At 37.7% G+C, this 72,089-nt stretch overlaps 2 non-coding genes across 2 annotated transcripts; one reads left to right on the forward strand and one right to left on the reverse strand.

The window, feature by feature from the left end:
* The first annotated feature begins 4,465 nt into the window (after positions 1-4,465).
* Positions 4,466-4,572, forward strand: LOC141676119 (small nucleolar RNA R71). Its single transcript, XR_012556726.1, has one exon. It is a non-coding gene; the product is annotated as a small nucleolar RNA R71 (small nucleolar RNA).
* A 20,462-nt stretch (positions 4,573-25,034) lies between these two features.
* On the reverse strand, positions 25,035-25,141 carry LOC141676249 (small nucleolar RNA R71). Its single transcript, XR_012556848.1, has one exon. It is a non-coding gene; the product is annotated as a small nucleolar RNA R71 (small nucleolar RNA).
* Positions 25,142-72,089: the final 46,948 nt, after the last annotated feature.

The following is a 72,089-nucleotide window of genomic DNA, read 5'->3' on the forward strand; positions in this document are numbered from 1 at the left end:
ACCACCTTAATTTCAACTTTCCAGGAAAAATACGGAGACAAGAGTTAAAAAAAAGAACTTTTTGCATCTAGACCCCTATCGTTCCACCTCTTGACTTTCTCCTTATACATTTTGTTGTTCTCATAAGCTTGCAGATGAAACTCATCGAGTTCATTCAATTGAAGCATCCTCTTATTTCCAGCTGCATCCAAGTCAAGATTCAATATCTTCAAAGCCCAATATGCATTATGCTCGAGCTCCACAGGGAAATGACACCCCTTACCATAAACCAACTGGAACGGAGATATTCCCAACGGAGTCGTGTATGCTGTTATATACGCCCAAACAACTTCATCAAGCTTCAAAGACCAATCCTTCTTCGATGGACACACAACTTTCTCCAAAATGCGCTTGATCTCTCTGTTAGACACCTCATCTTGACCATTTATCTGAGGATGATAAGCCGTAGCAATGCGATGATTCACATTATACCTTTGCATCATAGCAGTGAACTTGCGATTGCAAAAATACAATCCCTTATCATTGATTATGACTCTTGGAGTTCCAAACCTTGTGAATATATTCTTGTGAAGAAAATTAAGGACCACCTTCGCATCATTCATTGGCAACGCCTTAACTTCAACCCAGTTCGACACATAATCAACCGCCAATAAGATATACTGATTGTTACAAGATGAGACAAATGGCCCCATGAAGTCAATTTCCCAAACATCGAAGACTTCAACCTCGAGAAGCACATTAAGGGGCATCTCATCCCTCTTAGATATATTACCACACGTTGACATCGATCACATTTCAAAATGAACTGATGAGCATCTTTAAACAAGGTTGGCCAAAAGACACATGCTTGAAGAATACGAGCTACTGTCTTTTCTCCACCATAGTGTCCTCCATAAGCCGTTGAGTGAAAATCTCATAAGATCCCCCCCCGTTTCGCTGTAAGGAATACATCTCCTGATAATTTGGTCAGCTCCTTGTCGAAAAAGAAACGGCTCATCCCACATATACCATTTCACTTCATGTAGAAACTTCTTCCTTTGAGCATATGATAAGTCGAGAGGCATGACATTACTCACAAGGTAGTTCACAATGTCTGCAAACCACGGTTCTTCCTCTTGCACTCCAAACAGCTGCTCATCGGGAAAAGACTCATTTATCAATGTCTTGTCCAATGAAGTAGCATTAGGGTTTTCTAATCGAGATAGATGATCAGTGACTTGATTTTCAATCCCCTTTCTTTCCTTGATCTCTAATTCAAATTCTTGAAGCAAAGGAACCCATCTAATCAATCTAGGCTTCGAGTCCTTCTTCGAGACGAGATAGCGAATTACAGCGTGATCAGTAAAAACTGTCACTTTAGTCCAAAGTAGATAAGATCAAAATTTCTCAAAACCATAGACAATAGCCAATAGCTCTTTTTCCGTAGTAATATAATTCAGTTGAGCACCATTCAAGGTCTTACTAGCATAGTAGACCACATGAAATATGTTGTTCTTTCTCTTCCCAAGAACTGCTCCAACTGCATAGTCACTTGCATCGCACATCATCTCAAAAGGTTCATTCTGCCGTTATTAAAATCTTCTTCAATATCTCAAAAGCTGCAAGGCACTCATCATCAAACTTGAAAGGGACATCTTTCTCTAGCAGACTGCACAATGGCTTCGAAATCTTAGAGAAGTCCTTGATGAAACGCCTATAGAAACCCGTATGACCAAGAAAACTGTGAATTCCCTTAAAAGAAATAGGTAGAGGAAGATTTTCAATGACCCCCACCTTGGTTTTGTCCACCTCAAGACCTTTACTAGAGACCTTGTGCCCAAGAATAATGCCCTACCGCACCATAAAGTGACATTTTTCCCAATTGAGAACCAGATTGGTCTCAACACACCTCTTGAGAACATTTCTAAGATTTTGCAAGCATTCATCAAAAGAATCGCCAAATACAGAGAAGTCATCCATAACCACCTCCATATTCTGGCTAATCATATCAGAAAATACGGCCATCATACATCTTTGAAATGTGGCTGGTGCACCACACAGACCAAAAGAAACTCGTCTGAAGGCGAAAGTACCAAATGGACAAGTGAAGATAGTCTTTTCCTGATCTTATGGAGTGATGCAAATCTGATTATAACCCGAATAGCCATCCAGAAGACAGTACTACTCGTGACCAACCAACATGTCGAGCATCTAGTCAATGAAAGGCAGAGGGAAGTGATCCATCCTAGTGGCCTTGTTCAGCTTCCTGTAGTCCATACGAACTCTCCATCCCGTGACTGTTCGAGTAGGAATGAGCTTATTCTTCTCATTAGCAAAAACTGTGATACCTCCCTTCTTTGGTACACACTGAACTAGACTCACCCAAGAACTGTCAAAAATGGGATAAATAATCCCTGTATCCAGCCACTTAAGAATCTATTTCTTCACTACTTCCTTCATGATCGGATTAAGTCTTCTTTGATGCTCAACCGTAGGCTTGCTACCTTCTTCTAGCAGAATTTTATGCATGCAATAAGAAGGGCTGATTCCCTTAATATTTGCTATAGTCCATCCAATTGCCGATTTGAAATAATAATAGGCAAAGTAGATGCATCACCAAAAAATGCATACCTCAAATGTTCAGGTAAAGGCTTAAGCTCAAGAATGGGAGCTTCCTCAATAGATGGCTTGGGGCGTTTAGGAGCTTTGTTCAACTCCTCCATTCCAAGAGATTCAAAAGGCATATCAATCTTCCTCTTCCAGGGAGAAGCATTCAGATATTACAATTGTTCTTCACCTTCGTCATTTTCACCTTCTGAATTCCCCAACAAGGCCTTCTCTAAGGCATCAGACCTTAGCAATTGATCAAGTTCTGAAGTAACCACAGAATCGACCAACTCCACTTTTAAGCACTCCTCATTTTCCAAAGGAAATTTTATAGCATTGAACACATTAAAAGTTAAATTCAGATCCAGCACTCGCATTGTAAGCTCACCCTTCTACACATCTATCAAGGTAAGGCCAGTTTCCAGGAAAGGTCTTCCCAAGATTATGGGAATCTTCTTATCCTCCTCAAAATCAAGAATTACAAAATCAGCAGGGAAGATGAGTTTATCAACCTTGACCAAGACATCTTCCACAATACCTCGAGGATATGTAATAGAACGATCGGCCAACTACAAAGTCATATAAGTAGGTTTTGGATCAGGCAAGTTCAACTTCTTGAAGATTGACAAAGGCATCAGATTGATGCTAGCTCCCAAGTCACATAAGCATCTGTCAAAAGACACTTTCCAATAGTACATGGAATAGTGAAGCTTCCCGGATCTTTAATCTTTGAAGGCAACTTCTGTTACAGAACAGCATTGCATTCCTCCGTGAGAGCGACAGTCTCTAAATCATCTAGCTTCACTTTTCGAGAGAGAATACCTTTCATAAACTTTGCATAACTAGGAATCTACTCAAGAGCCTCAGCGAAAGGTATGTTGATATGAAGTTTCTTGAACACCTCCAGAAATTTCTCAAATTGCTTATCCAGCTTTTTCTTCTGCAGCCGCTTAGGAAAAGGCGGTGGAGGATAGATCTGTTTCTCCCTTGTATTACCTTCAGAAGGAGTGTGCTCAACAGTAGTCTTCCTTGGTTCCACTTCTGCTTCCTATTGCTCTACTTCTTCTTCAGCCCCAGCTTTTTCATTTGAATCTTGAGTTTGTTCGGGATTCGCAACCTTCCTTGACCTCAAGGTGATTGCCTTCACCTGCTCCTTAGCTTCCCTCTTTCCTGGTACTTCAGTGTCACTAGGTAGTGTACCAGGTTGACGATTTAGCAAGGCATTGGTAATTTGTCCAATTTGATTTTCCAAGGTCTTGATAGAAACAACTTGGCTTTTGTACATGAGTTTCAACTCCTCTAATTCAGATTTTTCATTAACTTGTTATAACTGGAGTTGATGTCTTGGTGCATATTGTGGTTGCTGAAAACCAGGGTGTTGTACCGCTTAGCTGGGTACTACTGATAAGGCTGTTGAACCGAATCCTAAGCGTTGCTCCAGCTGAAATTAGGATGATTGCGGTTGTTAGGATGATAGGTGGCTGGCACAGGTTGTTGCGATCGCTGAAAGTTGCTCACGAACTGAGCCGATTCACTAAAAATAACACACTGATCAGTCTCATGGGCACCAGCACAAAGCTCACAGACACTAGAGATTTGATTAACGCCATAATTAGTCAAATTGTCCACCTTCATCATCAAGGCCTTAAGTTGGGCAGCTATAGCAGTTGCTGCATCCAACTCCAGAATTCCAGCTACTTTACACTGAGTTAGCCTCTGAAAAGGATTCTGGTATTCATTAGCAGCCATTAGTTCAATCAATTCATAAGCTTCATTGTAGCTCTTAGCCCACAAGGCTCCTCCCAATGCTGTATCGAGAATAAGTCTAGAAGTAGCACCCAATCCATTATAAAAATAGTTTATAATCATCTAATCAGGCATGCCATGGTGTAGGCACTTCCTTAGCATCTCCTTATATCGATCCCAAGCCTCACACAGAGATTCTCCAGTTTGCTGAGCAAACTGAGTAAGAGCATTCCTGATTGCAGCTTTCTTCGCCATAGGGAAGAATTTAGTGAAAAACTTTTGAGCAAGATCCTCCCATGTGGTGATAGACGCTAGTGGTAGAGAATGTAACCATCACTTTGCTTTATCCCTCAGAGAGAATGGGAAGAGTCGCAGCTTGATGGCATCTTCAGTCACACCATTGAACTTGAAAGTGTCGTAGATCTCGATAAAATCCCTGATATGCATTTTGGGGTCTTCTTTAGGAGAACCCTTAAACTGAATTGAGTTATGTATCATCTGAATCGTGCTTGACTTGATCTCAAAAGCGTTAGCCGAGATGGCTGGTCTGATGATGCTTGACTGAATATCATTGATCTTAGGCTGAGAATAGTCCATCAAAGCCTTAGTAATTTCTACTTGATCTCCCATCACTACTAAAACTGGTTCCTCGACTTTCTCTTCTTCTTCTTCTACCTTCTTTTCGTCCTCAACAACTTCCTTTCGAACCATGCTACAGCTTCTTCCTCGGATTTATCCACCGTTCTCTTACGAGACCCAGAACGCGTATGCATACACGCTCGCTAGAGTACTTGAAATAAGGCAAGGAAACATATAAGTAATAATGTTCGAGTCAACGAACTTTAACGACCACTGATGACAAACACATAAACTAAAAATTAAAATCGAGTCCCCGGCAACGGTGTCAAAAACTTGTTAGTCGCTAAACACGTGCTAAAATTCATGCAAGTATACGCATTCGCAAGTAGTATAAGATATAAATCAGATTCGTTCCCACAGAGACTGGTTTAGGTTAACTTTGTAATTTATGCACTTATGCAACAATGATATGACTAATATTCAATACTAAGACGATTAACAGATTGAGATTGTTTATAAATAAGAATTTAACTAACAATTATAACTAAGAGAATAAGAATGGTTGAATTAATATATATGACAAACATAGGATTCTAACTTCATTACATACTTCATTCAATAGTCTTTTTATTCTTAACCTTAGCATGTAATGGTGATGACACTAATTAGATAAACGAAACTGATAAATGCCAACTTTCGTTGCACGAATACCATACTACCAGACATCCACAAAAGAGATAGAAGCTGAATAGACACCAATTATATTGAGACCCTATATGTCTATAGAATTTGACAACATAACAGATTAAATCACAAGTTATCTATCATGATTACATAGGGCAAGTAAGATGGTTAAAATTACCTACGAATCATGCATAACAATAACACATGAACCTATGCTAGGATGGTAAGTTCTAAACCCTTAAATTCACTTTCGCTTCATTAAGAATTAACACACTATCTTATAAGTTCGTGATTCTCATAAGACGAATAAACACAACCAATAATAGGTTATCATACAATCACCACACACTAGGGCATTGAAACAAATCAACCAAAGAAATCCATAAATAAATCCGCTAGAACCCCACGATAATAATTAGCCCATAGTCGGACTCATCATCAACGTGGGTTCCGATGAAAACATGGTATAATAAACTTAGTCTTTATAAATGAATAATAAACAAAGTACAAAACAAGAGTATAGGTTCAAAAATAAGAAAACTAGCATCCAACGTTACAACTTAAACAAAGAATCACAAGTTAAACTAGATCTTCTTCGCCTTGGTTGAATTGTGCTAAAACGGTCATCTTACGCCTTCTCCTTCTGCTTTGGTATGTCTTGTTATAAAAAATGAACTTATTTATGTATATATATAGCAGCCCCATACAGAGTAAAAGTCTTCTGGATCAAAAGCCCAATAGAATCAGGATTTCTGTTCTCGACCTGGCGCGGCCGCACGCTTGACCAGCGCGGGTGCGTTAAGTTTCTGGTGGACTTTGGGTGCGGTCGCGCGCTATCACAGCGCGGGCGCGCGCTATCACAGCGCGGGCGCGCGCTATCACAGCGCGGGGCGCTGACCTCCTGAATAAGATTCTTACTTCTTCATTTTCCTTGCTGATTTGAGCCGATTTTCCAAGAGCTTTTATTCCAACACCATCTTAACACTAAATTAGCACCAAAACAATGTTAATTCACCTGATTACCTAGATAATGCCTGAAAATGCAAAATACTAGAAAACACATTAAAACACCAACAACTTGAGTACAAATACACCAATTCAAAGCTTTGTGGAGTGTAATAAAGTGTCATAAATGCAACTCAACATGCACATGGACTTATTTGGACCAGTCAATGTATTGTCCATCTCAAGGAAAAGATAATGTCTAGTAATTGTGGATGATTTCTCAAAGTTCTCTTGGACATATTTTCTAAAATCCAAAGATGAAGCTAGTGAAATCATCATCAATCACATAAGACAAGTCAACAATCATCCTTATTTCAAAGTAAGAAGAATCAGGAGTGATAATGGAACTGAGTTCAAGAATTTTGTGATGAGATCTTTTTGTGAAGAGAATGGGATCATGCATAAGTTTTCAGCCGTAAGAACTCCACAACAAAATGGAGTGGTGGAAAGAAAGAACAGATCTTTTATTGAAGCTGCAAGAATAATGTTGGAAAAATGAAAGTTACCAACATAATTTTTACCAACATACTTCTTTGGTTAATCAAGCAAAATGCATGACACCCTACCAATTGTTCAAGAATAGGAAGCCAACACTAAACTTTCATCATGTCTTTGGCTGTAAATGTTATATCTTAAGGAATCAACTGATCAGCATGGAAAGTTTGATGCCAAAGCAGATGAAGGCATTTTTATTGGATATGCAGTTCAAAAAGCATATAGAGTCTACAAACTTAGAACAAGCATTGTTATGGAATATGTACATGTTGTGTTCGATGATAAAAAGATTGAAGGACTGCAAGATGGAGATTTCCATAAAAACCTCAATTTTGATAATGTTGAGATGATTTGTGATGAAAGTAATGATGAAAGTGATCAAGAATAAATATCCAAGGACAATGCAGAAAAATTTACAACTAATCAAGCACATAATTCAACATCCGTCGAAAGACCAAGTGCATCATCCGTTGAAAGATAATCTGCATCATCCATTGATAAGCAAAGAATAACATCCGTTGATCCATCAATAGGAGTTGAAATCCAAGTTAGATCACAATCAGAAAGAACTCCAATTTCAAGTCAAAGATCCAGAAACTCAGGGGGAGTTTCTGACAATCAAAACTCTGTAACTCATCAAGACAACAATGAGGCTTCTTCATCTAGAGCTAATCTACCTCAACAGAGAAAATGGACTAGAGATCACCTATTTGAATTGATCATTGGTGATATATATTCAAGAGTACAAACAAGAAAGGCAACTCAAGAGGAATATCTATATAGCAACTTTTTATCTCAGGAAGAACCTAAAAAGTTAGAAGAAGCTATATTGGATCCTGATTGGGTTTTAGCTATGCAGGAGGAGCTAAACCAGTTTGAAAGGAATAAAGTTTGGAAGTCGGTACCCAAGCCTAAAGGAAACAATCCTATTGATACCAAGTGGGTATTTAGAAACAAGATGGATGAAAATGGCATAGTGGTCAGGAACAAATCTAGATTGGTTGCTAAGGGCTACTGTCAACAAGAAGAAATAGATTTTGATGAAAATTTCACTCCTGTTGCAAGACTTGAAGCCATCAGAATTTTCCTAGCCTATGCAGCCCATGTCAATTTCAAGGTCTATCAAATAGATGTCAAAAGTGCTTTTCTGAATGGAGATTTAGAGGAGGAAGTCTATTTCAGTCAGCCTCCTGGTTTTGAAGATCCAAATTTTCCAAAATATGTCTACTATCTTTCTAAAGCACTTTATGGATTGAAGCAAGCACCTAGATCCTGGTATGATACTTTGTCAAAGTTTCTCTTAGAAAATCACTTCACAATAGGTACTGTTGACAAAACTTTATTCTTTAGAAATGTTAATGGCTCTAGTATACTTGTTTAAATTTATGTAGATGATATTATATTTGGCTCTATAGATGAAAAACTTTGCAAAACGTTTGCCAAATTGATGCAAAGTAAATATGAAATGAGCATGATGGGAGAACTAATTTACTTTCTTTGTTTACAAGTTAATCAAGTTAGTGATGGAATATTCATTACTCAAACCAAATATATTTATGATCACTTGAAGAAGTTTGACTTAATGGATTATACATCTGCAAAAACTCTCATGGCCACTGCAACTAAACTTGAATTAAACACTACTGAAAAGTCTGTGGATATTTCAAGCTATAGAGGCATGGTTGATTCACTTTTATATTTAACAGCTAGTAGGCCAGATATAATATTTGCTACTTGTCTTTTTGCTAGATTTCAGGATGATCCTTTAGAATCTCATTTAGTAGCTATTAAGAGAATTTTCAGATATCTCAAAGAAACACCAAAACTTGGCATTTGGTATCCTAGATATTCTGGTTTTGATCTAACTGGTTATTCAGATGCAGACTATGCAGGTTGTAAAATTGATAGAAAAAGTACAACAAGAACATGTCAATTTCTAGGAAACAAGCTAGTATCCTAGTTCAGTAAAAATCAAAATTCAGTCTCTACTTCTAAAGCTGAAGCTAAGTATATTGCTTCCGGTAGTTGTTGTGAACATATTTTATGGATGAAAAATCAATTATTGGACTATGGTCTACAGGTAAATAAGATTCCTATTTTCTATGACAACAAAAGTGTTATTGCAATCACTGAAAATCCAGTACAACATTCAAGGACCAAGCACATTGACATCAAGTACCATTTTATTAGAGAACATGTAATGAATGGTACTGTGGAACTTCATTTTGTTCCAAGTGAGAAGCAACTTGCAGACATCTTTACCAAGCCACTTGATGAATCCACCTTTACTAGGTTGGTAAGTGAGTTAGGTATGCTTAATTACTCTTAATATGTTTTGATGTCTAAGCAGTTTGAATTGTAGCCAGAATAATATCTTATATTTCTTGTCAAATGTAAATTTTGGCTAAGTCAGAATTTACATCTCGGCGGATGTTCATTATCCATTGAAAATGAATATCCGTTAAATCTTATCATCCATCGAAGTATCAATTATTACTTTAGGTACTTTTATCATTATCCATCAAATTGCACTCAATCTTAGCCGTTAATTTTAAGCATTATCCGTCGAATTTACTTACAGCCTGTATTGTTACATATTGAATTCTCAATGATCAAAAGAAGCTCAGGATCTGGCTGTTCAGATGTCATCAGGATCTGATGTATCGTCAGGATTTGGTATGTCATCAGCATTTGTATGACATCTGTATTTGAAGACAGTCAGCATTAAAGGATTTGTTCTGTTCCTTATAATGTGGAGCAGAAATCTGTTACGTCTGAGTTATAGGACTTTATCTGTTTAGTTTAAGATATGCATCATTTTCAGTTAGTTTTTGATAATGCATATCTAAGATTAATCTGTTGTAGCTGTGTAATATATAAACACAGTTTAGGTCATCACTTAGTTGAATTATACTCGAGGATCATTCGACCTAGCAGCTCTCAAAAACATCAGTATTTTTTGAGAAGATTTTGTAACAGTTTTTATCATAAATATAAAAGTTGTTATATTTTATTACTTGTTCGAAACATTTATACAATTGTATCCAACCCCCCTTAAACAATTATATCTTTACTGGGCAACAATTGGTATCAGAGCTCACCGATAAATTTACAATCAGAAACGATTTAAACATGTCTCTGAACAAGTATGAAAGCATTAAAATTTCCATTCTGAAAAAGACTGAATATCCAACATGGAAGGTGAAGATGCTCATGTACCTGAAAGCTACAGATCCAGATTATCTAGACGTAATCAATGTTGGATTTATATCGCAGCGGAGGCATGGTAAAACACTTTTACACATATAAAATCCAAATAAAAGCATATAAATCGTGATTAAAACATATGAATCGATTACTAACCTTTAATAGCGATCCAAAAGCAACGATCGGAGATCCTTAGCAGCTGCTCCTCAAACGTGAAGCACTCCACCGGTATCCACCAAGAAAACGATGCTAAGGAGGAGGAGGAGGTGGAGAGAATTAGGTTTTCTGAAAATTTGGGTTAGAATAAAAATAGGGTTTATAATAGTATATTTATAGGCAAAATTTTCAGCTGAAATTTTCCCATAAAATATTATTATTATTAACCCATTTATTTTTCTCATTAATAATTAAAACACCTTTTAATTATTAATCCTTTTTCTAAACACTTTAGAAATAATTCTCTCTCTTGATTTAATTTCCAAAAATTAAATTCTTAATTAATAATATTAAGAACTTTTCTTAATTAATTTATAATCAATTAAATCTCATTTAATCAATTATTAAATTTTCCAATTAATTATTTATTTCATAAATAAATAATTATCAGCCATTATTAATTAATTCCTCCACCATTAAATTATTCTCTTTTTATGGTGTGACCTTGTAGGTTCAATATTAAGCCGGTAGTAGAAATAAATAATAATAAAACTATTTTATCATTATTTATATAAATTCTCTAATTTATTAAATATGATTAATTAATTAATCATATTTATTCTACATCGTGAGGGATACTTCTCAGCATATCGCGACTATCCGGATAATACGAATTCACTGCTTAGAATACCAAGAACCTATTCAGTGAATAGTTACCGTACAATAAACTCCTTCTACCCTACAATGTCCTGATTAAATACAAGGCATGGATCTTGTGTCAAGCCTATCTAATTTAATCACTTGCTTACCATTTACTATGCTTAGTTCTATGCAAATTAGAAACTCCTTTCTAATTTCATTCACTCTGGCCAGAGATTCCTGAACTAGCATAAGTGGATCAGCCTCGAACATTCGCTTCCTTCACTGAAATGGGTAGATCCTTTATTGATCATACACTATCTTCGTGTACAAATTCCTATACCTAGTAGAGCCCTAATAATTGTCCCTGGAGACTAAGAACTAAACCAAAGCATAGTTCAGTGTACACAAGATGACTATGATGACCTCAAGTCTAAGGATACTTGTACAACTATCATTATATGAACAACTGCTGACACGTGAGTGAACTCCATCAGTTGTTCAGCTGTGCGAGTCATGTTCAGTGAACTTATTCTATAATAAGCACCTACATACTAGCTATAGTGTCACCACACAAATATCTATGAGAACAGACATCCTTCAAAATGAAGCAAGCATAGTATGTACCGATCTTTGTGGATTATTAATTACCAGTTAGTAATCCTATGACCAGGAACTATTTAAGTTTAGAGTTATCATCTTTTAGGTCTCACTATTATGATCTCATCATAATCCATAAATGATTTACTCTAAACTATGGTATATCTTATTTAAACACTTAAATAGATAGAGCCCGTAATAAAAACAAAACAAGTCTTTTATTAATATCAATGAAATCAAAACAGATTACATAAAAAGTTATTCCTAAATCCTAATACATGATTGGACTTAGGACATATTCCTTTCAATCTCCCACTTGTACTAAAGCCAATCACTCTAGTATCTAATACCCATCTTGTCTTTATGACGATCAAAGTGACTTTCATAAAGTAGCTTTGTGAGTGGGTCTGCTATGCTGTTATGTGTGTCAACTCTAATTCAATACAACACAAGAAATGTTATCGCGCTCCCACTAACCCTTTTGTAGACACATGGTTCATCTACGTTTTTCATAAAACCAAACTCTTTGATTGTCTCATCAAAACGGATGTTCCATCTATGAGAAGCTTGCTTTAAACCACATATGGTTCGCAGCAGCTTACACACTAGGTTTTCATTTCTCTTGGAAAGAAAACCATCTGGCTATTTTCCACATCTCATAGTCATTGTAAGCAGCATTCGCAAGCAAAATCCGAACTGATTATAACAGGGCTACAGGTAAAAGGTTTCATCAAAGTCAATCCATTGCCTTTTTTTGAATTCTTTTGCCACAAGCCTGGCCTTAAAGGTCTCCACCTGGCCATCTGCTCTAATCATTCTTTTGTATCCCGTATACATAGATTTCATTCCGGATTTCATGGCACTATGCCATTTCTCTGAGTCAACACTACTCATAGCCTCATTATAGGTCACAGGGTCGTCATCATCAATGATCGACAACTCATTGTCATTCTCAATGACAAGGCCATATTACCTCTCAGGTTGGCGAGACACTCTCCCTGACCTACGAATGGGTTGTTCCACAGAAGGTTGTTCAGTTGGAACAGGTGTTTCCACTTAATCCGTAGTAGTTTGTGCTTCTTGAACTTCATCAAGTTCAATTTTGCTCCCACTATTTCCTTCAAGGATAAACTCCTTTTCCAAGAAGGTAGCATGTCTGGAGACAAACACCCGATGATCGGTGTAAAATTAATACCCTAAAGTCTCTTTAGGATATCCCACAAAACTATATTTTACGGATCGATATTCCAGCTTATCTAGGTCAACTTACTTGACATAAGCTGGACATCCCCAAATCTTAACGTGTTTAAGACTCGGTTTCCTTTCTTTCCATATCTCATACGGAGTTTGAGGAACAGATTTGGAAGGCACCTTATTCAGTAAATATGCTGAGGTTTCCAATGCATAACCCCATAGGAATACTGGAAGATTTGCATAGCTCATCATGGACCGAACTATGTCTAACAAAGTTCGATTTCTCCTTTCAGATACCAATCTGGAGGCGTCCACTGGGAGACTATACCATTTACTTTGAGATAATCCAGAAACTCTCCATTCAAGTATTCACCACCTCGATCTAATCGAAGAATTATAATACTATGTTTGGTTTGTTTCTCCACTTCATACTTATACTCTTTGAACTTTTCAAAGGCTTCAGACTTGTGTTTCATCAAACACATATCTGAATCTAGATCTATTATCCATGAAAGTAATGAAGTATGAAAATCCACCCATGGCTTGCGAAGACATTGGTCCACATACATCTGTGTGTACCATTCCTAGCAAATTTGCAACCCTCTCTCCATGTCTACTAAATGGAGACTGCAGTGCCACAATGAAGTGAGATTTTCATCATCCGTTTTCTTTTATTAGTTTGTTCAATCTGAAGTAAATTATGTCATATTTATACAGACCATTATTTAAAGTACCACGTCCATAAAGAATATTATCTCTAAGAATAGAACATTCATTATTCTCAATAATAAATGAAAATCCAGCCAAGTCTAACATGGGAATAATATTCCTCACAATCGAGGGAACAAAATAACAATTATTTAAAAAACAATAGTCTTGCCCGTAGGTATATGTAAATGAAATGATTCTACATCTTCAGCAGCAACTCTTGCTCCATTTCCCATCAGTAGAATCACCTCTTCTTCCTCAAGAGTCCTACTTCTCCTTAGTCCCTGCAACAAATTGCAGATATGAGAACCACAGGCGGTATCTAATACCCAAGTAGAAATTTGATTTAATGACATATTCACTTCTATCATGAACATACTTGAATCAGAAGCGGTAGTCTCACTACCCTTCTTCTTCTTCAATTCTGCAAGGTATACCTTGCAGTTCTTCTTCCAGTGCCCCACCTTGTTACAGTGAAAGCAAACAACTTTGCTCTTGGGGTCTTCAGTTTTTGGTGGAACCGGCATTTTCTCACCTACTTTCTTCTTCTTAAAAGGGTTCCTCTTCCTTTTCTTAGGATTGGAACCTTCACCAATTAGAAGAACAAAACTCTTCTTAGGGGGAAAATTCGATTCTGTAGTCTTCAACATGTTGTGTAGTTCAGGCAGGCTGACATCCAACTTATTCATGTGAAAGTTCACAACAAACTGCGAGAACGTACTCGGAAGCGATTGCAAGACCAAGTCTTGGCTCAGTTCCCCATCCATGGCAAAACCAAGTTGTCCAAGACGTTCAATCAAATTGATCATCTTAAGTACATGGTCATTCACAGATGATCCCTCAGACATCCTATAACCGAACAGCTCCTTCGATATCTCATATCGAGCTGTCCTCCCTGCCATATCATACAACTCTTGTAGATGCATGAGGATAGTGTGAGCATCCATATGCTCATGTTGCTTCTGTAGCTCAATGTTCATGGAAGCTAGCATGATGCATTGAGCAACATTTGCATCATCTACCCACTTACGATACACAACATGTTCATCATTATGTGCATCACTAGCAGGTTCAGTAGGCTTAGGTGAGTCAATCACGTATTCCAGCTTCTCAATCCTGAGAACAATTCTCAAGTTTCGAAGCCAGTCAGCATAATTAGGACCAGTCAACTTGTGAGCATCCAGTATACTCCTGAGTGATAGTGCAGAAGACATAATGTATATTGTAAATCTGTAAATGATAAACACATAACAACACTTAGCAAATATTCGATTTCATTTTAAAACACTATATGAATCGGGTCTTCATTCATAAGTGGCTCCCACTAGTTTACCTAATTTATTCAACCCCCTACATGAAAAATTAAGCATTCATAATGCTAGTGGGAATAGGGATCCTACATTCCATTACACAACCCCGGCTGTAGAACGAACCGCCATGTAATGTTCAATAGGCAGATAACTCTTGTCAATTACATCTTATGTTATTCCCTAATCAAACTTTAGCCTCTTGAATAATTGAGTCACGGCTGTGGCACGACAAACTCAATATTCTAAGTCAAGTCTAACCCAACATTCCGTACAATTGAATCAGTCCCCAACGGCCCACGGCTGTGGCACGTACCGACCTTTAGATTCTAATTCAATGTACACATCTCTATGTAATAGACAAATATTTCTTATTTCGAAATGAAAGCCCTCGGATGTAGCACGAACCGACAATGATTCAAAAATAAGAACTACTTTTCTATCATGTTGGAAGGCTATGACCGACACAAGCCCGTTGTGTCATTGGCCAATTACTACTTGATATTATTTAATTTTAGAGGGATTATATTACGTTACAATCATAATCATATTATAAAGGGATTCTTCCTTTTAAATTAAATATTTCAAATCAATAATCAATAATCAGATGATTCCCAGATCTGGTGGAGCATTGTCAAGAGGCGTCACTTAATAACCCTTTCTTACAGATAGAAATCTGTTGTTGACAGAATCATCCTTTCTCTCAATATTGAAAATTCATATTCAATTACGTGTTTCATAAACACAAGAATCTCATGATTGTATTCATAATATTATTATTAAGGTTATGAAATAATTTCACTATACTAGATTGTCTAACTAACGCCTTATGTTCATTTAAGTTCACCTAAATTTATCATCACATGATAAACTAAGCATATATCACATATATAAACATGAATAAATGTCAAGGTAGGCATGTTACATCATCTAGCATATTGGTCTACGCATTATACATTTCTATGTATCACATGAAGCATTTAAAAGCAGTTAAAATAGTTAAAAACAGCTTTAAAACACTTTCGGAGATATAAATAGTTCAAACCTTTTATATAAACTAAAATTTGATCACTCCATTAGATCCGTCTCAGAAAAACGAATCCAGCGATATATTGCACGCCCAAAACGGAGTTACGAAACTCCCAAAAAATCAAATTTAAAAATAACAGATGGGCTGTAACGCATTACAGGAACGCGTTACAGCTCTGTAACGCATTCCGGTGATGCGTTACAACCCTTTTAAGCCATTAAAAGGTGTAACGCATTCCGCGAATGCGCCACAGGGTGTAACGCATTCCCGGAATGCGCGAAACCCCCCCTCCCCCCCCGTGCGCGTGCGCCACACGCGCTTGCAACAGCCGCCTGACAGCTTCTTCTCGATCACCGTGTCTGTCTTATCTGTACCTTTCTTTACTTTAATGCATTCAACAGTACAGCAAAAACAACACAAATATATATACATAATTGAATATATATATATATATACTTATCTAATTACGAATTATTAATGATACAACTTCAAAAATTCATAATAAAAAATCTATACATCATAAAATTATGAAAAAAATACCCAGACGATCTACAACACTTGTAGAACCCAGATCAACATTCAAAATTATTCTGAGAAACGATTTCTCATCAGACATAATTAATCCATTTATACCTTTTAAAAATCATAATTAATTCATACAAGCACATAAAATTCTGAAATTTTTACCACAGATCTATATGCATACAACCTTGCTCTGATACCATTGTTGGATTTATATCGCAGCGGAGGCATGGTAAAACACTTTTACAGATATAAAATCCAAATAAAAGCATATAAATCGTGATTAAAAGTTATGAATCGATTACTAACCTTTAATAGCGATCCAAAAGCAACGATCGGAGATCCTTAGCAGCTGTTCCTCAAACGTGAAGCACTCCACCGGTATCCACCAAGAAAACGATGCTAAGGAGGAGGAGGAGGTGGAGAGAATTAGGTTTTCTGAAAAATTTGGGTTAGAATAAAAATAGGGTTTATAATAGTATATTTATAGGCAAAATTTTCAGCTGAAATTTTCCCATAAAATATTATTATTATTAACCCATTTATTATTCTCATTAATAATTAAAACACCTTTTAATTATTAATCCTTTTTCTAAACACTTTAGAAATAATTCTCTCTCTTGATTTAATTTCCAAAAATTAAATTCTTAATTAATAATATTAAGAACTTTTCTTAATTAATTTATAATCAATTAAATCTCATTTAATCAATTATTAAATTTGCCAATTAATTATTTATTTCATAAATAAATAATTATAAGCCATTATTAATTAATTCCTCCACCATTAAATCATTCTCTTTTTATGGTGTGACCCTGTAGGTTCAATATTAAGCCGGTAGTAGATTAAATAATAATAAAACTATTTTATCATTATTTATATAAATTCTCTAATTTATTAAATATGATTAATTAATTAATCATATTTATTCTACATCGTGAGGGATACTTCTCAGCATATCGCGACTATCCGGATAATACGAATTCACTGCTTAGAATACCACAAACCTATTCAGTGAATAGTTACCGTACAATAAACTCCTTCTACCCTACAATGTCCTGATTAAATACAAGGCATGGATCTTGTGTCAAGCCTATCTAATTTAATCACTTGCTTACCATTTACTATGCTTAGTTCTATGCAAATTAGAAACTCCTTTCTAATTTCATTCACTCTGGCCAGAGATTCCTGAACTAGCATAAGTGGATCAGCCTCGAACATTCGCTTCCTTCACTGGAAGGGGTAGATCCTTTATTGATCATACACTATCTTCGTGTACAAATTCCTATACCCAGTAGAGCCGTAATAATTTTCCCTGGAGACTAAGAACTAAACCAAAGCATAGTTCAGTGTACACAAGATGACTATGATGACCTCAAGTCTAAGGATACTTGTACAACTATCACTATGTGAACAACTGCTGACACGTGAGTGAACTCCATCAGTTGTTCAGCTGTACGAGTCATGTTCAGTGAACTTATTCTATAATAAGCACCTACATACTAGCTATAGTGTCACCACACAAATATCTATGAGAACAGACATCCTTCAAAATGAAGCAAGCATAGTATGTACCGATCTTTGTGGATTATTAATTACCAGTTAGTAATCCTATGACCAGGAACTATTTAAGTTTAGAGTTATCATCTTTTAGGTCTCACTATTATGATCTCATCATAATCCATAAAAGCTTTACTCTAAACTATGGTATGTCTTATTTAAACACTTAAATAGATAGAGCCCGTAATAAAAATAAAACAAGTCTTTAATTAATATCAATGAAATCAAAACAGATTACATAAAAAGTTATTCCTAAATCCTAATACATGATTGGACTTAGGACATATTCCTTTCAATCAATGATGGACCCTTCATGCCAACAAAACTGGTGCCTGCAACTCCTACGGTTGCTGAACATTATCAACTAAAGGAGAAGACAGAATGGACACCAGAAGAGAAAGTAGTTGTACTGAAAGATGCAAAGATAAGAAATATTTTGCATAACAGTCTTGATTCTGTGATGTCAAACAGGGTTATAGCCTACAAGACTGCCAAAGAGATATGGGATGCTCTTGAAACTCAATGTCAAGCAACCATGGCCATCAAGAAGAACAGAAGGGTTGTTCTGATTCAAGAATATGAACACTTTGAGGCCAATCCTGATGAAAGTCTTACTGATATCTATGACAGATTTCTGACCCTGCTCAATAATCTGTCTTTGGTAGGAAAGGTGTATGATCGAGAGGATTCAAACACCGAGTTTTTAAGAGCTTTAAGTGAAGAATGGGAGACTCAGACTTCAATCATACGACATCAGTATGATCTGGAAGAAATTACTCTGGATGAAGTCTATGGCATGCTGAGAACTCATGATTTGGAGGTTCAGCAATGGAGAGAGAGGAAAAGCAACAAAGGGAAATCTGTTGCTTTGAAATTAAATGATAAAGCTTCAAAAGAAAAGTCTGTTGGACCTGTACGAAAGAAGAACAATTTTCCAGAATCAGATACTGATGATTCATCATCAAATCCTAATGATGATACTGATTCTGAAACTGATGAGAACATGATAGATTCTGATGTCATGCAAATGGCCACATTGCTGGTTAAGGGCTCTAGAAGAATGCAATTCAGGAAGTCTAGGAACAACAGAAGCTTCAGGAAGAAGTTCACTGGAGGCGAAAGGAAGTCAACTGGGAGAAAAGATGGAAAAGACTCTAAAGATGGGAAGGTAGACAAGACAAAGATCAAGTGCTATAACTGTGATGAACCTGGTCACTTTGCCTCAGAGTGCAAGAAAACAAAGCATGATAAAGGGAAGAGCAAAGCCCTGATCACTTCAAGCAAGAATTGGATGGACTCCTCTGACTCTGAAGATGAAAATACATGCTATGCACTGATGGCTAGTCTTGATGATCCTGCTGCTTCTGAGCCTAAGGTACAAACTTCTTTCTTCTGTTTTGATACTGAAAATATATCTGAATTGAAATCTATTCTTAAATCTTTGCATGGTAGTTTTAAGAATAAAACTTTAGAAAATGATAGACTTATAACTGAAATTAAGACCTTGAAATCTAGGAATGATCAGTTAGAGTCTGACTTAATATATCAGATAGATTTGAAGAAAGAATATGAGAGAGCTAGACATACAGTTAAGATTCTTGAGGCTAGATACAGTACGTTTAAAAAAGATCTAGAGAATGAGAGAAAAACCCTTAAAACCTGGACTGATTCAGGAAAAAAGGTTCATGAGATGATCTCAAAGAAAAACTGGAAAGAATGCCTAGGCTATAAAGATGGAATTAAGGATGTTGACACTAAAAATAAAATTTCCCTTAAAACTCCTGTTAAGTTTATTTCATCAGAAGCTGATGAACCCAAATCCACTTTTGAAAAGGGTTCAACATCAGTATCACAAGAAAAACTGGTAAATGATAAAACTCAAAGAAAGAAAAGCAAGGAAACCATTAAGTCTGTTAAGAAAGAAAAAAACATAGGACTTTGGTCAGCAAGACAATTGAAAAAGAAAATATCTGAGGTTACTGACAAACCTCAAGTAAAAAGTCCTAAAAGAAACAGGAATGGTATGCAAGGTATTTCTAAGGATTCAAATTACAAGGTTGTTCCCAATGCTCCTAGGAAAACTTGTTTTAACTGTGGAAACACTAATCATCTTGCTATTGATTGCAGGAGGAATAAGAAAAGGAAAACTGCTATTCCTGAGTCTGATGTTAGGGGTAGATCAGTATTTTATAAACCACAAAATCCTTGTTTTCATTGTGGTAGTAGTTGGCATTCGATTTATACTTGTAGTTCTTATCACAAGTTGTATCACAATTATTATGAACATTTGCCTAAGTTTAATAAAGTTGCTTGTGTGATTAATTCTGTTGGTTTTACTAAACTTGCTTCTGTCAAGACAAATCCTGACAAACGAAAGGCTGTCAAAAGCACTCATGACACACAAAGGCTTAAGTTGTCCAAAAAGAGTGCCCAACAAGTGTGGGTCCTTAAAAGTCCTTCTAATTAATTATTCTTCTGATTGCAGGGTAACAAGAAAAATACACTTGTCTTGGATAGTGGATGTTCAGGACACATGACTGGAAATAAATCCCTGCTGTCAGAATTTGAGAAGAAGACTGGCCCAGATGTATCTTATGGAGATGGAAATGTAGGACATACTCTGGGATATGGAAACTTGATAATTGGAAAGGTAGCAATAGAGAATGTAGCTCTGGTGGAAGGACTGAAGCATAATCTTCTAAGCATCAGTCAAATCACTGACAGAGGTTATCATGTTATATTCTATGACTCACACTGCGAAGTTGTTTATAACAAGTCAAAGAAAATTGTCTTGATAGGATACAGACATGGTAACATTTATGAAGCAAGGCTACATGAAAGTCTTGAAAAGGAAGCTACTTGCCTTATCTCTAAGGCATCAGTAGATGAGAGCTGGAACTGGCATAAGAAGCTCTCATATCTCAACTTCACTTCAATCAATGAACTTGCCAAGAAGGAGCTTGTAAGAGGATTGCCAAACATGCTATACTCAAGTGATGGTCTTTGTGATGCTTGCCAAAAGTCTAAACAAAGAAGAGTGTCTTTCAAAAGTAAAACAAAATTCTCTATCTCTGAGCCATATCACATGCTGCACCTGGACCTTTTTGGACCAGTGAACATAATATCCATCAACAAGAAAAGGTACACACTTGTAATTATTGATGATTTCACTAGATATACATGGGTTTATTTTCTACACAGGAAGGATGAAACTCCGTAAATTCTTCTGGACCACATAAGGCAAATTAAAAATGGATGCACTCATAAAGTGAAAATTCTAAGGAGTATTAATGGCACCGAATTCAAGAACTCAAAAATGGAGGAATTATGCAAGTACAAAGGCATAGAACAACAATTATCATCTCCCGGTACACCTCAGCAAAATGGTGTTGTTGAGAGGAAGAACAGAACCAAAATTAAAGCTGGAAGAACTCTGCTAGAAGAAGCAAAACTACCCACTTACTTATGCGCTGAAGCAGTAAACACAGCATGTTATACTCAGAATGACACTCTAATAAATAGACATGGTGTTACTCCTTGTCAAATGCTAAAAGAAAAGAAGCCCGGTCTCAAACAACTTCATGTATTTGGATGTAAGTACTTTGTTTTGAGAACTCATATTGATCATCTTGGAAAGTTTGAATCAAAGGCTGATGAAGGAATCTTTGTTGGATAGTCACCATCAAAAGCTTACAGAGTGTTCAATCTAAGAACACACACTGTAGTAGTCTCCATAAACATATATTTTTATGATAAGAAGATTCCTCATTTTGAAGAAGACACTCATGAAAGTTTAATCTTTGTAAATGAAGAGGCATTGTTGGAATCTGGATCAAACTCTAATGAACTGTCAAATCCTGATGATCCAAATCCTGACACTCCTTCAGATTCTGAAGATAATTATTGTGCTAATGAGCCTGCACAAGTTGAGAGGGAGCAACAGCAAAGGTCAACTGATGATGCTAACACTGAAGAATCATCTTAAAGTTCTTCTCAATCCAATGTTGATTCAACATCAGAAGAACATGAGTCAAGTCCCAATATTTCATCAGGAAATGACCCAACGGATTCAGGGGGAGCTCCAAATGCATTTGATGAGGTATACAATTCAGGGGAGCATCTAGTTTTAGAAGGAAACTTCCCAGTGCCAGAAAATGGACTAAGGATTATATTCCTGATCTGATCATTGGAAATCCTAATGATGGTGTAAAGATAAGAAGTGCAACTAAGAATGAATGTTTATATCATAATCTACTTTCCAAAGAAGAGCCAAAGAAAGTAGAAGATGTACTCAAGGATACAGATTGGGTCATGGCTATGCAAGAAGAATTGAATGAGTTTGAAAGAAATGAAGTGTGGAAGCTGGTGCCTAGACCTAAGAACAGGTCAATTATGGGCACAAAGTGGGTCTTTAGAAATAAGACTGATTCTGATGGAACAATCATCATAAACAAGTCAAGATTGGTGGCAAAAGGATATTCCCAACAGGAAGGTATTGACTATGATGAGATATTTTCTCATATTACTAGGTTGGAAGCAATCAGAATCTTCTTGGCATATGCTGCTCACAAGAAGTTCAAAGTCTTCCAGATGGATGTTAAGAGTGCATTTCTCAATGGAGAACTTGAAGAAGAAGTCTATGTTGAACAACCACCAGGATTCGTGGATCCTAAACATCCTGACTATGTTTATAGACTTGATAAAGCACTCTATGGACTGAAGCAAGCACCTAGAGCATGGTATGAAACCCTTGCTCAGTTTCTACTTGAAAGTGGATTCAAAAGAGATACAATAGATAAAACCCTGTATTATCTGAATAAAGGTAAATATTTGCTTTTAGTTCAAATTTATGTGGATGATATCATTTTTGGATCAACTAATCAAACACTGTGTGATAAGTTTTCAAAGTTGATGCAATCAAGATATCAAATGAGTATGATGAGAAAGATGAGTTACTGATAAGTGGATTTTATATCCACTTGGAATGCTTTAGTACAAGCTTAAATTGGTGTTTTGGACTCAAGTTGTTGGTATTTTGATGTGTTTTTGTGTTAATGCATTTCAGGTATCAGTTAAATGAAGAAAAGAGCTTTTAAAGGAAATATGATTAAAAGTGATCAGAATTGGAAGCCAAGGCCATTGTCAAGTTGTAGAGAATCTCAATAGCTTCGCGTGGGCAGTTGAATCGCCTAATTCTGATGAGTAGAACTCAAGTTATGGTCAAAACAAGATTCATCAGAATATTTTTCCCAGTCAGTAGCTGAGCGCCCGCTCAGCAGAGCTGAGCGCCCGCTCAGCAGAGCTGAGCGCCCGCTCAGCAGAGCTGAGCGCCCGCTCAGGAGAGCTGAGCGCCCGCTCAGGAGAGCTGAGCGGCCGCTCAGGGTGCGGCTGGTCGCTGATTTCGCTGAAAAAGCTTTTTTTGAGTAGAATTTGACGATTTTAAGGGTCCAGGTCCACTAGGGGCGTATATATACTTAAAAAAAAGGTTTTCATCATCCGGGAAGATTGGGATACCAAGGAGAAGACCTAGAAGCACAGAACTACTCCGAAAAAGAAGATCTTGTTTTCAACTTGTGATTCTTTGAATTAGTTTTAACTTTGTATGCTCGTTTTCGTTCTTGTTGAACCTAGATCTCGTTTATTCGTACTTTAATTATTATTCAGTTTATAAAACCTTGTTTTATACCATGCTTTCATTGGAACCCATGGTGACGATGAGTTCGATTATGGGCTAATCGTTGTCATGGGATTCTAGCAGATTTACTTATGGATTTTAATAGTTAATTGTTTCGATATCTTGGTGTGTGGTGATTGATTGATATCCTAGTATTGGTTGTGCTTATTCGTCTTATGTGCGTAGCTAACATATAAGATAGCGTGTTAATCTCTATTAATGTGACAGTGAATATAGAGGTTTAGAACTTGCCATGCTAGCATAGGTTCATGTATGTGTATGCATGATTCGTAGGTAACTCTAACCGTTTTACTTGCCCTATGTAATCAAGATAGATAACTTGTGCTTAAACCGTTATGTTGTCAAATTCTATAGACATATAGGGTCTCAATATAATTGGTGCCTATTCAGCTTCTATTTCTTTTGTGGATGTCTGGTAGAATGGTACTCGTGCAATGAAAGTTGGTGTTTATCAGTTTCGTGTTATATGATTAGTGTCATCACCATCACATGCTAAGGTTAAGAACAATGACTTTGAATGAAGTATTTAATGAAGTTAGGATCCCATGTTTGTCATATATAGTAATTCAACTTCAATTCTCTTAGTTAATGTTATTTAGTATAATCTCTTAGTTTAATAAAAACCCAATTTGTTATTTATCTTAGCATTGAGCGATAACCATACATTGTTGCATAGGTGCATAAATTGAACTTAACCTAAACCAGTCTCTGTGGGAACGAATCTGATTTATATCTTATACTACTTGCGAACGCGTATACTTGTGTGAATATTAGCGTGTGTTTTCGCCCTAACAAGTTTTTGGCGCCGCTGCCGGGGACTCGGTGTTAATTTTTAGTTTATGTGCTTATCATCAGTGGTCGTTAAAGTTCACTGACTCGGATTCTTTTAATTTCACAGTTTATTTGTTTATGTTTCAGGTACTCATTACAATGGGAGATCCAGCAGCACGAACGAAATCCTTAATGGATTTTTATCAACCCAAGATCGATAACATTCAATCTAGTATTGTCCGGCCAGCTATCACAGCTAATACCTTTGAGATCAAGCCTGGCATAATTCAATGGGTACAGACTTTAGTCCAGTTTTGGGGGTTCTCCAACGAAAGATCCCAATACACACATTAGGGACTTTATTGAGATCTGCGACACCTTCAGGTTCAATGGCGTTTCCGAAGATGCTATTAAGCTGAGACTGTTTCCATTCTCTCTGAGGGACAAGGCTAAGAGCTGGTTACACTCTCTACCAGCTGGTTCGATTACTACTTGGGAGGATCTTGCTCAGAAATTACTTACTAAATTCTTCCCTATGGCGAAGACAGCTGCAATGAGGAACGCTATTACTCAATTTGTGCAGCAAACAGCAGAATCACTATGTGAAGCTTGGGAGCGCTACAAGGAGAAGCTTAGGAAGTGTCCTCATCATGGAATTCCTGATTGGATGATCATCACTTATTTTTACAATGGGTAGGGAGCACAGTTCAGACCCATGCTTGATGCAGCATCAGGCGGAGCATTATGTGCAAAGAGTTATGAGGAAGCTTATGATCTAATTGAACTGATGGCTGCTAATGAATATCAGTATCCACCCCAGAGATGTCCACAGGGCAAGGTAGCAGGAGTTCTTGAGGTGGATACAGCTACGGCTATCACTGCTCAACTAAAGGCGTTGTCTATGAAGATCGATTCTCTGGCTAACTATGGTGTTAAGCAGATAACCAGTGTTTGTGAGCTGTGTGCAGGTCCGCATGCGACAGAGCAATGCGCTATATCTAGTGACTGCTCAGTTTGTGAGCAACTTTCAGAGATCGCAACAGCCAGTTCCTGCCACTTATTATCCTGACAACTGGAATCATCCTAACTTCAGCTGGAGCAACAATCAGAATACGATGCAACAGCCATTACAGCAGTTTGCATATAAGCTATTTAACCCTCCTGGTTTTCAGCAACAATTTACACCAAGACAACAACTCCAACTTCAACAACAAACTAATGATGCAGGTCTATCTTCAAATGAAAAATCTGAATTGGAGGAGTTGAGACTTATGTGCAAAAACCAGGCTCTTATATGCCAAAGCCAGGCTGTTTCTATCCAGAATCTGGAGAACCAAATAGGGCAAATTGCTAATGCCTTATTGAATCGACCACCAGGAACGCTTCCTAGTGATACAGAAGCCAATCCAGGAAAGAGGGAAGTTAAAGAATAGGTGAAAGCCATCACCTTAAGGTCTGAAAAGGTTGCAAGCCCCCAAATTCAGCAAGATGAAGAGCCTGAAAAATCTCAAGATTCAGAAAATGCAATCGTGGCTGAAGAAGAAGTGCAGAAGGAAGCAGAGGTGGAACCAAGGAAGACTACTGTGGAACACACTCTTCCTGAGGGTAATACAGGGGAGAAGCAGATCTATCCTCCACCTCCTTTTCCTAAAAGGTTGCAGAAGCAGAAGTTGGATAAGCAGTTTGAGAAGTTTTTGGAGGTGTTCAAGAAACTTTATATCAACATACCTTTCGCTGAAGCTCTTGAACAGATGCCTGGCTATGCGAGGTTTATGAAAGGTATTCTCTCTCGGAAAGTGAAGCTCGATGACTTAGAGACCGTTGCTCTAACGGAGGAATGCAGTGATGTGCTGCAACAAAAGTTGCCTCCGAAGCTTAAAGATCCTGGAAGCTTCACTATTCCTTGCACCATCGGAAACTTGTCGTTCGACAAGTGTTTATGTGATTTAGGAGCTAGCATCAATCTGATGCCCTTATCTATCTTCAAGAAGCTTGGTCTGCCTGAGCCGAAACCAACAAACATGTCATTGCAACTAGCTGGCCGTTCCATCGCTTATCCACGAGGTATAGTGGAGGATGTCTTGGTCAAGGTGGATAAACTCTTCTTCCCTGCTGACTTTGTAATTCTTGATTTCGAGGAAGATAAGAAGATTCCCATTATCTTGGGAAGACCATTCTTGGCTACAGGCCAAACTATGATCGATGTGCAAAAAGGAGAGCTTTCGATGAAGGTTTACGATCAAAAGGTCACTTTTAATGTGTTCAAGGCAATAAAGTTACCCACGGAAAAAGAAGAGTGCTTTAAAATAGAGCGGGTCGACTCAGTTTTTGAAGATGAAGGAGGAGTAGAGCAACTGCAGGTTTTGAATGCACCTCCGTGGGAGAAGAAGTTGGATATGCCATTCGATTCTCTTGGGTTAGCAGAGCTGAAAATTTCTCAGGAGCGTTTTGAACCATTTACTCAAGAAGCTCCCATACTTGAGCTCAACCAACAGCCAAATCACTTGAGTTATTCATTCTTAGGTGCACCCCCTGACAAGGGGTTGGGATATATCTTTGATGATAAAGAGGGTAGCCGAACGGATCCTGTAGTGCCTACAGAGGGTTCTTCTCATGAGCAGCAGGTAGTTGATAGGACTGGTGTTGGTGATGAGCAGTACATGCAAGTGACTAGGCGTATGGAGGCCATGCACAACATTCACCATTATTTTGCTGAAGATTTGACACACGCTTTCGGTACTGTTGTTCGAGACACTGGTGGCGAGGTTGATTGGCCACCTGATCCTCCACCTGACGAGGGTGACTCTCCCGCTAATTAGGTATACCTGAAATCCTTATTATTACCTTCAATGAGGACATTGAAAATTTTAAGTTTGGGGGTGATAATGTAAGGATTAGTAGTGTGTGTCCATATAGATTCATATAGATTCATGTTGCATGTTTAGTTGTAGTTCATTCATATTTTTGCATGATTGCTCATTTAGGACATATTTATTTATTTTTATGTGATTTCATATAGTTGCATTTGCATGTATATTTAGCATGATCCCTTAAGATGAACTATGATATTTGATAAGTTGATGTTGATTTGAGTGTGGTGATGACGAATAGAGGGATGTTTAAGTCTTAATGAATTGATTTGCATGCCAGAAACAAATATTTTCACAAAGTCTTATAGGGTTGCTTTTGATCTAGATCATGATCATACTTGTTTGTTGTTGAGATTTAATCACTTGGTTATATTTAGAATTTGTGATATTCTCGTAATGACATAAAAACAATGATTTTTTTATTTGGAGAAAAACTTGGATTTCATTGCTAGTTGTTGTAAGGCTTGGCGTCAAATGGCTAGTAGCCGGCTCATATTTTTATGAGTAGTCTAGGGTTGAATGAGATGGAACGAAACGCACTCATTCAGAAATTGTTGAAAAAAGAAAAAAAAGAAAAAAAAGAAAGAAAAAAGTATGTGTTTATGCATAATTGATCAAGAGTGAGCTCTTTAATACTCGAGTTATTAAGTTCTAGGGGACTTTGTGCCTAGTGACCTAAGGCTTTTATAGTCTGGGATCCACTAACCTAACGCTCGCTACATGGGTATTATTGTATAAGTCTTTTGGGACCTCATTCATTGCACGATCAAATAAGCATCTTTGCTATGTGTTCAATAATAGTGTGAATCCTTGTATAACTCTAGTAGAAAGGAGGTGTTGTGAGTCATAATGCATTTATTGTCTATTCTGTTTATAAACTTTTGATTGTTTCGATGATAGATAAGTTATGGTTATTGATCTAGTATCGAGAGCATATCTGTTAAGCATCCACACACGCACATTTCTGGTTTGTGGGATTTATTCGAACTCTGTTTCAAGTTATTGCATTCTTAGATGCATTAGTTTATTCATTTGGTTATGGTTATTCTGAGGGGATCGATTGCATTATCATTTAGTTGCATTCACATAGTTGCATTCATGCATTAGGTTTGTTTTGTAGTTTTGAGTCTATTTATGCTTGAGGACAAGCATCGATTCAAGTTTGGGGGTGTGATAAGTGGATTTTATATCCACTTGGAATGCTTTATTACAAGCTTAAATTGGTGTTTTGGACTCAAGTTGTTGGTATTTTGATGTGTTTTTGTGTTAATGCATTTCAGGTATCAGTTAAATGAAGAAAATAGCTTTTAAAGGAAATATGATTAAAAGTGATCAGAATTGGAAGCCAAGGCCATTGTCAAGTTGTAGAGAATCTCAATAGCTTCGCGTGGGCAGTTGAATCGCCTAATTCTGACGAGTAGAACTCAAGTTATGGCCAAAACAAGATTCATCAGAATATTCTTCCCAGTCAGTAGCTGAGCGCCCGCTCAGCAGAGCTGAGCGCCCGCTGAGAGAGCTGAGCGCCCGCTGAGAGAGCTGAGCGCCCGCTCAGGAGAGCTAAGCTCCCGCTCAGGGCGCGGCTGGTCGCTGATTTCGCTGAAAAAGTTTTTTTTGAGTAGAATTTGACGATTTTAAGGGTCCAGGTCCACTAGGGGCGTATATATACTTAAAAAAAATGGTTTTCATCATCCGGGAAGATTGGGATACCAAGGAGAAGACCTAGAAGCACAGAACAACTCCGAAAAAGAAGATCTTGTTTTCAACTTGTGATTCTTTGAATTAGTTGTAACTTTGGATGCTCGTTTTCGTTCTTGTTGAACCTAGATCTCGTTTATTCGTACTTTAATTATTATTCAGTTTATTAAGACCTTGTTTTATACCATGCTTTCATTGGAACCCATGGTGACGATGAGTTCGATTATGGGCTAATCGTTGGCATGGGATTCTAGCGGATTTACTTATGGATTTTAATAGTTAATTGTTTCGATATCTTGGTGTGTGGTGATTGATTGATATCCTAGTATTGGTTGTGCTTATTCGTCTTATGTGCGTAGCTAACATATAAGATAGCGTGTTAATCTCTATTGAAGCGACAGTGAATATAGAGGTTTAGAACTTGTCATGCTAGCATAGGTTCATGTATGTGTATGCATGATTCGTAGGTAACTCTAACCGTTTTACTTGCCCTATATAATCAAGATAGATAACTTGTGCTTAAACCGTTATGTTGTCAAATTCTATAGACATATAGGGTCTCAATATAATTGGTGCCTATTCAGCTTCTATCTCTTTTGTGGATGTCTGGTAGAATGGTACTCGTGCAATGAAAGTTGGCGTTTATCAGTTTCGTGTTATCTGATTAGTGTCATCACCATCACATGTTAAGGTTAAGAACAATGACTTTGAATGAAGTATTTAATGAAGTTAGGATCCCATGTTTGTCATATATAGTAATTCAACTTCAATTCTCTTAGTTAATGTTATTTAGTATAATCTCTTAGTTTAATAAAAACCCAATTTGTTATTTGTCTTAGCATTGAGCAATAACCATACATTGTTGCATAGGTGCATAAATTGAACTTAACCTAAACCAGTCTCTGTGGGAACGAATCTGATTTATATCTTATACTACTTGCGAACGCGTATACGTGCGTGAATATTAGCGTGTGTTTTCGCCCTAACAAGTTTTTGGCGCCGCTGTCGGGGACTCGGTGTTAATTTTTAGTTTATGTGCTTGTCATCAGTGGTCGTTAAAGTTCACTGACTCAGATTCTTTTACTTTCACAGTTTATTTGTTTATGTTTCAGGTACTCATTACAATGGGAGATCCAGCAGCACGAATGAAATCCTTAATGGATTTTTCTCAACCCAAGATCGATGACATTCAATCTAGTATTGTTCGGCCAGCTATCACAGCTAATACCTTTGAGATCAAGCCTGGCATAATTCAATGGGTACAGACTTCAGTCCAGTTTGGGGGTTCTCCAACGGAAGATCCCAATACACACATTAGGGACTTTATTGAGATCTGCGACACCTTCAGGTTCAATGGCGTTTCCGAAGATGCTATTAAGCTGAGACTGTTTCCATTCTCTCTGAGGGACAAGGCTAAGAGCTGGTTACACTCTCTACCAGCTGGTTCGATTACTACTTGGGAGGATCTTGCTCAAAAATTCCTTACTAAATTCTTCCCTATGGCGAAGACAGCTGCAATGAGGAACGCTATTACTCAATTTATGCAGCAAACGGGAGAATCACTATGTGAAACTTGGGATCTCTGTTATACCTAACTGCTAGCAGGCCAGACATTATGTTTGCCACTTGTTTGTGTGCAAGATTTCAGGAAAATCCAAGGGAGGCACATCTTATTGTAGTAAAGAAAATTTTTAGATACCTCAAGGGTATTGTTTCTCTTGGACTTTGGTATGCAAGAAAAGCTGATTTTGCATTATGTGGTTATTCAGATGTTGATTTTGCTGGATGCAAAATAGACAGGAAAAGTACATCCGAAAGCTGTTAGTTTTTGGAAGGCAGATTAGTCTCATGGTTCAGCAAAAAGCAGAAATCTATTTCTACTTCAACTGCTGAGGCTGAATATATTGCAGCTGGGAGTTGCTGTGCTCAGTTGTTATGGATGAGAAATCAGCTCATGGACTATGGATTATTATTCTCAAAAATTCCTATTTATTGTGATAATCAAAGTGCTATTGTTATAACAGGAAATCTGGTGCAACACTCTCTTACAAAGCACATCAGTATCAGATATCACTTCATAAGAGAGCATGTCATGGAAGGAACCATAGAGCTTCATTTTGTTCCTACTGATCAGCTGCTGGCTGATATCTTCACAAAGCTATTACCTGAAGCAACATTTACAAAGCTTGTGAATGAACTTGGTATGGTTAACTGGGACAAGTAAATTTTTATTTAAATTTATATTTAATCAAATCCTGATGTATATTGATCAAATCCTGATATGTCCTAAATGTTGTGTTCTTAGATATTAAGCCAGAAATATTTGATGTACTATATTTTGTATGCATGATAAATTAAGTGAATTTATTTGCTAATTGTGCATGTCCGAATAAATATATCACTATCATCATTACACATCGGTCTAGGGAGACGCGCCTGTTAGGTCACATACACTGTAGAGGGGGTGAATACAGTGTATAATACAATCAAATCAAACTTTAATATATTAAGTAACAGAAAACAAACTTTATTGAAACAATAAACTCTGTTACAGTATGGAACTGTTACCTCTCAGTGATGAACAAATATCACGAGAGCTGCTAGGGTTACAATGAATAATCTTCTCGAATATATTAACACTTTTAGTGTAAACCCTATGTCTGTGTTTATATACTACACAGTTACAAGATAATTGCTAATTGATATGGAATATAATTTTGCTTCCTAAAATATATCAATCAGATATCTTTTCTTCCAAGTATTCCATTCTTCACGGAATTCCTTCTTCATGCATATCTCTTCTTATGTTTATCTCGATCTTCTTTCCTTTAATCAGCTACTGTCCTTTCTTTGATCATCCTTCAGCACTTAAGTTCTGATATCTAACTTTTGTTGATTATCTCCTGATAATATAAGTACTGATATCCTTAAGTCCTGACTTCCAGTATAAGTATTGATCAACAGTTAAGTACTGATTTGTCCTGTTAAGTAAGATCTGAAATCTAGACATAAATTATATTAGCCATGACATTATCAAATATATCTAACAGCGCCTTAAAAAGAAATCTTTTTGTTAATTCATTAAGTTAAGTCTACAATTAATCATTAATCAGTCCTCTAGTCCCTTGATATTCCATTGGCTATTTAACCGTCATTTCATCTCAGACATATCATCTTCTATTTTCACATAAAAATATTCTCTCTCTTTTAATCCTCACTATTTTCTTCCTTCATAAAAATGGTTCTTGTAAACATGTTTATGAACTATGAAAACTTCAACGTCGAGTTCAGTTGTGGTGATTGGGAGCAGGAATGGCATGACACTGCCATTCCTGATGAGATATGGAACTTTGTTCCCCAAGAGGTTCAGAAAAATCTCTTGTTCTTTGAGATGGACTATCAACTCCATCTTGATCGCTTGGAAGAAGAACGGAGAGAGGCTCTTCTTCAGCAAGAACGGATCATCCGTCTTGCAGTGCTAGTTATCAACGGTAGGAGGAACTAATCGATAGCCTTCCTTCTTAGAGTAAGGATGTTCACCGTCTTAGACTAGGTTTATCTTATAATCTTTTGCATGTAATCTACAAATTTCATGAAATGTAATCTTTTGATATATTAATGAAATTTCTATTGATTGCAAGATTTAGTCTTTGTTTATCTTGTATTATATGCATGTGAATGTTTTCATTGAAGCCTGTTAATCTTTACTTCATCTACTTGAATTGTATTTCATGATGATTATATTGATTAAAATTGTGGTTGCTAATAAGTTGTGATGCTTTGACAAACAAATGTTGAATTTGAATCGACATATCCTGAGTTAGTCAAATCCTGACAGAAGAAAGGTCTCAAATCCTGACGACAGGTCAGCACGTTCTAATTCAAATTATTAGTGTTAATCAATCTCTGAGTAAGCTTTATTGTTGCAATTAAGTGTCTCACTTAATTAATGATTAATGGTGGATTATCAGTTAAACAAATTTCTACGGTTGTGTCTTGATATAATTGTATGTATTTTATATTTACTTCCGCAATTTACTCCACCGTCAAACTCAATTACTCAGTAAGTGTTTCCTGTTCGAAGTCAAATTCGCTAAGTTACCTTCTTCATACAAGTGTGTTATACTTTTTTCTGAATAGTGAAGCTATAAAATCAGAAGAAATTATGTGACATAATTCATCATACACATAGTTTCACTGTGCACATCTCACACTTACTCTCTCTCACAAGCGATTCACATCATGACAACGTCTGAAGTTTCACCACTCTTCAGTCAAACCACAATCATTCATGGAAATACATTTGGCACTAACAATTACTTAGCTTTGCTTACACATCAGCAGTTACCGTCATCTTTTCATGATATTCAGGATTTTCTTCTTCTATGTCCAATTGGGTATGCTCTCACAAATCCTATTAAGGTGTCATATAGGGCTGTCATGCAGGTCTGGAACACAGTTGTGGTAAATCCAACACATACTGGCTTTTCCTTTGAGTATAAGGACCAAAGATATAAAGTTGATGCTGACATTCTGCTTCAAGCCTTGAGATTGCCTGCTCTTGATGGTGCTCCTGATACTCATACCACTGAGCAGCTATTTGACATGCTCAGGACTTTAGGCTATCAAGGAGAAATCACAACCATTGGAAAACTGGCCAGGACCAAACTGAAAAGAGAGTGGAACTTTTTCTTTGACTGCATCAATAGATTTTTCTTGAATAAGACAACAAACTTTGATGCTCTTCCATCCACTTACCTGCGAATTGGGTACTTGTTGGGAATATGTTATGAACTTGATGATTATATTAACAAAACACCTTAGTAGATTTAACTTAGTGAAAAATGTAGCACTCGACGGATGATCAAATATAGTCCCGACGGATGACTCAATTATATTCCCGATGGATGATGATTTAATATCCATCGAGTGAGTAGCTTATGTTATAATAAGTATTGTAACTCATTTCTGCAAACAACTTTGTATAGATTCTGTAGTAGCATATGAGTCATGTTGACTATTATTAGATATGCAGAATAGGTTGATTAATTGTAAATATAAGATGTCTTGTAATTCTGCATAAGTGAAATGAAGTCAAGTGTGAAATAGCTACCCGACGGATGATCTACAAAGCTATCCGACGGATGATCAACAAGGCAACCCAACGAATAACAAGCATGTACCCGACGGATGATCAATTCAAACATCTGTTGACAGTGACAACACAGTCACATGCGTTGGGTGTTTATAAAAGGAATGTGGCATCCTGTTTAACAGGAAATGAAGAACAAAGAAGAATTACCATTTTCATGCAAGCTAAGAAGGTTTTCAAAGATGCTGGAATAGGATAGTGAAGTAGCATGGAGTTTGACTTGATAGTTTTGTTTTATTATCCTGTCTTATTACAATGTAAACTTGGCGGTATATAAACCCAGTGTAGCTAGTAGAATAAACAACCAAGCAAATACTTTTAGAAGAGAAATAGAAAAGCCTATGTCATAAGACTAGATAACTACAACTTACAGTCCTTAAAGCTTTACAAATATTCAACTTCTGATAACAACTTCAGTCTGTACAAATATCAGAATTTAAGCAGTTGTAGATCTTCGACTTGGCTTCATCATCTGATCTCTCTGATGTCAGGAGTTGTTCTGAGATAGTTCTTCAACAAACATTTCTCAGCATATCTGAGTTCATCAATCATTCTCGTTTTGGCATCTTTAAGCTCTGCAGTATCTTCACCAGTTTGAAAGATTGCAGCTCTGAGATCATTGATCTTTGCTTTTCTCAACTCCTGATCTAGTCTTATGACATAGGCTTTGTCAGACTCCAGATTGAATTCAAGTCCCTTAATACCAAGATATGTTCTGATCTGTGCAGTATTAGGCTTCATATCAACAATATCACCATTGTGATCTCTGTACTTTGGAACATATGTGCTGTCAGAATTAACAGAATAAAGCCTATTCTGTCTCTGAATCTGTTCTTTTAAGTAGTTTGCAGCAGTCCCTGTTATTCTGTCATCCACTTGAAGTAAAAAAAGTACATGCTCCAATTCTTCAAAATACTTCAATGGAATGGCATTTTGTCTTATATGATAAACCCTACCATCTGTCATGAAATATAACATATTGTATTCTTTTAAGTAGGTATGGTAAACCATCTGTACAGATTCCAGTTGATTCAATCTCTCAGGAGTTGCTCCAATACCTGGTTCACTCAAGGAAGTTGGATCATTGGTAGTGTTATGTACTCTTCTTTCATCAGCACTTCCCAATCCAGTTTTATCTCTTGCTTCCTTTCCAGTAACTACTCTAGCTTCAAAACCACTTGTAGTAGTCTTCAAATATTGAGTCTGTTTTGCTTTAGTGAATCCTGGTAGGAGTGTCTTTGATCTATCTTCTGATATCAAGTTAACTTGAGCTATGTCAGAGGTTACTTGCTTCTTCTGAATATCAGAACTTACAATTTCTTGACTCTGAACAACTTGAGCCATGTCAGAGGTTGTTTTAAGAACTTTTCTTGAAGTCAGAGCAAGATCATCCTTTTCATCAGTAATTTCTTCATCCTCAGGAGGTACATAAACCTTGATAGGTTCACCAACCTTTTCTTTACCCTTGGATCTTGGATCTATCTGTGGTTGTGATCTAGCCAATGTTGCTTCAGTATGTGTCCTTTCTTTGATCACAATGCCTTTGAGTTTTGGAAGTGGCTTTTTACTAGAAGCTTCAGATTTAGATGTGACTTTCTCTGATTTAAGTCTGGCTTCTTCTTCCTTTAAACTTTCCAAGTCCATTCCTGGATTTTCCTGAAGAAATAACTGTCTTGACATTTCCTCATCAAGATCTAGAAGTTCATCAGAACTTATCCTTTTACCAGCAGCAGAACTTATTCTTTTCCCAGTATCAGAACTTGTCCTGTGACTAGCTTGTCTTGATGTGAATCCTCTACCTTGACTATGACCTCTACCCATTCCAGAGCTTTCTTGATCATCTTTTTCATTATCCTTTCCTGTCAGTGTCTTGTCAGTCTTGCATTTGGACTTAATCACTTTCTCCCCCTTTTTGGCATCAGCAGGTAGTAGAAGAGAGATAAGCAATTCCACTGAGGATTGGATTTCAGTTAGTTGTGATTGCTGAGAAGCTTGATTTTTCAGAATTTCATCAATCTGAGCTTGTTGATGATCTTGAGTCTTCTCAATATAAGCAATCCTGTCAATGGTAGGTTGGAAGAACTTTTTCTTATCAATTTTCCAAACTTGTTCCTGTTTGATAAAGTTCTCCTGAATCTTGTGTAGCTCTGCATGAGTAGTTGAATGAAGACCTTGTAAATGTTTAGTACTCAATGCAGTGACTCTAAGCTGAGTTTTGAAATCATCAGAATTTAACATTTCATCAGCTTTAGTCAAGTGCTCAGCAAGATGCTTGTCAGTTGGAACACATGAAACTGAGTTCCATTCCTTAGTCCACTCCTGACCTGCACGAGTTTCACTCCAAGGTACTGGTGCTTCTCCGGTAACAAACTTATTAACCAGTTCAGACTTAGGAAGAGTCTGTTGAGGAGTAAGTCCTGAAGGACCTGCTTCATCAGCATCTACAGTTGGAGTAGCATCACCAGTATCTCCAGCATTTGCAGCATCAGAACTTAAAGAATCAGTATCTTCTGATAAGACAACAGTGTGAGTAGCAATGGAGGCTTCAACATCCTCTAATTGTTGATCTTGTTCTAAGTTCTGATCAACAGCCATATCCAGATGCTCACCTAAATTCTGATCATCAGCATCTTGATGCAGAGAAGGTGTTATTGATAACTCTGGAGTTTGAACAGCATCAGTAACAGGTGTTGTGGAAGGAATATTTGTTGTTGGAGCTTCTAAGAGAATTACTGCAGGCACAACCAAGTTTTGAACATCAATATCAGCACTTGTGCCTGGATCAACAGAAGACACAGAAGGTGTGTAAGCCTTTTCAGAAACAGCTTCCTGAGATGGAGTTGATGGAGAAGAAGTGACTGGAGCAAATTCCTTGTCTTGTGAGATCAGAGATTCCTGATCCCCTTCCTTAGCTGCTTCCTCTTCATCATCTGAAACTGGCCTTTTTGCCCTCTGTTTCTTGTATCTCTTTGTTGATTTGGATTTCTTGGGAGTTTCAGGAACTGTCATTCTTCTAAGCCGTTTGAGAAGCCTAGATCCCCCAATTCCAGAATCCTTCTGAGAAGTCACTTTCTCAGCTTCACCTACAACAGGTTCTGAAGAAGGAACCTGTTCCTCAGTATCAGATTCATCTCTCAGTACAGTCCTCCTCCTCTTTTGAGGTGTTTGAGGAATAGTTTTTGTCCTCTTTGGCTTGAAGGATGAGGGTTGAACAGTCTGTGAAGTAGAGAGATAGGATTTGAGATAAGTCCTGAGGGTAGGTTGAGTAGTATGAGTGGTAGTTGCTGAGGATGATGGTTTTTGGGTGTTTGTGGTTGGTTGGACATCAGAGTAAACAGATCTATAAGTATCAGGATCAGCATTTACTAGGATCTGTTTTACAGACTGAGGAATCTGTAATGGTCTAACCACTTTTTTCTTAGTATCAGCATTTACCAGATCATTAAAATATCGTTTTGCAACTCTAAAAGGTGGGGTTGAGGAACTGACTAATTGAGGTTCATCAGTACAAAAAGTATATATAAGTTGACAGAATCTAGCAAAATAGACAATATTTCTATCCTCTGTCATCCTATCCCCAATAAAACCAATTATTCCAGTTGTAAAATCAAAATGAGTTTGATGGATAATAGCATACCCTATGTGCTGACTCAAAATTAGGATAACATCAAAATTCGAACATTTGTTCTCAAAAGCTTTGGTGATGCAGTCAAAGAAAAAACTCCATTCTCTTCTGATATTAGCCCTTTTTAACTGCCCAAGCTTTGCCAAACTCTTTTCATATCCCAAATCAGCCATTAACTCCTGAAGTGCTGATTCCTCTGGAGTTGAAAAAGTACAATTTTCTGGGAGATGTAGAGCTTTGCGTATTGTACCAGGAGTGACTGCATAAGATGAATCACCCACTTCAAAAATAATACTGGGAGTGCCATGTTTGCCACCATCATCAAAGTGCCCAGTCCGCCAAAACGTCAGAACTTGTTGACTCGAAAAGACTTCAAGGTGAGTTAATGCATACCCAATCTCACTGTGTGCAAGAAGATCTTGCACAAAATGCAATTCAGATGGAGCTTCAGCATGATCAAGAATTGCAGCATAGTTGTTTGGAATAAACTTAGCTCCATCAATGATTAAATCCTTAGGTGCCATGTGAAAAATTGAGATTCAAAAGTGCCTGTTAGGTGTTTGATAAGATGTTTGTATGAAAAACCAACGTGAGAAGAAAGAGAGTAAAAGTAAGTAAAGAGAAAAAATACGAAGAAAATAAAGGATTAAAGAAATCCTCTCTCTGTTGTACTTATACTCTGAACAAAAATGTTACTGTTGGACACCTGTCAGACATGCAGTAATAACGGATAGTTACTGGGCTCGAGAAAACAGGAATCATTACTTACTCAGTTGCCTATTTTCAAGGAAAAACCGTTCCACTTACCCAGATATTCCATTAATCAAGGTGAAACAGTTTTAATTCAAAATTGAAACTGTTCCCACTGAGTTAATTATTTTTCACTGCATCATTAATATTCGGAAAGTAAATCACGTAAAAATGACCAAGATAAATGAGATGAGTAAGTGCTGATAAAAAAATCAGAACTTAAATTAAAACAGAATTTATATGGTCATCAGAATATCAATCAAGATTTAGAAATGCATTACCAAATATCTTAGAGACAAAATCTTGAAGCAAACACAAATTTCATTAATATATCAAGAGAATACATTTATGAAATTGAAATTACATCAGTACTTATACAAGATTTCCCTACGCTACGAAACCTAACATCAACAGCCTTAGTCCTAGCTAAGAAGCCTGACAAAGCTGATGATGAAGAAAAACAGGAAGAAGACAAGATTAAATCATTTCTTCTTCTTCCTACTCTCGATAAACAGAATGGCGAGTCTGATGATTCGCTCTTGCTAGCGGAGAGCTGCCAGTCTTTCCTCCTCCATTCGCTCCAGATGGCGATGGTAATCCATATAGAAGAACAGGAGGTGGGTCAGTACCTCATGTGGGATAGAGTCCCATATCTCCTCAGGAATGGCCGTGACGTGCCATTCCTGCTGCCATTCGGCACAGCGTAGCTCTATATTGAAGTTTTGGTAGTTCAAAAACATGTTGAATCTGACCATTGTGTTTTTGAAAGAAAAAGTATGAAAAGCATAAGTAGTCTGAGGTACCTTTGTTTCAGCAGCTTCAGAACTGCTCTCAGCACTTTCTTTATCAGCATTTGCCATCAATGCATAGTTTTCCTCACTTTCAGAGTCTGAGGTGTCTGTCCAACTTTTCTGCTGTGTGACAAGAGCCTTGCCTTTGTCACCCTTTACCTTCTTGCAATCAGGAGATATGTTGCCTTTCTCACCACAGTTATAGCATTTAACATTGGTGTAATCTCCTCTGTCAGACTTTCCTCCTCTGCCTTCAGATCTTCTGAAATTCTTCTTATCAGAACTTATGCCTTTCCTGGAAAACTTCTTTCCCTTCCTGAACTTCCTGTATGCAATCTTTGTGATTCCTTTCACCATAAGAGCACACAGCTTCATCATCTCCTCATCAGCATCAGTCTCAGGCAAGCTTTCAGAATCTGAGTCATCATCACTTTCAGAACTTGATGACTCAGTTTCAGACTTTATGAAAAGAGCTTTACCCTTGTCTTTCCTTGAGGAAGCTGCTTTGGGGAATTCTTCTTCAGCCTTAAGAGCAACTGTCCTTGACTTTCCTCCTTTCCTCTTGCTTCTTTGATCCATCTCAAGCTCATGAGTCTTGAGCATACCATAGATTTCGTCAAGAGTTGTTTCATCAAGATTATAGTTGTCTCTTATTGTCGTTGCCTTGAAATCCCAGCATTCAGGAAGAGCTAACAGGAACTTAAGGTTTGAATCTTCAAGATCATACTCTTTATTAATCAATGACAAATCATTCAAAAGTTTGACAAATCTATCGTATAAATCATTCAATGACTCATTACTCTTTGAGTCAAAGTGTTCATACTCTTGAGTGAGTATTGTCTTCCTGTTCTTCTTAATTGTCTCCGTTCCCTGACACCTTGTTTCCAGAGCATCCCATATCTCCTTAGCAGTCTTGCAGTTGATTACCCTATTTGACATTACATTATCAATGGCACTATGCAGTAAGTGTCGTACCTTGGCTTCCTTAGCAATTAATGCTATATCTTCAGCAGTATAATCACTCTTCTCCTTTGGTACGGTCTTTGCTGCTTCACCTGCAACTGCAACAGCGAGCTTGGTTGGTTTGTGAGGGCCTTCCTTGATTCTATCAAGGTATTCTGGATCTGTTGCTTCCAGGAACATGGTCATCCTTACCTTCCATATGGGATATTCAGATGGTCTCAGTATGGGAACCCTGATAGTCTCATACCGACTTTGAATTTGTGGCTTTGGAGGTTCTTCAGTTTTGGTAGGCTTAGTTGGAGTTTCTGTATTAGACATGATTGTGTATGGATCTTTAGCTGTATGTGTGTTAACAGATTGGCTCGGATACCACTTGTTAGGTCACACACACTGTAGAGGAGGTGAATACAGTGTATAATACAATTAAATCGAACTTTAATATATTAAGTAACAGAAAACAAACTTTATTGAAACAATAAACTCTGTTATAGTATGGAACTGTTACCTCTCAGTGATGAACAAATATCACGGGAGCTGCTAGGGTTACAATGAATAATCTTCTCGAATATATTAACACTTTTAGTGTAAACCCTATGTCTGTTTTTATATACTACACAGTTACAAGATAATTGCTAATTGATATGGAATATAATTCTGCTTCCTAAAATATATCAATCAGATATCTTTTCTTCCAAGTATTCCATTCTTCACGAAATTCCTTCTTCATGCATATCTCTTCTTATGTTTATCTCGATCTTCTTTCCTTTAATCAGCTACTGTCCTTTCTTTGATCATCCTTCAGCACTTAAGTTCTGATATCTAACTTTTGTTGATTATCTCCTGATAATATAAGTACTGATATCCTTAAGTCCTGACTTCCAGTATAAGTACTGATCAACAGTTAAGTACTGATTTGTCCTGTTAAGTAAGATCTGAAATCTAGACATAAATTATATTAGCCATGACATTATCAAATATATCTAACAGCGCCTTAAAAAGAAATCTTTTTGTTAATTCATTAAGTTAAGTCTACACTTAATCATTAATCAGTCCTCTAGTCCCTTGATATTCCATTGGCTATTTAACCGTCATTTCATCTCAGACATATCATCTTCTATTTTCATACAAAAATATTCTCTCTCTTTTAATCCTCACTATTTTCTTCCTTCATAAAAATGGTTCTTGTAAACATGTTTATAAACTATGAAAACTTCAACGTCGAGTTCAGTTGTGGTGACTAGGAGTAGGAATGGCACGACACTGCCATTCCTGATGAGATATGGAACTTTGTTCCCCAAGAGGTTCAGACAAATCTCTTGTTCTTTGAGATGGACTATCAACTCCATCTTGATCGCTTGGAAGAAGAACGGAGAGAGGCTCTTCTTCAGCAAGAACGGATCATCCGTCTTGCAGTGCTAGTTGTCAACGGTAGGAGGAACTAATCGATAGCCTTCCTTCTTAGACTAAGGATGTTCACCGTCTTAGACTAGGTTTATCTTATAATCTTTTGCATGTAATCTACAAATTTCATGAAATGTAATCTTTTGATATATTAATGAAATTTCTATTGATTGCAAGATTTAGTCTTTGTTTATCTTGTATTATATGCATGTGAATGTTTTCATTGAAGCCTGTTAATCTTTACTTCATCTACTTGAATTGTATTTCATGATGATTATATTGATTAAAATTGTGGTCGCTAATAAGTTGTGATGCTTTGACAAACAAATGTTGAATTTGAATCGACATATCCTGAGTTAGTCAAATCCTGACAGAAGAAAGGTCTCAAATCCTGACGACAGGTCAGCACTTTCTAATTCAAATTATTAGTGTTAATCAATCTCTGAGTAAGCTTTATTGTTGCAATTAAGTGTCTCACTTAATTAATGATTAATGGTGGATTATCAGTTAAACAAATTTCTACGGTTGTGTCTTGATATAATTGTATGTATTTTATATTTACTTCCGCAATTTACTCCACCGTCAAACTCAATTACTCAGTAATTGTTTCCTGTTCAAAGTCAAATTCGCTAAGTTACCTTCTTCATACGAGTGTGTTATACCTTTTTCTGAATAGTGAAGCTATAAAATCAGAAGAAATTATGTGACATAATTCATCATACACATAGTTTCACTGTGCACATCTCACACTTACTCTCTCTCACAAGCGATTCACATCATGACAACGTCTGAAGTTTCACCACTCTTCAGTCAAACCACAATCATTCATGGAAATACATTTGGCACTAACAATTACTTAGCTTTGCTTACACATCAACAGTTACCGTCATCTTTTCATGATATTCAGGATTTTCTTCTTCTATGTCCAATTGGGTATGCTCTCATAAATCCTGTTAAGGTGTCATACAGGGCTGTCATGCAGGTCTGGAACACAGCTGTGGTAAATCCAACACATACTGGCTTTTCCTTTGAGTATAAGGACCAAAGATATAAAGTTGATGCTGACATTCTGCTTCAAGCCTTGAGATTGCCTGCTCTTGATGGTGCTCCTGATACTCATACCACTGAGCAGCTGTTTGACATGCTCAGGACTTTAGGCTATCAAGGAGAAATCACAACCATTGGAAAACTGGCCAGGACCAAACTGAAAAGAGAGTGGAACTTTTTCTTTGACTGCATCAGTAGATTTTTCTTGAATAAGACAACAAACTTTGATGCTCTTCCATCCACTTACCTGCGAATTGGGTACTTGTTGGGAATATGTTATGAACTTGATGATTATATTAACAAAACACCTTAGTAGATTTAACTTAGTGAAAAATGTAGCACTCGATGGATGATCAAATATAGTCCCGACGGATGACTCAATTATATTCCCGATGGATGATGATTTAATATCCATCGAGTGAGTAGCTTATGTTATAATAAGCATTGTAACTCATTTCTGCAAACAACTTTGTATAGATTCTGTAGTAGCATATGAGTCATATTGACTATTATTAGATATGCAGAATAGGTTGATTAATTGTAAATATAAGATGTCTTGTAATTCTGCATAAGTAAAATGAAGTCAAGTGTCAAATAGCTACCCGACGGATGATCTACAAAGCTATCCGACGGATGATCAACAAGGCAACCCAACGAATAACAAGCATGTACCCGACGGATGATCAATTCAAACATCTGTTGACAGTGACAACACAGTCACATGCGGTGGGTGTTTGCAAAAGGAATGTGGCATCCTGTTTAACAGGAAATGAAGAACAAAGAAGCATTACCATTTTCATGCAAGCTAAGAAGGTTTTCAAAGATGCTGGAATAGGATAGTGAACCAGCATGGAGTTTGACTTGATAGTTTTGTTTTATTATCCTGTCTTATTACAATGTAAACTTGGCGGTATATAAACCCAGTGTAGCTAGTAGAACAAATAACCAAGCAAATACTTTTAGAAGAGAAATAGAAAAAGTTGTAACTATTAAGTATTTCTCTGTAGTTTGTTTGTTCACTTGTAAAGCAGATGTGAGACAATTTGTTCTTCACAGAGTTCTTAATTTGATATATATATATATATATATCTGGTGGATACTTTCAAATCCACCAGAAAGTTTTAAAAACTTGTGTTTTTATTACTTTGTGTTTTTTATTTATTTAACTTGTGATTCCGCACCTTGCAAATCAAAACACTTATATATATAGTTTGAGTTAGAACATTTTATAGTTCAAGAAAAATTTTACTATAATTACATTCAACCCCCCTTATGTAATTCTTGCTGCATTGTTAGGGAATAACAATTGGTATCAGAGCAAGCTCTTGAAGCACAAAGAGTTTAAAGATCACAAAAAATAGCAAGATGAACAAGAAGGATGTTGGAGTCAAGATTCCTTTTCTGGAAAAATATAATTACCATCATTGGAAGGTAAAGATGCATCTTTATTTACTTTCTCAAGATGAGGCTTATGTGGATTGCATAGAGAGAGGTCCTCATGTACCAATGAGAGCTGCAACTGGAAATGAGCCATCAGTTCCCAAGCCAAGGCATGAATGGTCAGATCCTGATATTGAACAAGTCAGGAAAGACAAGAAGGCCATGAATATTCTGTTCAATGGAGTTGATGGTGACATGTTTGATAACATCATTAACTGCAAGAAAGCCAAGGAAGTTTGGGATATCATTCAAATAATCTTTGATGGCACTGAACAAGTTAGAGAAAATAAGATGCAGTTACTAATTCAGCAATATGAGCATTTCCACTGTAAAGAAGGTGAAACTCTCACTGATATCTTTAGTAGATTTCGAAAGCTACTAAATGCTCTGAAGCTGCATGGAAGAGTCTACCAAACCAAAGATTCTAACCTCAAATTCCTGAGATCCCTTCCAAAAGAATGGAAACCAATGACAGTCTCCTTGAGAAACTCACAAGAATACAAGGAGTTTACACTAGAGAGACTGTATAGCATTCTAAAGACTTATGAGCTTGAAATAGAGCAGGATGAAAGAATGGAAAAAGGGAGGAAGAAAGGAGGGTCCATTGCACTGGTTGCTGAGTTAGAGAAAGAGAAGGAGATGAAGATAGAAGTTGTTGAGTCTACTTCAAAGGTCTGTGAAAACAAGGGCAAGGGTCTGGTAGCAGAAAATGAAGATTCTTTGAGCCAAGATGATATGGATGATATTGATGAACATCTTGCATTTCTTTCCAGAAGATTTGTCAAGCTCAAGTTCAAGAAGAACTTTGCAGCAGCCAAGCCAAATAGAAATATGGTGGATAAATTAAAATTCAAGTGTTTCAAATATGGCTTGGCAGGGCACTTTGCCAGTGAGTGTAGAAAGTCAGATTCCAACAAGAAGAAGTTTGAGCCTGTGGATTATAAACAGAAGTATTTTGAGTTGCTCAAACAAAAGGAAAGGGCTTTTATTACACAAGAAAATGACTAGGCAGCAGATGGTCTGGATGAGGATGAAGATGTCAGCTATGTCAATCTAGCCCTAATGGCCAAGTCTGATGAAACAGAGACAAGTTCTTCAAGTAATCATGTAATCACCACTAACCTTGCACATTTATCTAAAGTTGAGTGTAATGAGGCAATAAATGACATGTCTACAGAATTATATCATTTGTGTGTTACACTTAAGTCCCTCACTAAGGAAAATGCTAAAATCAAATAAAACAATTTGTTTTTAAATGAGAGGAATAATGTGCTAAAGTCTCAGTTTATTGAATTTGAAAAATTGAGAATAGAATGTAAGATTGCTCGGGATGAATTATTTGAGTCCTTGAAGAAAGAAGAGATTTTGAAGAAGCAGCTTGAACAAGAATAGGAGGCGATTAAGGCATGGAAATCATCTAGAGATGTCCATGCTCAAATCACCAAAGTTCAAGTTATTGAGTCCTTCTGTGATACAGCCTGGAAAGAGAGTAAAGAGAAGCTGGAATACAATTTGGTTGAAGGATTGCTAAAAGATGTAGACTCGACGGATGATGAGAGTCATCCGTCGGATAATCAAAAAGGTTATCCGTCGAGTGACATGAATCATCATCCGTCGGCTGTTAGCAAACCTGTGAGTAAAGCCAAACTTGCCAAGTTAAATGAAAAATATGGATCAGTTTCCAAAAACTTTATTTCAGGAGAATCAAGTCAAGTGAAGAAGGAGAATAAAGTGAATGTTGGTCATCTGTCCATCAAGCAATTGAATGACAGATTAGAAAAGATTGAGGTTAAAACAGAAGCTAAAAAGAAAAACAATAGAAATGGGAAAGTAGGAATTAATAAAATTAACAACTATACACCTGATAAGTATGCTCCAAGAAAAATATGTGTTAAGTGTGGTAGTGCTAATCATTTGTCTGTTAATTACAAACTTGCCATGCCTATTCCCATATGTGTACCACCTTCTTTTCCCAACATGAGTGTTATGCCTTCTATGCCTATGAATGCTATGTCTGCACAGAATATGAATGCACAATTTGCTAATATGCCATTTGCACCTAATCCTTATTATGCTACATTTAGTATGCCTCAAATGCCATTTAGCATGCCCTACTGGAATAACATATTTACAAATAGCATACCATTTCCTGTTAATCAAAATGTGCATGATAATTCTGTTTTAACTAAGTCAAATGAGATAAAACCTAAGAAACAAAAGAAGAAAGCTAACAAGACAGGACCCAAGGAAACTTGGGTACCAAAATCAACTTGATTTGGTTTTAATGTGTGCAGGGAAAAAGAAAGAATTTGTGGTACTTGGATAGTGGTTGTTCAAGACATATGATTGGAGATTCTACCCTGCTCACAGAGTTCAAGGAGAGAGCTGGTAGAAAATTTGATGGTAGAACCACAATGTGGGAAAATTGACTTGAGAGTTAGAAAGTGAAATGCTAAGAAAGTATCCCTATTCATTTTTATCTGATTCCGGGACGGAATCCTTTTAAGGAGGGGAGACTGTAATAACCCCAAAAATTTTGGACTTTTTGTAACCCTTATGAATAGTGATTTTGCTGATTATGCTGAATAAGAAAACTTTTCATGCCACACTTTGTAGAGGTTCTTTTATTGTTATACTGAGATCTTATTAGTACTCTATATGGTATATAAGTGTATGTAAAGATCGTCAGAATCCAAATTCGAACACTTTGATTTTTCCCAAAAACCCACCAGATACAGAAAGAATTAAGTATAAGGTAACATGATTAAAAGGATTTTAATTCAAGGATTATAAGAGAGGATCATAAAAGGAATATAAAATATTGAGAAAGGTTTAAGGGAACCTAAGTAATGAGATCCCGGGTGTGATCCCTCAAACGATAAATAAGAACGAAAGTTAAGCGAACCGTATAACAGATCAGCGATCATTAGCCAAGTAATTAGGAGTTAATCAAAGGGGTTAGTGGAGGATGATGTCATCACACCAACAAAAGGAGGACAAGTGTAACAAGATGACATAAGTAGATGACATAAGCATGACCAAATGGGAAGGGTTGGTTGGTTGATTGTGAGCCACACAATTTTTACCATGGTAAAAGGTTAATTAACAAACAAAAAGGAAGCAACCAAGAAAACACATTCATTTCTCTTCCCCCATCTCCTTGCTCACGGTTTTTTGAAGAAAAACAAGAAGAAAAATTTTCAAACCCAAGCTCCACTCAATCATAATTCAAGAGGTTTGTTTCCTTGGATTCTATATTTCATAACTAAGCAGAGCAAGTGGTTTGAGTGCTTGAATCCAAGGTTTGCTAGCTCAAATAAATCATTTTAGTTTAGGGTGAATAGTAACTTTCAAGAACAAATTTTTGATTCTTGATTTTATTTGTAAGGTCAAGGTAGCTTAAGCATAGATTAAGGCTTCCATGGGCATTCCAAGGATCTTTCATTGATTAAAAGCTTCAAGGAAGGTATAAAACTTCAAACCCTAGTTTTACTTTGAATATTTAGGAGTGGTTTTGATTAATATAGTTCATGATAAGAATGATGCTTGTGTGTTTAAAGTTTGGTTGGGTTTGTAGTGATTTGGATGATTGAATCTTGTTTATAGTTAATGAAACTTAAGTATTGTTAGTAGTTCATGTTTGTGGTTGAATAAATTGGAAAGTCTTGAGGATATGGACTGATGTATTAAGTTTTGGATGAATTTTGGTTGTATTGGTGGTTATGGGTTGATTTGTGGTTGATTTTGGATTAATTTGGAGTGGTACAAATTTGGTAATCGCGTAAACATAACCGTCGTAATGCCCGATTTACCTTAGACTGCTTTTGTTCTTAACATCAGGACCTGTGAACTCACTGCTAGATTCTGACCATTGGCATGTTTAGATAGTTCATGTTACGAGCTTTGTTTTGATATGTGGTTCGCTTGAATCCGATGTACGGTTTAGGAGATACGACCATTTTAAGTAACGGCATTTCGCGAACGAACCATTACCCCTCGCCTTACTTTGAAACCTTGGTTAAGGTCCTTAAATGACTAATTGGAGTATGAAACAATTGTGTAAAGTGGATTAGGCAGTTGGTAGGATACTCGTGAAAGAATCGCCTTAAAATTCTTAATGGTTAAATTATTAAAAATGGTGGAGCCAAGGGTACTCGAACGACTTATGTGATTCGTTAAGCGTAGAACTGACCATAAGCAAACGTTAGGGTTCAATTGGTTAAAGTCTAGTTTCTTAAGCGACCGTGGTTTAATTCCAACTTATGTTATTGTTCATAGGTTATTGTACCCACTCTAAGCTTAAGTCTAACCGGGAACACTCAGGCAAGTTTTCTACCCGTTATACTTTTGTTGTGATGTAAATATATGTATATGCATTATCTTGTGATAAGTGCATGATTGTTATTAGCAAATCTTGCGATATATTGGAGCATGTGATATGGTATATATGCATGTATGTTTCGTAATCTTGATATCTAATTGTTGATTCAATTGCTTATAAGTTGCATAATACCTATGCTAGAGATAAGCAGTAGTTGCGTATACCCTTAGTATAGGGGACCCAAAGGTGAACATTTTTCTAAACCGGGGGTCGATGTTCCCGAGTATAATATATATATATATATATATATTTATATAGATATAGTTTTCAAAACAATTAATCGAATAAGGTTTATTCGATAACTTTATTTTATTTAATGAATATTATTTTGAATATTCATTCGAGGACTTATGACTCCGCTTATTTTATTAAATGAATATTATTTTGAATATTTATTCGAGGACCTATGACTCCGCTTATTTTATTAAATGAATATTATTTTGAATATTTATTCGAGGACTTATGACTCCGCTTCTTTTATTAAATAATATTCTTTATTTTATTAAAGAATAATGTTTCGATAATCAAACTTATTTTCGATTATTCAAATTGTTATGGATTAAAAACTAATATATATAATTGCTGTATTTAATATCAAGGAACGTGAGCTTCAAGGCTCGATTTTGACTGCTCTTGTGTTTCGTGACTCAATCTGCCTTAACAAGATGCCTACGTACCTTGCTGATTGCCAAGGATCAAGTCAAAAAAACATAGTTCTGATCCGTGGGGTGAGGCTCCTTATATAGATGTTGGGAGTCCTTGAATTGGACTTGGTATAGGAGACTTGGTGGGCAAGTCTCATTATTAGAATAGACTTTGGAGTCCTAGATATTAGGAAACTGATTCCTTATCCTTTTAGGTCCCCTTGAGGCCAATCTACAAGGATTTATATCCCCACCAGGACTTACCTTAATAGCTATTTTTCTCCCTTATTTATTAATTACGAAATTAATAAATAATCAGGGTTTTTGGGCCTTCTTTGTCCCTTCAGGCCTGATCTGGTCCATCAGGCCTGATCAACATGTTAACCTTTTTGGTCTGAATGTCATACATCTTCTTATTGGGCCTTGGAGCCCAAACTGTAATAACTAATTATGTAATCAGGATTTATTTATCCCTATCATTTGCCCCCCAACTTTTGAGAAACCGTATAAGATTTCGTGAAAGTTAAGTTCATTTATTCCCTTACTGGGTATCATTTTGCGTAAAGTGTGGAGCGACCTACACGTTTACAATGATTTACTTTTATTCCCTTTATTCAAGAATTATCTTAATTTCCAGGAATTTTTCCCTTGACTCCGGGATTTTTTCTTAATTTTCTGGATTTTTCCCTTAATTTCTGGAATTTATCCTTATTTTTCTGGGATTTTTCAGATTTTCAGCCCTTTTTCGACCAGGATCCTAGTCGAAATTTCGACCTGGATCCTGGTCGAAATATGGGTCAGCCTTGCAATCCTGGTCGAAGGAGTTCGACTAGGATCCACGACCTGGAATTCAACCAGGATCCTAGTCGTACTTTCGACCTGGATCTAGGTCAAAAACTTACCCTTTTTTTAATTCCTGGTCTTGAACTTTTCGACTAGGATTTCGACCAGGATTCTAGTCGATGTTTCGACCTGAATCCTGTTCAAAAATTCTCTGTTTCTCATGCTTCCTGGTCGAAGGATTTCGACTAGGATTCACGACCTGGTTTTCGACCAGGATCCTAGTCGATTTTTGACCTGGGTTTTAGTCTACGTTTTAAACCCCATTCTTGAAAAATGCTTGGTTCATTTCGACCTCATTCCTGGTCGAAGCTTCGACCTCAATCCAGTCCTGTTATTCCCGTTGTTTTCGTGTGTCTGGTCGAAAAATTTTGGGCAGGATTCATGACCTGGAATTCGACCTGAATCCTGGTCTTTTTTACCCGTTATTTTTGGGTGCCTGCTTGAAAGATTTCGGGCAGGATTCACGACCTGGAGTTCGACCTGAATTCTGGTCTTTTTTACCCGTTATTTTTGGGTGCCTGCTCGAAAGATTTCGGGCAGGATTCACGACCTGGAGTTCGACCTGAATTCTGGTCTTCCACTAGCTAACTTCATTGGGCCTTACAACTTTTAGGGCTACAATTTAGGTTATTGCATTTTCCAAATCCTAATTTGATTTGGGCCTAGCCTTCTTTATTGGGCCTTATTTTACCGGGCCTCTTTATTAGGCCTTATTTTACTGGGCCTCTTTATTGGGCCTTTAATCTTATTGGGCCTCTTTATTGGGTCTTAAATCTTATTGGGCCTCTTTATTGGGCCTTAAATCTCACTGGGCCTCTTTATTGATTTGGAATTCTCTAGAATTCCTTGGAATATTCTGGAATATTCTTTTTTCTGGGCTTTTTTTCTTTGGGCCTCTATCCTTAATGGGCTTTTGTCCCTTCAACTTCCCTTTTCCTCTTATATAAAGGAGTGAGGAGAGGCTACTACTGCTCACTTTCTCATTTCTAAGTTTTTCTTCTTTCTCCTCCTGCTAAGATTCACAGAGCAATAACAGCAAGTCGGAGCTCAAAGCCTTTTTTAGGAGCGCTTCTTCAGGTAAAATTCCTCCCTTTATTTCTTGTGTCTATTTTTCCTTTGTGTGCCCTTTTAAGATAACCTGTCTATGTGCCCTTTTTTAGATGGCTCACAAGAAAATGACTCGCTTGGCCAAGATGAACGTGGCTAGAAAGTCCAATGAATTTCCTATTCGATCGAGGTACACTTCCTTAATCGACATGATCAACACTCGAGGGGACGAGTAACCGTCTGACGCGTATCTGGATGCGCACGACCATATTAGTTCTTTGCGGGATCCCAAGGAGCTGGAAAAGTTGAGCAGCTGCTTCAAAATCAAGGAACCTTTCAAGCTGGTTCTTGCAGGTCCGGCCGATAGGGCCTGCCAGTGGAAGAAGGACGCATTATGCGTCTATAGGGATACTCTAAGGGCAGGTATCAGACTCCCTTTTCATCCATTCATTCCTCTTTTACTGGCTGATGTGGGCATCAGCCCTTGCCAACTCCCCCCTAATTCTTGGAGGCTTATTCTGTGCTATCTGTCACAATGTGCCAAGCACAATGTCCCCACTTTCGTTGCCATTTTCAGAAAGATTTTCCAGTTCAAAAACAGCCCTGACAAAAGTCCGGGTTGGGTTTCTCTAAACCAGCACCCTACTATTCCCCACATTGTGAACGAGAAGTCCATCCCTGACAACAACTTGGGGTGGAAGAAAGATTTTTTGTTCGTCGTTTGGGAGGGTGGAGATTGGGGCACCCTATTTCGATCGTCCTTTGGGCTTGCCGTCGATGGGAGCCCAAATGATATAACTTTGTCTGAGGAGGAGGCTAGAGCTTTCAACCTCCTTACGCGAGATAATGGGACTTCCCATTCTTGGGACCTTATCCGGGAGACCGTTCTGGTAGAACGCAGCCTCTCTCCCGTCCCTAAGAAAAGTAAGTTTCCTTCCTTATATCTCTTTTTTATTTCCTTCATTTTCTATTCTGCTGATTCTTCAACTTACTTATCTCACTTGTTGCAGTGGCTGAGAAGATTGAGGAGGCTACCAAGCCTAAAGACCTGGAGACAACCAGGATGAAGCGGGCTGGAAAGGTCTTTAAAGACCCGCGCCTTGGTGATCGATTCCCTGAGTTCCTCCTCCAAGCAATGGAACCAGGCGAGGAAGGCCCCAGCTAGGTTTTGCGCACCAAGCAGAGGCCAGGGGCCTATTTTCAACCTGCTTGGGGGATCCGGGGCAAGGATTCAATTGTTGGCAGCACGGCGCTTGCCAAGGAATGGTCTAAGCATTCCATCTCCCCGGTGGACTATCAAGACTTTGTCCTTCAACAGGACTTAGAGGGGAACGAGCTTTTCGGAGCCCAGGCTTTAGCGACGGTACGTCCTTTTCCTATGCCCTTCATACATGCCATTTTACGTTTCTTTTCTCATACTTTTGCTGCTTCTCTTGTAGGCTAACGCCCACTTCCAAGGGGCGATTCACCAAGCCAAGGCTTGGAAGGTTGGCCTGGAGGATGCTAACAAGAAGTTGGAGGAGGCCAACCAGAGAATAGAAGCCCTTGAAGCTCAACTTGCCTCTTCCACTTCTGACATGGAAACGGCCCGGGCTGAAAATGTTATCCTGAAGGCTCAGAAGGATAAAGCCTTTGACGGCTGGATGGACACTCAGGAGTTCAAGGACTTGATGGTGGAGCACGATGCCCTCATACACCCAGTTAGCTATAAAGAAGGCTGGGATGCTGCAGTGGAGGCCATCCAAGATGAATTTCCAGAAGTCCTCGAGCAGTCCTCCTTTCCTTGCCCTGTGCGAGTTCCAGAGCTTGGTGGCGTTACTGACAAGCTCGCTGATCTGATCAAAGATGACCCTTCAGGGAGCCCAGGCCACAAGAGGAAAGAACTTGAGTCCAGCTCTGGGGAGGAGGAGACTTCTTCCGAAGAAGATTCTGAGCCTGCTGTGAAGAAGGTCAGGGTGGAAGAGCCTCCAAGGGCTGCGCCTCAGAATCTAGTATCTCCCGCATCATCCAAAGCATCCGAAGGCGGTTCTGATGGAACCTCTACGGGGACTTCTGAGGGGACGACTGAGACGTCCGATGAGACTTCGGATAGTGGTTCCGAAGAATCCCAGCCTTCCGAGGCCTAAGTTTTTTTTATGTATATCTTCTTTTTAGACAATATGTGAACTTTGTTTATGTCAGAACTTGTTACCCTTCGGGGTTATTTCATATGTTGCTTTCCTTACTTGCCTCTTTCTACTTTATCTTTCCAATACTTAATATGCATTTGAACTTTAAACATCCTTAGGTTTAAATAATTTCAAACTCTTTAATATGAAGTTTGGTTTTCCAAAACCTTACATAGCATGGGTTCGACCCTAATCAATAATAACTAGACAATGTAAATTCTACTGGAATATAAAATCCTACGCAAGCGAAGCTTCAAGGTGCTTTTAAACCTACTTGTCATAATGACAAGTGAGAATCGTACTTCGACTATCTTACACGTAGTAAACCTTCAGGTTTTATGCATGCCAGGTTCTCGGGACTTCAAAACCATCCATAGTCTCCAGCTTGTAGGTTCCTCTACCCTGAACGCTCTTGACTCTGTACGTTTTGGGGCAAGTTTCCCTTTCTGTCCTACACCAGAAGCTTCCACTTTCCTTAACACCAAATCTCCTTACTTGAAGAATCTTTCTTTAACCCTTAGGTTGTAATAAAACGAAGCTTTTTTCTCGTATTCCACTATCTTTGCATGTGCCTCATCTCGCACTTCATCGATTAGATCCAGGGCTAACCTCTGCCCTTCTTCATTTTCTTCTACATTGAAAGCCTGAATCCTTGGAGAGGAATGTGATATCTCCACGAGAACTACTGCTTCTGCCCCATATGCCAACATGAAGGGAGTTGCTCCTATCGTGACTCTACAGGTAGTCCTATAGGCCCATAATATGGGAAGTATCTCATCCACCGAATTATTTCTTGACTTCTCGATCCTCTTTTTTAGTCCATCCAGGATTATTTGATTTGCTACTTCTGCTTGCCCATTGGTTTGTGGGTGAGCCACAGAGGTGAACCGTAACTCAATTTCATTTTCTTCACAATACTTCTTGAATTCCTCGTTGTTGAATTGTGTTCCATTGTCAGTGACGAGGATACGGGGAATTCCATATCGGCACATAATGTTTTCCCACAGGAATTGTGCAACCTGCTTAGTTATGATCTTGGCCAAGGGTTTGGCTTCAATCCATTTGGTGAAATAATCAATGGCTACAATCAGAAACTTCCTTTGTGCCGTGGCCATAGGGAAAGGCCCTAGAATATCCATCCCCCACATAGCAAAGGGAATGGGCGAGTTGATAGAAATCAGCATCTCGTGGGGTTGTCTAACAACTGGTGCATGCTTCTGACAGCGATCACACTTCTTCACATATTCTTTGGCATCAGCCATCATTTCTGGCCAGTAGAAGCCTAAACGGGTTATCTTATGAGCCAAGGCCCTGCCCCCTAAGTGTTGTCCACAAATACCTTCATGCACTTCTTCAAGAGCCAAGTGTGCCTCATCGGGCCTGAGACACCTCAAGTAGGGAACCACGAAAGATCTTTTGTACAAAATCCCATCGATCAAAGAGTACCTTAGTGCCCGAACAGCTAACTTCCGTGCTTCGGTTGCATCGTTTGGCAACCAACCGGTTTGAATGTGAGACTTAATAGGATCAATCCATGACGTCCCCAGGCCTATAGGAGCCACAAGCTTAACATTTATGCTTCTTGTCTTCAAAACACGGAAGTACACACTTCCTAAACTTTCTTCTATCTCAGATGAAGAAAACTTTGATAACGCATCTGCCTTAGCATTTTCTTCCCTTGGAATGTGCTCAATATGGCATTCATTAAATTGGGTCATCACAGCCCTTACTAGGCGGACATACTTAGCCATCGTATCATCCCTTGCCTCAAATTCTCCCTTTACCTGGGATATGATCAGCTTCGAGTCCCCATGGACCTTTAAGTTTTTGACTCTAAGTGTTCCAGCTAGGCCAAGGCCAGCTATCAGGGCTTCATATTCTGCCTCATTGTTTATGGTTGGGAAGTCTAGCTTCATAGCATACTCAATTAAGAACCCATCAGGGCTTTGCAAAACCAATCCTGCTCCACTGGAGTTTTTTTTTGATGCTCCATCAAAATAGAGAACCCAATATTCTTTCTCCTTGTCATCCTTCTCTTTGTCCCCATTATCGACTCCCTTGTCTTGTGGTGCGGTATCTTCCTGCCCCCCGACTTCTTGGTTGGGTATGGTACACTACACCACGAAGTCAGCTAGCGCCTGGGCTTTTATTGCCGTTCGCGGCTTATACTTGAGATCGAACTCTCCCAGCTCTATTGCCCACTTAATCAATCTCCCACTTGCCTTGGGACTGTGAATGATATTTCTCAGTGGCTGATTTTTTAGCACCTCAATCTGATGAGCCTGAAAGTAAGGACGCAGTTTTCTCGAAGCCATTACCAATGCTAGAGCAAATTTCTCAATAGTTGAATAATTCAATTCAGCACCATGCAGAATTTTGCTGACATAGTATACGGGTTTCTGGACTTTCAGATCCTCCTTAACCAATACTGCGCTCAAGGCACTCTCTGAAACAGCCAAGTACAAGAATAAAACTTCACTCAAAACTGGCTTGGCCAATAACGGGGCTTGCGCCACATATTGCTTCAATTCTTCGAAAGCCTTCTGGTTTTCTTCGCTCCATACAAAGTCCTTAATATTTTTTAATGACTTAAAGAATGATAGGCACTTGTCTCTTGACTTGGAGATGAATTGTCCCAGCGCAGCAACCCTTCCTGTGAGCTTCTGAACATCCTTAACAGTTTTTGGTGGTTCCATGTCCAGGATTGCCTTTATTTTATCGGGTTTAGCCTCAATTCCTCTCTTTGAGACCATCAATCCCAAGAATTTTCCAGATCTTACTCCGAAAGCACACTTCGTAGGATTCAACATCATCTTGTGGTACCTCAGGACCTCAAAAGCTTTCATCAAATGGGTTATATGATCAGTCTTTACTAGACTCTTGACTAACATGTCATCAACATAGACTTCCATAGTCTTACCAATAAGATCCTTAAAAATTTTATTTACCAACCTTTGATAGGTGGCTCCTGCATTCTTAAGACCAAACGTCATAACAAGATAACAATAAACACCAAAGTCAGTGATAAATGATACCTTTGGAATGTCATCCTTGTGCATCTTAATCTGATTATATCCGCTAAATCCATCCATGAAACTCAGCATCTCATGCCCAGCAGTGGCATCAATCAAAGTATCAATCCTTGGCAATGGAAAACAGTCTTTAGGGCATGCATCATTCAGGTCAGTGAAGTCTATGCACATCCTCCACTTCCCATTAGCCTTCTTTACCATTACAGGGTTTGCTAACCATTCCGGAAATTGAATCTCTTCAATGAAACCAGCCTCTAATAGCTTTTCTACTTCCTGTTTTATAGCCTATTGTCTTTCGGGGGCAAAAATTCTTTTCTTTTGTTTCACTGTCTTCCTGCTTGGATCCACGTTTAACTTATGAGTAATCAGCTTCGGGTCTATGCCTGGCATGTCAGGTGCTGACCATGCAAACACATCACTATTTTCTTGCAAAAATTTCACCAACTTCCCTCTAAGGGGCTCCTCTAATGTGGCTCCAATGAAAGTCATCCTCTCAGGATTCTCGGGGTCTAAAGGAATCGAAACCAAGTCTTCTGCTGGCTTTCCTCTCTTCTCATCATTTTCTCGGATATCCATATCTTCAATAGGAAGAACCTGCCCCCGACTCCATCTGCCCTCAAAGAGGCCACATAACAACTTTTTGCCATATTTTGATCTCCTCTTTCTTCTCCAATCCCATCTCAAGTCAGAAATTTCATAACTAAATGATAAAAGGAAGGGACTGCCTTAAAGGCATGTATCCCTGTTCTTCCCATGATAGCGTTGTAGGTCGAACTAGCCTTCACCGCCATAAAGTCCAAAATCTGAGTTGCTTGCCTTGGTTCCTATCCTATGGTTGTGGGTAACTTGATTATTCCTTCTGCGGGGCATTCCACTCCTGTGAATTCATATATCGGCATGTCGGTTGGGGTCAATTGGGAGTCATTATACCCCATCCTTAAAAAGGTATCATGGAGCAAAATGTCCACTGAAGCTCCATTATCCACAAGGACCCTTCTTACCGGGTTGTTCCCTATTATCGGGGTTATGACCAACGGGTCGTCATGAGGAAACTTTACACCCTCCAGATCAGAATCATCAAAAGTCATTGTTACTCCTGTCCTAGCCCTCTTCGGGGCTTCCCCAACAATATGCATAACTTCTCAAGCATACGCTTTCCTGGAGTTCTTGGATAACCCTGCAGCAGTTGGTCCTCCAAAAATTGTGTTGATCACAGGCCCTTGTGGACGTTGTCCTCTGAAAATTGAATTTATCACTGATCCCCTAGGTTAGGGATTTCGCCCCTGATCTTCTTGATCTCTCCTTCGGTCATCGTAGTTTCTTCTCACGTTATTGTTTCTATCCCCTCCTTCTCCAGTATACTTGTTCAATCTTCCTTTTCGAATCAGAAACTCAATTTCGTCTTTCAATTGCCTACACTCATCGGTGTCATGGCCAACATCTTTGGGAAATCTGCAATACTTTCTCTTATCTAGCTTGGCGGGATCAGCCTTCAAGGGCTTAGGCCAACGAATATCTCTATCTTTCTCGATCTCCATCAAAATCTGGCTTCTAAGAGCATTCAACTTAGCGTATTCAGTGAATTTTTGCCCAGGTCCTCCCTTCTTGGAGGTTGAATCAGAATTTTGTTCGGTTCTAGGATACTTGTCCTTAGCAATATACTCCAAATCAGTTTTCCGCTTTTTGCCTCCAATGGGCTCATTACTTACTACGGTCTTCCTCATGCTCTCTTCAACCTTGATATACTTCCCTGCCCTCTCTTGGAGCTGCAACATGTTTTCAGGGGGACGTTTGGCCAAGGACATCTTGAAAAACTCATCCCTAGTTCCTTGTTGCAGTGCTATCATGGCTACCTTATCATCAAGATCTGGGACTTTTAAAGCCTCCTTTGTGAAACGATTCAGGTAATCTCTCAAGGATTCCTTTGCTCCCTGCACAATACTCATAAGAGATGCTGAACTTTTCTCATGGACTCTCCCACTGATGAACTGCTTAATAAAAGCCTGACTTAACTCTCTAAACGACCCAATGGAGTTTGGGGGCAAGCGACTATACCACCTTCGAGCCATACCCGACAGGGTTTGAGGGAAAGCCCGACACTTAATAGCGCCATTCACGGGTTGTAGCAGCAGTGCATTAGAGAATGTCCTAACATGATTAGCGGGATCTCTCGGGCCATCATAGGCTTTTATAGTTGGCATCTTAAACTTCCTTGAGATATGGGCATTCATTATCTCTTCAGTGAAGGGCGGAGTAGGATCATCAGGATCTCCAAGGGGAAGGAGATTGCTTGGATCAGTTCTTGGGACAACAGCACTTCTCCGTATCGGACCATCCAGGTCTATGACAGGAGAAGGAATTCTCCCCCTAGGAGGTATCTGGGGTCTGGTGGCCTGGGGAGCTTCCAAGTCGCGCCTCAGCCTTTGGATCTCAGCCTCATGAGCCCTGATCATTTCCTGCACTTCTTAAGGATTCGCCCCTTGGGTGCTTGGAGGGCGTTGTCTTCCATCGGCCATCGGCTCTTTGCCAGGACGCCTCCTTCTTGGGGCCACTTCATCATCCGAAGATTCAGAGTCTCTCTCAGTGTAAGGACCAGAAAATTCCCGATCCTCGGGGATAGGAGCCAAACCTCGTATATCGGGGGCGATTGCCCTCGTGCTTCACTTCGCCCAGCATGTCCATTTCCTCCAACCTCGGGGTAAAGGGGCATCCCATAAGGGGGGTTAGTAGTAACAACAGTTGAATATTCATACCCGACAGGTCTAGAATTCACAGGTACATGTACTTGTTGAACTTGAGGATTCGTATCTTGAATAGTCGGGGGAGTCGTCCCTTGTGGCTGAGGTTGAGTTGCCCCTATATGGGCTTCCCCTTGAGTAGATGCATAAGTTGAGTGGGGAGGAATCTCCACGGTTGACGAAATCACCTGGGTTGTCCCTGATGGTGTTCCTTCCTCCAGGGCTCCAATTGTTCTCCGTGTTCTCGCCATCGTTGTTGTTGTGCCTTCCCACAGACGGCACCAAATGTTATGGATTAAAAACTAATATATATAATTGATGTATTTAATACTAAGGAACGTGAGCTTCAAGGCTCGATTTTGACTGCTCTTGTGTTTCGTGACTCAATCTGCCTTAACAATATGCCTACGTACCTTGCTGATTGCCAAGGATCAAGTCAAAAAAACGTAGTTCTGATCTGTGGGGTGAGGCCCCTTATATAGATGTTGGGAGTGTTGGATTTCAAACACAGCGGGGGCATGGAAAAACACTTTCGCACATATAAAATCCAAATAAAAGCATATAAATCGTGGTAAAAACATAGGGATCGAATCTAACCTTTAAAATAATACGGAGACAATGATCAGAGATCCTTAGCAGTTGCTCCTCAAGTGTGAAGCACTCCACCGGTATCCACCAAGAAAACGATGTTAAGGAGGAGGAAGGAGGTGGAGAGAATTGGGTTTTCCAAACTTTTTGGGTTTTAGGGTTCTTGGGTTAGAATAAAAATAGGGTCTATAATAGTATATTTATAGGCAAAATTGTCAGCTGAAATTTTCCCATTAATATTATTATTATTATCCCATTTATTATTCTAATTAATAATTAAAACACCTTTTAATTATTAATCCTTTTTCTAAACACTTTAGAAATAATTCTCTCTCTTGATTTAATTTCCAAAAATTAAATCCTTAATTAATAATATTAAGAACTTTTCTTAATTAATTTATAATCAATTAAATCTCATTTAATCAATTATTAAATTTTCCAATTAATTATTTATTTCATAAAGAAATAATTATTAGCCATTATTAATTAATTCATCCACCATTAAATCATTCTCTTTTTATGGTGTGACCCTGTAGGTTCAATATTAAGCCGGTAGTAGAAATAAATAATAATAAAACTATTTTATCATTATTTATATAAATTCTCTAATTTATTAAATATGATTAATTAATTAATCACATTTATTCTACATCGTGAGGGATACTTCTCAGCATATCGCGACTATCCGGATAATATGAATTCACTGCTTAGAATACCAAGAACCTATTCAGTGAATAATTACCGTAGAATAAACTCCTTCTACCCTACAATGTCCCGATTAAATACAAGGCATGGATCTCGTGTCAAGCCTATCTAATTCAATCACTTGTTTACCATTTACTATGCTTAGTTCTATGCAAATTAGAAACTCCTTTCTAATTTCATTTACTCTGGCCAGAGATTCCTGAACTAGCATAAGTGGATCAGCCTTGAACATTCGCTTCCTTCACTGGAAGGTGTAGATCCTTTATTGATCATACACTATCTTCGTGTAAAAATTCCTATACCCAGTAGAGCCCTAATAATTGTCCCTGGAGACTAAGAACTAAACCAAAGCATAGTTCAGTGCACACAAGATGACTATGATGACCTCAAGTCTAAGGATACTTGTACAACTGTCACTATGTGAACAACTGCTGACACGTGAGTGAACTCCATCAGTTGTTCAGTTGTGCGAGTCATGTTCAGTGAACTTATTCTATAATAAGCAGCTACATACTAGCTATAGTGTCACCACACAAATGTCTATGAGAACAGACATCCTTCATAATGAAGCAAGCATAGTATGTACTGATCTTTGCGGATTATTAAATATCAGTTAGTAATCCTATGACCAGGAACTATTTAAGTTTAGAGTTATCATCTTTTTAGGTCTCACTATTATGATCTCATCATAATCCATAAAAAGCTTTACTCTAAACTATGGTATATCTTATTTAAACACTTAAATAGATAAAGCCCGTAATAAAAACAAAACAAGTCTTTTATTAATATCAATGAAATCAAAACAGATTACATAAGAGTTATTCCTAAATCGTCATACATGATTAGACTTAGGACATATTCCTTTCAATCTCCCACTTATACTAAAGCCAATCACTCTAGTATCTAATACCCATCTTGTCTTTATGATGATCAAAGTGACTTTCATAAAGTAGCTTTGTGAGTGGGTCTGCTATGTTGTTATGTGTGTCAACTCTAATTCAATACAATACAAGCAATGTTACCGCACTCCCACTAACCCTTTTGTAGACGCATGGTTCATCTTCATTTTTGATAAAATCAAACTCTTTGATTATCTCATCAAAACGAATGTTCCATCTTTCGAGAAGCTTGCTTTAACCACATATGGTTTGCAGCAGCTTACACAATAGGTTTTCATTTCTCTTGGAAAGAAAACCATCTGGCTATTTGCCAGATCTCATAGTCGTAGTAAGCAGCAATCGCAAACAAAATCCGAACTGATTTTAATAGGGCTATAGGTAAAAAGTTTCATCAAAGTCAATCCATTCCCTTTGTTTGAATTCTTTTTCCACAAGCTTGGCCTTATAGGTCTCCACCTGGCCATCTGCTCTAATCATTCTTTCATATACCGTATACATAGATTCCTTTTCGGATTTCATGGCACTATGCCATTTCTCTGAGTCAACATTACTCATAGCCTCATTATAGGTCACAGGGTCGTCATCATCAATGATTGACAACTCATTATCATTCTCAATGACAAGGCCATATTACCTCTCAGGTTGGCGAGACACTCTCCCTGACCTATGAATGGGTTGTTCCACAAAAGGTTGTTCAGTCAGAACAGGTGTTTCCACTTGATCTGTAGTAGTTTTTGCTTCTTGAACTTCATCAAGTTCAATTTTGCTCCCACTGTTTCCTTCAAGGATAAACTCCTTTTCCAAGAAGGTAGCATGTCTGGAGAGAAACACCCGATGATCGGTGTAAAAGTAATACCCTAAAGTCTCTTTAGGATATCCCACAAAACTACATTTTACGGATCGATATTCCAGCTTATCTGGGTCAACTTTCTTGACATAAGCTGGACATCCCCAAATCTTAACGTGTTTAAGACTCGGTTTCCTTTCTTTCCATATCTCATACGAAGTTTGAGGAACAGATTTTGGAAGGCACCATATTCAGTAAATATGCTGAGGTTTCCAATGCATAACCCCATAGGAATACTGGAAGATTTGCATAGCTCATCATGGACCGAACTATGTCTAACAAAGTTCGATTTCTCCTTTCAGATACCAATCTGGAGGAGCCCACTGGGAGACTATACCATTTACTTTGAGATAATCCAGAAACTCTCCATTCAAGTATTCACCACCTCGATCTAATCGAAGAATTATAATACTATGTTTGGTTTGTTTCTCTACTTCATACTTATACTCTTTGAACTTTTCAAAGGCTTCAGACTTGTGTTTCATCAAGCACATATCCGAATCTAGATCTATCATCTATGAAAGTAATGAAGTATGAAAATCCACCCATGGCTTGCTTAGACATTGGTCCACATACATCTGTGTGTACCATTCCTAGCAAATTTGCAGTCCTCTCTCCATGTCTACTAAATGGAGACTGTAGTGCCACTATGAAGTGAGATTTTCATCATCCCTATTCTTTTATTAGTTTGTTCAATCTGAAGTAAATTATGTCACATTTATACAGACCATTATTTAAAGTACCACGTCCATAAAGAATATTATCTCTAAGAATAGAACATTCATTATTCTCAATAATAAATGAAAATACAGCCAAGTCTAACATGGGAATAATATTCCTCACAATCGAGGGAACAAAATAACAATTATTTAAAACAATAGTCTTGCCCATAGGCATATGTAAATGAAATGATTCTACATCTTCAGCAGCAACTCTTGCTCCATTTCCATCAGTAGAATCACCTCCTCTTCCTCAAGAGTCCTACTTCTCCTTGGTCCCTGCAACAAATTGCAGATTTGAGAACCACAGGCGGTATCTAATACCCAAGTAGAAATTTGATTTAATGACATATTCACTTCTATCATGAACATACCTGAATCAGAAGCGATAGTCTCACTACCCTTCTTCTTCTTCTTCAATTCTGCAAGGTAAACCTTGCAGTTCCTCTTCCAGTGCCCTACCTTGTTACAGTGAAAGCAAACAACTTTGCTCTTGGGGTCTTCAGCTTTTGGTGGAACCGGCGTTTTCTCACCCACTTTCTTCTTCTGGGAAGAGTTCCACTTCCTTTTCTTAGGATTGGAACCTTCACCAATTAGAAGAACAGAACTCTTCTTAGGGAGAAAATTCGATTCCGCAGTCTTCAACATGTTGTGGAGTTCAGGCAGGCTGACATCCAACTTATTCATGTGAAAGTTCACAACAAACTGCGAGAACGAACTCGGAAGCGATTGCAAGACCAAGCCTTGGCTCAGCTCCCCATCCATGGCAAAACCAAGTTGTCCAAGACGTTCAATCAAATTGATCATCTTAAGTACATGGTCATTCACAGATGATCCCTCAGACATCCTACAACCGAACAACTCCTTCGATATCTCATATCGAGCTGTCCTCCCCGCCACATCATACAACTCTTGTAGATGCATTAGGATAGTGTGAGCATCCATATGCTCATGTTGCTTCTGTAGCTCAATGTTCATGGAAACTAGCATGATGCATTGAGAAACATTTGCATCATCTATCCACTTACGATACACAACATGTTCATCATTATGTGCATCACTAGCAGGTTCAGTAGGCTTAGGTGAGTCAATCACGTATTCCAGCTTCTCAATCCTGAGAACAATTCTCAAGTTTTGAAGCCAGTCAGCATAATTAGGACCAGTCAATTTGTGAGCATCTAGTATGCTCCTGAGTGATAGTGCAGAAGACATAACGTACAAAGTAAATCTGTAAATGATAAACACATAACAACACTTAGCAAATATTTGATTTCATTTCAAAACACTATATAAATCGGGTCTTTATTCATAAGTGGCTCCCACTAGTTTACCTAATTTATTCAACCCCCTACGTGAAAAATTAAGCATTTATAATGCTAGTGGGAATAGGGATCCTACATTCCATTACACAACCCCGGCTGTAGCACGAACCGCCATGTAATGTTCAATAGGCAGACAAATCTTGTCAATTACATCCTATGTTATTCCCTAATCAAACTTTAGCCTCTTGAATAATTGAGTCTCGGCTGTGGCACGACAAACTCAATATTCTAAGTCAAGTCTAACCCAACATTCCGTACAGTTGAATCAGTCCCCAAAGGCCCACGGCTGTAGCACGTACCGACCTTTAGATTCTTATTCAATGTACACATCTCTATGTAATAGACAAGTATTTCTTATTTCGAAATCAAAGCCCTCGGCTGTAGCACGAACCGACAATGATTCAAAAATAAGAACTACTTTTCTATCATGTTGGAAGGCTATGACCGACACCAGCCCGTTGTATCATTGGCCAATTACTACTTGATATTATTTAATTTTAGAGGGATTATATTACGTTACAATCATAATCATATTATAAAGAGATTCTTCCTTTTAAATTAAATATTTCAAATCAATAATCAGATGATTCCCAGATCGGGTGGAGCATTGTCAAGAGGCGTCACTTAATAACCCTTTCTTACAGATAGAAATCTGTTGTTGACAGAATCATCCTTTCTCTCATATCGAAAATTCATATTCAATTACGTGTATCACAAACACAAGAATCTCATGATTGTATTCATAATATTGTTATTAAGGTTATGAAACAATTTCACTATACTAGGTTGTCTAACAAACGCCTTATGTTCATTTAAGTTCACCTAAATCTATCATCGCATGATAAACTAAGCATATATCACATATATAAACATTAATAAACATCAAGGTAGGCATGTTACATCATCTAGCATATTGGTCTAAGCATTATACATCTCTATGTATCACATGAAGCATTTAAAAGCAATTAAAACAGTCAAAAACAGCTTTAAAACACTTCATGGAAATATAAACAGTTCAAAACTTTTATATAAACTAAAATTGATCACTCCATTAGATCCGTCTCGAAAAAACGAATCCAACGGTATATTGCACGCCCAAAACGGAGTTACGAAACTCCCAGAAAATTAAATTTAATGTGGACAGTCGGGCTGTAACGCATTACAGGAACGCGTTACAAGCCCTGTAACGCATTCCGGTGATGCGTTACAACCCTTTTAAGCCATTCAAAGGTGTAACGCATTCCGTGAATACGCCACAGGGTGTAACGCATTCCCGGAATGCGCGACACCCCTTTTTTTTTGTTTTCTGCCGCAGCCGCCGTTTTTATTCCTCGAACTCCGTGCCTGTCTTTTCTTTCTCCGTGAAGCAGCATTCAACCGTACAGCAACCAACACAGCCAGACAAGGAACAGCAGCAGATACAAACATATATATATACTATATATACATATATTTACTTATTTAATTACGAATTTTAATTACAAGAACTTCAAAAATTCATAATAAAAAATCTATACATCATAAAATTATGAAAAAAATACCCAGACGATCTACAACACTTGTAGAACCCAGATCAACATTCAAAATTATTCTGAGAAATGATTTCTCATCAGACAAAATTAATCCATGATATAACTTGTAAAAATCATAATTAATTCATACAAGCACATAAAATTCTGAAATTTTTACCACAGATCTATATGCATACAACCTATGCTCTGATACCATTGTTGGAATTTAAATGCAGCGGGGGCATGGCAAAACACTTTCGCACATATAAAATCCAAATAAAAGCATATAAATCGTGGTAAAAACATAGGGATCGAATCTAACCTTTAAAATAATACGGAGACAACGATCAGAGATTCTTAGCAGTTGCTCCTCAAGTGTGAAGCACTCCACCGGTATCCACCAAGAAAACGATGTTAAGGAGGAGGAAGGTGCTGGAGAGAATTGGGTTTTCCAAACTTTTTGGGTTTTAGGGTTCTTGGGTTAGAATAAAAATAGGGTCTATAATAGTATATTTATAGGCAAAATTTTCAGCTTAAATTTTCCCATAAATATTATTATTATTATCCCATTTATTATTCTCATTAATAATTAAAACACCTTTTAATTATTAATCCTTTTTCTAAACACTTTAGAAATAATTATCTCTCTTGATTTAATTTCCAAAAATTAAATCCTTAATTAATAATATTAAGAACTTTTTTAATTAATTTATAATCAATTAAATCTCATTTAATCAATTATTAAATTTGCCAATTAATTATTTATTTCATAAATAAATAATTATTAGCCATTATTAATTAATTCCTCCACCATTAAATCATTCTCTTTTTATGGTGTGACCCTGTAGGTTCAATATTAAGCCGGTAGTAGAAATAAATAATAATAAAACTATTTTATCATTATTTATATAAATTCTCTAATTTATTAAATATGATTAATTAATTAATCATATTTATTCTACATCGTGAGGGATACTTCTCAGCATATCGCGACTATCCGGATAATATGAATTCACTGCTTCGAATACCAAGAACCTATTCAGTGAATAGTTACCGTATAATAAACTTCTTCTACCCTACAATGTCCCGATTAAATACAAGGCATGGATCTCGTGTCAAGCCTATCTAATTCAATCACTTGCTTACCATTTACTATGCTTAGTTCTATGCAAATTAGAAACTCCTTTTTAATTTCATTTACTCTGGCCATAGATTCCTGAACTAACATAAGTGGATCAGCCTTGAACATTCGCTTCCTTCACTGGAAGGGGTAGATCCTTTATTGATCATACACTATCTTCGTGTACAAATTCCTATACCCAGTAGAGCCCGAATAATTGTCCCTGGAGACTAAGAACTAAACCAAAGCATAGTTCAGTGTACATAAGATGACTATGATGACCTCAAGTCTAAGGATACTTGTACAACTATCACTATGTGAACAACTGCTGACACGTGAGTGAACTCCATCAGTTGTTCAGCTGTGCGAGTCATGTTCAGTGAACTTATTCTATAATAAGCACCTACATACTAGCTATAGTGTCACCACACAAATGTCTATGAGAACAGACATCCTTCATAATGAAGCAAGCATAGTATGTACCGATCTTTGCGGATTATTAATTACCGGTTAGTAATCCTATGACCAGGAACTATTAAATTTAGAGTTTTCATCTTTTTAGGTCTCACTATTATGATCTCATCATAATCCATAAAAAGCTTTACTCTAAACTATGGTATATCTTATTTAAACACTTAAATAGATAAAACCCGTAATAAAAACAAAACAAGTCTTTTATTAATATCAATGAAATCAAAACAGATTACATAAAAGTTATTCCTAAATCCTCATACATGATTGGACTTAGGACATATTCCTTTCAGGGAGTCCTTGAATTGGACTTGGTATAGGAGACTTGGTGGGCAAATCTCATAATTAGAATGGACTTTGGAGTCCTAGATAGTAGGAAACTGATTCCTTATCCTTTTAGGTCCCCTTGAGGCCAATCTACAAGGATTTATATCCCCACTAAGACTTACCTTAATAGCTGTTTTTCTCCCTTATTTATTAATTACGAAATTAATAAATAATCAGGGTTTTTGGGCCTTCTTTGTCCCATCAGGCCTGATCTGGTCCATCAGGCCTGATCAACATGTTAACCTTTCTGGTCTGAATGTCATACATCTTCTTATTGGGACTTGGAGCCCAAAATGTAATAACTAATTATGTAATCAGGATTTATTTATCCATATCACAAATAAAGATCGTACTTTCGAATAAGTATATCTTTGGTTATTTATTATTAATTTTAAGTATAAGTTTTAAAACTTCTACTTCAATTATTTTTATAAGGATTATCCTTATGGGAATATTATTTAAATAATAATATTCAGATATTTTCTAATATATCGGGACTGATTTATTTCATTAAATCAGCATTACTCCAAACAATCTTAAAAATGTTTTCGAGTCTTCAAAATGATTTTAAAAGTTAGAGCGGATCCCAAAACTCGTTTTCAGATTTAAGATCTTCCTTTCGAAGGAGACTTGAATATTCACTCAAAAATCTAAGGGATCCGGCTCTTTGGTGTATTTTATATTCGCAACGAGGTTGCTATTTTGGGAAAACAATTTGATTACTTGCCCAATGTTCGGGAAGTAAGTCCATCTAATTGAGTCGGTATAAGCGACAGGCCGGGGTACGGTCTACCAAAGTGTAAGTGGCTGGGTGGCAGTCTATCAACGCGTAAGAGGCCGGGTGGCGGTCCAGCACAAGGTCCTAATGTGGCCAGGGTGATGACCAGGGGGGGATTCATTCATCTACTAGTAGAAAAGGTTACTTATTGGTATCTTTACCTGATCTGCAAGATATCGGGATTATGCCAAAATTCTTTTCTTTCCAAATTCATTGGATATTACAACTCTGTTCATACTTTACATGACAGAGGTTTTCAGGAAATGTATGAGAGATATATATATGGATTTATATCGGGACTTAATGAAATATCTCGTAACTTCATTTCATTCAATAATATTTCAATGATCGAATCTATTCAAGCTTTATCTTGTAGTCTCATCCGTGTGATGAACTTTTAAAACTGATTATACCTTGAACGGTGGTAGTTCAAGTAGTATTCGGAAAAGATATAAGTATATTGGAGTATCTTGTAACTTCATCTTTTCAACTTATATCTGGTTAATGATTATCTTATGCATGACAAAGATTTTCACAAAAACGTTGAGACAAGGTTAGATATATGAGATCACCTTGCAACGATATTTTTATACAGTTATAAACTGGAACTCTGTGTATATTATGCATGGAAGAGGACTTCCAAGATTTTGAAAAGTATATATACATATATACTGAATATTTTGCGACTTGGTCGTGATAAGATATCAAACTTGGTTCATTTTTACTTGACCTTTCATGAGTACTATGAGGATGCTCACATATTGTAAATCATTATACATATTATTTCGGTGGGCTTGTTGCTCACCCTTGCTTTCTTCTTTTATCATACAACAACAGATAGACAAGATGAACATGACCAAGCTCCCAATTTGCGAGCAGATAGGAAACGTTCCGCAGTTTCCTGTAGGCGTTGATGCCGCTGTAGCTGAGGTAGAAATTACCAATAGGCTAGGCTTTCAACTTCTGATGTACCAGACTTATGTATCTATATGAATTGTAATAATGGCAAAGAAATGTAAATTTATTCAGAAACCTTTTTAAGGTGTAACGGTTTATAATTGTGGAATAAAATGACTTGTGTTATTTTTGGTATTCATCTCTGAGACTATAACTTGTGGTGTGTGTGTGTGTATATTGTCGGGTCACGGTACGCAGTGGTTAGTTGTTTATTAAGATTAAGAGTTGTTAAGGGAATTGGAACTCGTGACAACCCGGATCCCCGACCCCGGATTTGGGGGTGTTACAGAAATGGTATCAGAGCTAAGCGTTATAAACCTCAGAGATGATGTGACGTTAAGATAATAAGTTCACTAAGATAATAAGAACTCTTGCCAAGTTCATAGTCGGACTACCTAACGTAGTACCGACAGTTAAAACCCTTATGGGAACGCTTATAAATATCGTGATAGGAGCGTAGTTCATTATCGTATATAGTAGCGGGACTCCGAACCATGAGGTTGAGGAGCAACAACGCGATGATGTTTTATTAATTATTGGAGATCAGATTGTGGATTCCGTAGAGCGTCCTAACACGGGACCGGATGATGTTTATATTGAGGATGTAGCGGTTAAAGATGTTGTCCTAGAAGGGATTATTGCTGAGAAGGATCCCGTGGAGGATCCTGACAAGAATGAATAAAGGACCACTGAGGAATTGATAACCATGGTTAGGGCGACTACCAGAGGTAGGATTGTCCGGTCACTACCGGAGGTTCGTTCAAGTTTGTAAAGATAGTAGCCCCTTTAACGCGGCTTACTCGTAAGACTGAGATGTTCGAATGGACAGAAAAATACGAGATCAACTTTTAAGAACTAAAGCAAAGGTTGGTGACGACCCCTATTTTGGCATTGCCGGATGGAAAAGGAGATTTTGTGATGTGTAGTGACGCTTCGCATAAGGAATTAGGGTGCTTCTTATACAGCACAGCAAGGTAATCGCGTATGCATCAAGAAAATTAAGGGAATATAAAATCCGATGTCCCCACCCATGAGCTTGGGCTCGTGGTAATAGTTTTGCCCTAAAGATTGGAGGCACTACTTGTATGGAGAGAAGTGCGAGATTTACACAAGTCATAAGTGCTCTAGTGCATTTTCACGCAGAAAGAGCTCAACATGCGCTAGAGGAGGTGGTTAGAGCTAATCAAGGATTACGATTATGAGATTCTTTATCTTTCAGGGAAAGTCAAAACGATGGATAATGCCCTTAGTATAAAAGAGAGACTCAAGATGAAAATGTCTTTGGAAGAGTTGATAAGAGATTTTGAGAAAATGGAAATAGAAGTGAAGGTAACCGGAGCCGGTATCGAAAAGCTGTTTGAGATTGCAATACATCCCGAATTATTGGAGAAGATCATATTGTGCCAAGAAAAAGTGATGAATAGAGGCAGAGAACCCATGACCGGAGAAGAGATTAATACCTAGAAAGATGATGAGGGAATAATGAGGTATCCCTATAGAATTTTGGTTCCAAACATTCAAGAGCTTAAGGACGAGATCTTAGATGAAAGCCATATTCGAGGAATAAGATTTAGGGCAAACCCTGAATGTGATAGTCAGGGAGGTCACCATCAAGAAAGAAAGAACCCATAATATAATGGAAAACAAGGATTTTAATGTATAAGGTAACCCTGATAAGGGGAGAAGGACGAAACATTTCATACTGAGAAAAGAGAAGTCGAGCAAGATAGGGAGAACCGGGATGGTACTCCTATGGGACAATTCATGGACCTGCCTAAACAAAAATTATACTTTTATTCTCAAACACCACCCTGAGGAAACAATGCGGTGGGAAATTCTTTCAGGACCTTTAAGTCACTAAGCTCTCAGAGTTCCAAGGAACAAGCTGACCTAGCCGAGGCAAGAGCCTGGCCAAAGGAAATAGAGGACTGATTTTATATTCTAAATGATTCATGAAGCGCAAAAGACTGTTTTTGTCACTTACCTTCCTAAGAGAGAGGCCACCCGTTGGTGAAAGACCAAGAAAGGCACGGAGCCAGAGGTTAGAATATACTGATTAAAGTTCAGTCAATTGTTTTTGGGAAAGTAATTCCCAAGGTTATGGAGATAGTGTAAAAGCTTTAGAGCCAGAACAAAGGCGGACGAGTATGATGAATTATGAAGCTAAGTTGTAAAAGTTGTCAAGATTCGTTCTGATGATAGGAATCCCAGAACGACGTGATATTTGAAGTCAATGATTAGTGGGTGCGTGAAATGATTATAATAGAAAAGAAAATAAAAAGAAACTGAAGTGGAAAGGAAAATAAAGACAATAGAGTTTGAGGAATGATAAGGGAGTTGGGTATGAGGAAACCCTAAAGACTCGTAGCAATAGAAATAGAAAAGTAAGCAATCGTCAGGATGAAGGTGATTCACCATGAGTTAATGTTGATGGTTGAAGGCATAAGAGATACATATAGTTTATCCCTCGTAAGTTGGGAGGATTTGAGGAAACCTTGAGATAGTTTGAAGCATAAATAATGAGATGCAGATAGACTGAGGAGACAAGAAAGTAAGAAATTAGAAAAATTGAATGAAGGAAGTGACCTTCAAGAATATGAAGTGTAAGACCGGGGGCATGATACCCAGAAAGGGAGACGCCAGGTATGAAAGATATCCCAACATTGAGATGACTGTTGAGATAAACAACAAAAGTAAATGAGGAATTATTAAGAAGAAGTTCAAGTTGAACATGACCAATATCTGCTAGAACATCCCTGTTGTCATTACCAAAT

Source organism: Apium graveolens, chromosome 7 (assembly GCF_009905375.1).
Source record: "Apium graveolens cultivar Ventura chromosome 7, ASM990537v1, whole genome shotgun sequence".
Taxonomy (NCBI): Eukaryota; Viridiplantae; Streptophyta; class Magnoliopsida; order Apiales; family Apiaceae; genus Apium; species Apium graveolens.